A 71,377-nucleotide genomic window follows, 5' to 3' on the forward strand; every position below is an offset into this window, starting at 1 on the left:
CAAGAGAAATGCCTAAATTTCGGCAGCCGATGCGTGCAGCGGCTGAAGGACGTATTTCACTCTATCGGAGCCAGTTCTGAAAAATTTTCACCTTCAGCCGAAAACCTGCCCAGCACCTTGGAACATATTGAAGGCGAGGTTCATGCTCTTGACGAAGTTATTGGTGGGCATGCCGACTTCTGCGCCCTGGTAGCTTCTCGAGGCACAGCTACCGCTTTTCTGAAGGCTGGCTGTACGCACGGAAAGATTGTGAATAGGCCAAACTTCAGCTTGTCAGCAGCAGATTTGATTGATATCCCAAGCTTAGCCCGAAGCATCGGAAATAGATTTATGACCCAAATTTGGGTAAATGGCGGGCGAAAAATGGCTGGTGACGAAGCTCGAAGCCACCTTAAGCCAGTGAGAAACTTATATTTGTTACTTTTACCTTCTCCTTGACATTTGCACCTTTCTTATTCTGTTCTTTAATATGTGCAGGATGACAAAGCTGAAGTATGACGAAGCTGAAATACGACGAAGCTGAAGTATGACGGCCTGAAGCTTAATAGTTGCTATAATAGACTTTCCTGTAAAAAAATCTGGAGAGATTTTTGTAATATAATTGTGGAAAAAATTTATGTAAATTTGCACATACCTTGCAATGTATCTTGTCTCCTTTACCCATGTACAATCTGCTTTGCTGTGGATGAAACTTCTCCTTTGAGCCGAAGGCGAAAAACACCTTCCCTTCTTTTCGTACACAACGAAGCATGAAAATTTCCTTTTTCTTCGAAGTTTTTCCTCATTGCCGAAAAACACCTTCCCTTCTTTTGATTTGGCCTTCAAGCTTCTCCTGGACAAGTGCCGCGCTTACCGCTGAGTGCGAAGCTGCCACATATAACGACAAAGGAGCCCCTGGCGTTGGTGGAGTTAGTGTTGTTAGATCCATCAAATATTGCTTCAGCTCTTCGAAGGCTCTCTGTTGGACTGGTCCCCATTAAAAAACTTCGGCTGACTTCAGCACTTCGAAAAATGGTAAATTTCTCTCTGCTGATCTAGATATGAATCTGTTAAGAGATGCCAGTCTTCTTGTCAATCTTTGAGCCCCCTTCTTTGTACTTGGTGGTTCCATTCGAAGGATAGCTTCGATTTTGTTTGGATTAGCCTCAATTCCTTTTGTTGAGACTAGACAGCCAAGAAATTTCCCTTTCTTCACTCCGAAGACACATTTTTCTGGGTTCAACTTTAAACCAGCCTGTCTAAAATTAGCGAAGGTCTCCTGCAGATCAGCAATGTGATTATCTTGCTTCGTGCTTTTTACAATGATATCATCGACATAAGTTAGCACATTTCTGCCTATCTGGGAATGAAGAACCTTCGCTGTCATTCTACTGAAGCTTCCTCCAGCATTCTTAAGCCCCTCAGGCATCCGAAGGTAACAATATGTTCCACTAGGGGTTATGAAGCTGGTTTTCGATTCATCCTCCTTCTTCATCCAAATTTGGTGATAGCCTGAATAACAATCCAGCAGACTCATAAGCTCTGATGAAGCTGCTGCATCAACTAGGGAATCTATCCTTGGCAATGGAAACTCGTCCTTCGGATAGGCCTTATTGAGATCAGTAAAATCAATGCACATCCTCCATTTACCATTGGCCTTCTTTACCATAACAGTGTTAGCCAGCCATTCTGGGTATTTTACCTCTCTGATAACTCCGGCACTGAGGAGTCTTTTCACTTCATTCCGAGCACCTTCGGCCTTGTCATCAGACATCTTTCGAAGCCTCTGCTTTCTGGGTCTCAAGGATGGATCAACATTGAGCGAGTGCTCAATAACATCCCTGTTAACTCCGCAAAGATCATTAGCTGACCAAGCAAAAACATCTTTGTTGTTGAACAAAAACCTTATCAAGGTTTTCTCCTGTTCTTCGGACAGTTGAGATCCCAAGAGCACCTTCTACTCTGCTATATCCTCACACAAGAGCATGGGCTTCAGCTGATCGGCCGAAGCAGCTTTTTCCCTTCTGAACTTGTATTGCTCACAAGCTTTAGCTCCATCTATGTTATGGATTGCTTTTGAGTCTGTCCAATTTCCTTCAGCCCTTCTGGCAGCTTCCTGACTTCCATGAATAGCAATAGGCCCTTGGTCTGAAGGTATCTTCATGCAAAGATAAGCTGGATGAAGAATTGCTTCGAAGGCATTGAGAGTACCACGACCAATGACTGCATTGTAAGGGTATTCCATGTAAACAATATCAAATACAACTTGTTCAGTCCTTGTGTTGTTAATGAATCCGAAGGTTGTTGGCATTGTGATTTTTCCAAGTGCTACGATATGCCTTCCTCCGAAGCCACAAAGGGGATGTGTGGCATCATGGATTTTGTCTTCGGGCTCTTGCATTTGTCTGAAGGCCTTAGCAAATATGATATCAGCTGCGCTGCCTGTATCAACCAAAACATTATGGACCAGGAATCCTTTGATCACACAAGAGATAACCATAGCAACGTTGTGTGGGTAATCCTTGAGTTGAAGATCCTCTTGAGAGAAGGTAATTGGAATGTGAGACCATCTTGACTTGATGAAGGGTCCTTGCACCCCGACATGCTGTACCCTTCTCTATGCCTCCTTCTTCTGCTTCTTGTTGGCTGCCTCTGAGCATGAACCTCCTGTTATCGGGAGTACCAGCTTCGGAGCCGAAGCAGCTCCAGCTTGATTGTTGAACGAAGCCATCACCTCAAAAAAGTGGAAGTGAGTTCACCGGAGGTGGGCGCCAATGTTGGGGACTTGTTCTCAAATGCTATGAATTAAGAACAAGGCAACATAAAATGTTAAATATCAATGCCCTTCGTCCGCTGAAGCATTATTTCCACAAGGATTTAATGAACTTCGGACGAAGGTCACGAGCATAATATTACGAAGGTATCACCTTCGTAATTAAACTTATAAAGATAATACGAAGTAATGTAAAACGTGAAACATTAAAGATAAATATATTGGAAATAAATGACATCATTCACATATCTTATTATATGAATCTAGGATGTTTCAATATAACGTTTAAGTACATTTATACCTTTGCCTTGACAAACAATAATTCTTGAGTGATGCGTTTGCAATTACAGGAATGCGTGAACAGTAAAGGAATATTGTTCACTATTTATAGGCATAGGACACAGCCTGTGAGGAATTACAATCATGCCCCTCAAGTTTACAACATTGACTCCAACCCTTATGGGCTAAAAGGTCATTCTATCTCTAAGTCGGTTCGATCCCTCATCTTCGGACATGCTGTAATACCGAAGCTTCATGAATGATACCTTCGTCATTACGTTCAAGCAGCTTCAGCCGAAGCTGTTTCCTTTCCGTAGGACCTTCGGCGACGAAGCATGGTCCCAACAGTCTCTGTTGACACCATAGAGATCGTTGGCTGACCATGCAAAAACATCTTTGTTGTTGAATAAAAACCTTATCAAGGTTTTCTCCTGCTCTTCGGATAATTGGGACCCTAGCAATACATTCTGCTCTGTTATGTCTTCACATAGAAGCATGGGCTTCGGCTGATCAGCGGAAGCAGCCTTCTCTCTTCTGTACTTATACTGTTCACAAGCTTCGGCTCCATCTATATTGTGGATTGCTTTTGAGTCTGTCCAATTTCCTTCAGCCTTTCTGGCAGCTTTCTGACTTCCATGAATAGCAATAGGCCCTTGATCCGAAGGTATCTTCATGCATAGATATGCTGGATGAAGAATTGCTTCGAATGCGTTGAGTGTTCCACGACCAATGATTGCATTGTAGGGGTATTCCATGTCAACAATATCAAACACAACATGTTCAGTTCTTGTTTTGTGGACAAATCCGAAGGTCACTGGCATTGTGATCTTGCCAAGTGCTACAATCTGCCTTCCTCTGAAACCACAAAGAGGGTGTGTAGCATCATGGATCTTATCCTCTGGCTCTTGCATCTGTCTGAAGGCCTTAGCAAATATGATATCCGCTGCACTGCCTGTATCAACCAGAACATTGTGGACTAGAAATCCCTTGATGACACAAGATATGACCATAGCATCATTGTGAGGGTAATCCTTGAGCTGAAGGTCCTCTTGGGAGAAGGTAATTGGGATGTGGGGCCATTTTGACTTGATGAAGGGTCCCTGCACCCCAACATGTTGTACCTGTTGGGGACTTGTTCTCAAATGCTATGAATCAAGAACAAGGCAACACAAGATGTTAAATATCAAAATCCTTCGTCCTTTGAATCATTATTTCCCTTCGGATATAATGGACTTCGGACGAAGGTCATGAAGGACAAACCTTCATGAACATAACAAAAGATAAAGAGTATTTAAACACAGAATATAAGAAATAACATAATCTCTGTAAACATTATTATTAATTTATTTTCTACTTATATTACTCATGTAAATAATGATAAATTACAAATATACCTTCGGCTTGAAGGGATGTGAATACAGGTGTGATGCAAAAGCAAAGTGTCCAGTTAGCGTGAACAGTACGAGAATACTGTTCACATATTTATAGGCACGGGTCGCAGCCCATGCAAAATTACATTAATACCCATTACATTTAACAATAACTCTATAGTAATTCTTCGAGGTCTAATTTGGCTTTTCATCTTTAAGTCGGTTCCCCTTTTCTGCCGTTATGCCGAAGCTTTTCTGCACATAGCTTCGTGATCGTCTTTTCCTTCGTCGTGATCGCCTTTCGTCCCGGTCAAGCTTCGTCTTTAACCGTGCTTTTGTATACTTCGCAATCTAACTTCGAAGGTACCTGTTTACATATTTCTCTTGGAAAACATTGTCAAATCATGTCTTTGAGGACCTTCGGAAGCCGAAGGCCCCCAACAGTAGCCCCTCGCAATATTAATTTACTGTAAAGATAAGTTTATATTGCGATACGGACGAAGGCTATGAGCCGAAGGTTCGAAAAAACACCTTCCTTTTGCTAGAATAGCAACAGTCATTGACAAGCGGGACCCTCCAGTTTTCGACATACTGGGTGTATAAATATGAGCTCACCACAAGTTTATTTGGCACGCTATCTTGCCATTTGTTCTGCCTGCTCAAATAGCTCTCTGTCCACAAATATTTGACTGCCTCTCTAGATTTTAAGCTTCGGACCAAAAAGCCCTTTTTTAAAAGAACTTCCGAAGGGATGTCTCAGGAAAAGAAAGTTGTCGCCGAAGTGAAGCTGAGCCTTTCTGAGGAGAAAAATCTGGGCTTCATTGAATCAATAGCAAAAACAAATACAGAGAAAATTACTAGGGAAATTTTGGAAGGCTTATCTGAAGATACTGGTGAAAGTGATAGCTATGACGCAGACAGCGGAGGTGAGGATTCCGAAGATCGACCATGGCGACCAAGCCATTCAGTCTTCGGAAAATCAACTATTGGACAAAGTCACCTTGAAAACATGAGGGGAAGATATTTTCGAGATATATCCATCGTGAGGGCAGATGTCGGAGAAAAGACTGTGCCAACTCCCGAAGATAATGAAGTCGTGATCTTCCGAAGCTTTTTTAAAGCTGGGCTACGATTCCCTTTAAGCAGGTTTGTGGTAGAAGTTCTGAAAATATATCAGGTTTATCTTCATCAACTTACCCCTGAGGCAATAATAAGAATGGGACTTTTCGTCTGGGCCGTGAGGAGCCAGAGCCTGGAACCAAGTGCGAAAAGCTTTTGCAATATACATGAGTTAATATATGAGACGAAGCCCTGGGGTAAGGAGCAATATCATAACAACTTTGGTTGCTACAGCTTCGGTGCTCGCTCTGGATCAAGCTGTCTCGTGCCAACCTTTCGGAAGAGATGGCCCAGGGAATGGATGAAAGAATGGTTCTATGTAAAAAATGATTTGAAGGTTCGAGAAGATATTAAAGATATCATCATGTTTCCTATCTGGCAGCGCTTCAGACTCCGGAAACCGAAGGTAGAAATGGATGAAGTAGCCGAAGAATGCCAAAGGGCCTTCGGCGTAGTCTGCTCTTTTATAGGGACAAGGGATTTAATACAAGAACATATTGCCTTCAGGGTATGGCCACTTGCAGATAACTGGGAAATGCCGAAAGAAATTGTTAGAGAAACTGACGAAGGTGGACTAGTCAGGCTGAAGTACACATTCAAGTACGGAGACAAGTTTGTTGAGCCAGATGATGATTGGTTAAAGAGCATTGAGAATGTAAGTGATGAATTGCTTGGGGTATACTCAAAGGCCAAAGACACTGCCTTATCAGCGGCCTTCGGAGGCCGAAAGAAGAAAAGACTCAACCGTGTATTTGACGCAATCGGGTTTGTCTACCCCGACTACCGCTATCCAGCGCGGGGTCAAAAAAGAAAAAGCACAACTTCTGCAAAAGAAACTGCTTTAGCCGCTCCTAGCGAGCCAGCGCCGAAGAGACAAAGGGTAAAGGTTCTCACACACCGGCCACGCTATATTGAACCAGCCACGGTGCCTGAATTCGCCGGTGAATCCTCTTCGGCCGCCGAAGCTAAAGATTCAACTCTGCTGCCCGAAATCAAAGAGTTGGCCGAAGTGCCAGCAACAGAAAAGATGGAAGAACCAAGGACTGAAGAAGCAAAAACATCAGAAGTTTCAGGTCTTTCGGCAAAGGTTGAAACAGGAAAAAGCCAGATGGGTCCAATAGTGACCCCGAAAAGAAAGAGGATGGTTAATGTGTTAGATGTTCTGGAGACAATTAAATCTTCAAGCATAACTCCAAAGAAAACTCTTGAAACTTCTGGAGTGTCTACTGAAGCCTTTGCTACTGAAGCTTCAAAACAACAGCCTGAAGCTGAAGCTGAGGCTGGGCCTTCAGAGCCCACCAAGGAACAACCTTTGGAAACCGAAGAAAAAACTACAAAGGCAGCTTTGGAAGCCGAAAAATTGTCAGAGCCAATTTTGGTTGAAGAAACTGACACTGCTGCCCCCGAAGCATCTTCCTCCATACGCGATTATATTGTGCGACATGCTTCGGGGAAGAAATTATCTGAAGAAGAGATTTATGAAGCTGATCACTATGCCAGAGAATTAAAATATCCGAAGGGGGCACTAGTGTTCAATGGGACAGACGAAGATGACTTCCTATACTGCCTCCCTGATAATAAAGAATTATCTGTCTGCCGGGAGATGGCCAGGAGTATGGGGTTTCCGAAACTTGAAGCTGGACTCTGCGCTATGACGAAGGACGATCTTGCAGATAGTCTTACATATAATAGTCTAAAGGTATGAGAACTATATATTTAGAAATTTATAATTTTTCAAATCATTCTTTTACTCTTATACTAATTCTTGTATATATATAGGGTTTAATATTGAGCAACGCTCTGAGGGCGCAAAAGAATGCTGAAGACGAGAGCTATGAAATTGCTTTCAATAATCTACGATCAGAGGTTATTAAGCTGAGAAACGAAGCTCTGGAAAAAGATAAAATTCTGCTTACATTGGTGGACAAGATAAAGGAAGACGAAGCTACATCTAAGGCTCAAGCTGAAGCCCAAAAACGCGAAATTAAAGATCTTCAGAAACAGCTAACCAGAACTAAAGAAGAACGTATACTTGAAGAGACAAAACGAGAGCTCAGTGATCAATGGGCCAATCATTTAGAAACAAATGTTAAAGAGCTTCGTGCATCCCAGAGAAGATGCTATTATAAATCTATAGTGTGCGCTCAGAAGATAAAATCCAGCTTCGCCAACGTCGGTGCATTCTCTAGCGAAGAGAATTTCTTAAGGGGCAATCCCGAAGGTCCGATGGAATGGATCAGTCACGAAGCTGAGGCCTTCAAGGAAATCCTGAATAGCCGAGGAGACATATGTGCTTTTTCGGGTGCTAGGGGAATCGCTACTGTTTTGGAGAGGAAAGGTTGCGAGCATGTAAAATCCTTAGCGCGATCCGAAGCTACTTTGTCCTCCGAAGACATTAAAGACCCCTCAGCCGAAGCAAGCATGATTGGCGGAAAATTTTTCACCGATATCTGGGACAACGGCGGCCGAGAAATGGCCCAAGAAATTATTCAAAAGAGCGAAAAAGGCATCCATGATGCTAGAAAAGTAGCAGAGGCTGCTGAGAAAAGTACTGAGCCCGAAGGGCAAATAGGTAAATTAGTGATTTTCATTCTATTGTAATTTTTGATTCCAGACTTTGTTCACGGTTTGTAATAGTGATATAGCGGTATCTTCTCCTCCCTCAGAACCTGCTGAAGCATCTCCGGGCCCCCACTCGAAGGGGGACGATGAAATTAGAGAGATGGCCGAAGCCATCATGGACAAGGTTGTCGACCAGCTACTAAACGAAGCTGCAGAAATAGTTCTTAGGGAGGATTAAATGCTATTGTAGAAACATTTGGAACGTAACATGTGTAATATATAATCTATTTATAGTTCAGTTCTTTACGATGCATGAAATTTTGCATACATGCCATTTTTTGAGCCTTCGGCGAAAAAACACCTTCCCTTCTTTTCATGCTTCGTGAAGAAAATCTTTTATATATCGCAAGAATTTGCAAACTTCTCTGATGGGGAATATCCAAGCTTCGTGAAATATTCTCCGAAGCTGTTTTATGTTGCCTCTCTAATGAAGCTACACGTCTTCTTGATTTATCTTGTGCCTTAACACGATTTTCTCTTTTTCAAATCACCCTCCGAAGACCAATGGTGTATCCCCTTCTTGTTCCACATGCAATATGTTGTATGATGCTTATGTTATGCTAAATGATGTGATGATGTTATGTTATGCAAAATGATATTTGTGCCGAAAGTATACACATCCCTGCAATAAAACACACAATCTTTTTATATCAGCGCTGACTTTTCGTTGTAAGCCTCCCTTAGGAGCTTCTTCGCCTTTTACTTCAGTGGAATCAGCGTTTATTTTTCGCTGTAAGCCTCCCTTAGGAGCTTCTTCGCCTTTTACTTCAGCGGAATCAGCGTTTATTTTTCGCTGTAAGCCTCCCTTAGGAGCTTCTTCGCCTTTTACTTCAGCGGAATCAGCGTTTATTTTTCGCTGTAGGCACAGAAAACTTACACTGCGCTCCCTTAGGAACGGCTTTTTGCTGCTTTGAATAAATTGCAATGCGTTCCTTAGAACAAATTTTTGATAACTTCAAAAATCCTCCTTGTCAATCATAAATTCTCATGCTTCGGCATCTCAGGCCTATGGAGAAGATATATTTTCATTACAGTAAAGAGCGAAACTTATTACAAGAAATTGAAAGGCGATAAAAGACGTTAAAACTACCCTTAATTGTTCCTTATTAAAAAGAAAGCAATACTTAATGTAAAAATGCGAAAAACTGCTCTCGAGGTAGGATATTTGTCAGTAAATGTGCTTCAACTCTGGCACAATGCTATTGACTGTGCGAGCTTCGGACTCCTCTCTGAAGTCCCGCTGGGGGTTAGTGCACTGACTCCCTTCTGGCTGCTGGCCTCTTTGTGTTGGTGGTGGCGGCAGAGGTTGCTGCCAAGATGCTTGGGGTTGGCTTGCCGAAGTAACAGAAGCTGCAGGGTGATTGCCTACATATTCTGGAATGTAAGGCGAATGATACGAAGCAGTATGCATGACTTGCTTCGGCTGACTTTGTTGTGCTGCAGCTTCTGCTATCTCCTTTTGCTTCTGGATGGTAACATGACACATCCTGGTAGTGTGGCCCTTGTCTTCACCACAGAATAGGCAGTAAATCTTTCTTGGCTGATCTCCAAATCTTCCCCCGAAGCCCCTGGCGCCTCTGCCCCTTGGCACTGGCGGCCGAAAAGAGCTTTGCTGCTGCCCCGAAGTTTGTGAAGAATATAGTGGCTTTTGCTGCTGACTCCTCTATCATCATTTTGAGTAGAATTATGAATTGACCTGACGTGCCTCGGGTGAAATCTTCCTCCGAAGCCCCTGGTCATTTCAGACAACCTGAATGCTTCCTCCCTTCTTTGACGGAAGTCATTGTCAGCTCGAATATACTCGTCCATCTTCTGGAGCAGCTTCTCCAAAGTCTGTGGCGGCTTCCTGGCAAAGTATTGTGCTGAAGGTCCCGGCCGAAGTCCCTTAATCATGGCCTCAATGACAATTTCATTGGGCACTGTTGGCGCCTGTGCCCTCAGACGCAGAAACCTTCTGACATACGCCTGAAGATATTCTTCGTGGTCCTGGGTACACTGGAATAGAGCCTAAGCAGTGACTGGCTTTGTCTGAAATCCTTGAAAGCTGGTTATCAACATATCCTTCAGCTTTTGCCATGAGGTAATTGTCCCTGGTCGAAGAGAGGAGTACCAAGTCTAAGCAACACTCTTGACGGCCATGACAAAAGATTTTGCCATGACTACCGTATTGCCACCATACGAAGATATGGTTGCCTCATAACTCATCAGAAATTGCTTCGGGTCTGAATGACCATCATACATGGGGAGCTGAGGTGGCTTGTAAGACTGGGGCCATGGTGTAGCCTGCAATTCTGTTGATAGAGGAGAAGCATCATCAAAAGCAAAATTTCCATGATGGAAATCTTCATACCAATCATCCTCATTGTAGAAACCCTCCTGATGGAGCTCTCTGCGCGGAGGCCTTCGGTTCTGGTCATCCTGAACAAGATGACGAACCTCTTCCGAAGCTTCATCTATCTGCCTCTGAAGGTCAGCTAGACGAGCCATCTTCTCCTTCTTTCGTTGCACCTGTTGTTGGAGCATCTCCAGGTTTTGGATTTCCTGATCCAAGTCATCCTCCGGAGGCGTTGGACTGGTAGCCTTCCTCTTCTGACTTTAGGCCTCCCTAAGAGAAAGGACGTCCTGATTGGGGTCCAGCGGCTGTAGAGTGGCAGCCCCTGTCGCTGAAGCCTTCTTCGGCGGCATGACGAAGGTGATGTTTGCCGAAGATGTTCAAAAGCTCAAGAAATGGAAGTGAGTTCACTGGAGGTGGGCGCCAATGTTGGGGGCTTGTTCTCAAATGCTATGAATCAAGAACAAGGCAACACAAGATGTTAAATATCAAAATCCTTCGTCCTTTGAATCATTATTTCCCTTCGGATATAATGGACTTCGGACGAAGGTCATGAAGGACAAACCTTCATGAACATAACAAAAGATAAAGAGTATTTAAACACAGAATATAAGAAATAACATAATCTCTGTAAACATTATTATTAATTTATTTTCTACTTATATTACTCATGTAAATAATGATAAATTACAAATATACCTTCGGCTTGAAGGGATGTGAATACAGGTTTGATGCAAAAGCAAAGTGTCCAGTCAGCGAGAACAGTACGGGAATACTGTTCACATATTTATAGGCACGGGTCGCAGCCCATGCAAAATTACATTAATACCCATTACATTTAACAATAACTCTATAGTAATTCTTCAAGGTCTAATTTGGCTTTTCATCTTTAAGTCGGTTCCCCTTTTCTGCCGTTATGCCGAAGCTTTTCTGCACATAGCTTCGTGATCGTCTTTTCCTTCGTCGTGATCGCCTTTCGTCCCGGTCAAGCTTCGTCTTTAACCGTGCTTTTGTATACTTCGCAATCTAACTTCGAAGGTACCTGTTTACATATTTCTCTTGGAAAACATTGTCAAATCATGTTTTTGAGGACCTTCGGAAGCCGAAGGCCCCCAACAGTACCCTTCTCTGGGCCTCCTTCTTCTGCTTGTTGTTGGCCGGCTCTGACATGAACCGCCTGTTATCGAGAGCACCAGCTTCGTAGCCGAAGCAGCTTCAGCTTGATTGTTGAACGAAGCCATCAGCTCAAAAAGTGGAAGTGAGTTCACTGGAGGTGGGCGCCAATGTTGGGGACTTGTTCTCAAATACTATCAATTAAGAACAAGGCAACACAAAAGTTAATGATTAGAGACCTTCGTCCTTCGAAGTATTATTTCCCTTAGGATATAATAATCTTCAGACGAAGGTCATGAAGGACGTACCTTCATCATTTCAATATATAATGGAAAGTAGGATCATATGACATATAAAAACATGAATAATCATATGATATCATTCAGACATTTTTTATTATATAATCATGAATAAACATACATAATATTGAATTACATTTATACCTTCGGCTTGACAGAAGGTGAGAATCCGAGTGTGACGTGCGAGTGAATACAAGCAAGCGTGAATAGTACGGGGGTACTGTTCATCTATTTATAGGCACAGGGCACATCCTGTGAGATATTACATTCATGCCCTTTACAAAAGATTATTATTATGACACAGACTCTCATGTATCAATCGGTCATTTCCTCTTTAAATCGGTGCAATCCTTCGTCTTGAGACATGCCACTATGCCGAAGCTTTATGGATGATAGCTTCGGCACTGCTTTTGAGAGGATTTGTCGAAGGTGTTTCTTCTTACAGGATCTTCGGCGACGAAGCATACCCCCAACACAAGGCGTAGCAACTAAATATCTAAGAACCCGCTTAACAGCCACAAGGTGACACTCCCTTGGATCGGATTGAAATCTAGCACACATTCATACGCTTAGCATAATATCCGGTCTACTAGCACATAAATAAAGCAAGGATCCTATCATAGACCGGTATGCCTTTTGATCAACGGACTTACCTCTTTTGTTGAGGTCAACATGTCCATCGGTGCCCATTGGTGTCTTCGTGGGCTTGGCGTCCTTCATCCCGAACCGCTTGAGCAAGTCTTGCGTGTACTTCATTTGGGAGATGGTGTCGTCCTTGAGTTGCTTCACTTGGAACCCAAGGAAGTAGTTCAACTCGCCCATCATCGACATCTCAAATTTCTGTGTCATCACCCTGCTAAACTCCTCACAAGACTTTTGGTTAGTAGAACCAAATATTATGTCATCGACATAAATTTGGCACACAAATAGGTCACCATCACAAGTCTTAGTGAAAAGAGTTGGATCGGCTTTCCCAACCTTGAAAGCATTAGTAATTAGGAAATCTCTAAGGCATTCATACCATGCTCTTGGGGCTTGCTTAAGTCCATAGAGCGCCTTAGAGAGCTTAAAACGTGGTCAGGATACCTGTCATCCTCAAAGCCAGGGGGTTGTTCTACGTACACCTCCTCCTTGATTGGCCCGTTGAGGAAAGCGCTCTTCACATCCATTTGAAACAACCTGAAAGAGTGGTGAGCGGCATAGGCTAACAAAATGCGAATAGATTCTAGCCTAGCCATAGGAGCAAAAGTCTCCTCAAAATCCAAACATGCGACTTGGGCATAACCTTTTGCCACAAGTCGAGCCTTGTTTCTTGTCACCACCCCGTGCTCGTCTTGCTTGTTGCGGAACACCCACTTGGTTCCCACAATGTTTTGCTTTGGACGTGGCACCAGACTCCAAACTTCATTTCACTTGAAGTTGTTGAGCTCTTCCTGCATGGCCAACACCCAGTCCGGATCTTGTAAGGCCTCTTCTACCCTGAAAGGCTCAATAGAAGAGACAAACAAGTAATGCTCACAAAAATTAGCTAATCGTGAGCGAGTAGTTACTCCCTTGCTTATGTCACCCAGAATCTGATCGACGGGATGATTCCTTTGAATCGTCGCTCGGACTTGAGTTGGAGGGGCCCGTGGTGCTTTTTCCTCTATCATTTGTACTTCTTGTGCTCCCCCTTGATCACACGCCTCTTCTTGATGAACCTGTTCATCATCTTGAGTTGGGGGTGCACCATCATTGAGGAAGAAGGTTGATCTTGCTCTTGTTGTTCCTGTGGTCGCGCATCTCCATTCACCATGGTGTGAATTGCGTTCGTTGGAACATCATCTTCATCTACATCATCAAGATCAACTTGCTCTCTTGGAGAGCCATTAGTTTCATCAAATACAACATCACTAGAGACTTCAACCAAACCCGATGATTTGTTGAAGACTCTATACGCCTTTGTATTTGAGTCATAACCTAGTAAAAACCCTTCTACAGCTTTGGGAGCAAATTTGGAGTTTCTACCTTTCTTCACCAAAATGTAACATTTGCTCCCAAATACACGAAAGTGTGATACGTTGGGTTTGTTACCGGTAAGAAGTTCATACGAGGTCTTCTTGAGGAGGCGATGAAGGTAGAGCCGGTTTATGGCATGGCAAGTTGTGTTCACAGCTTCCGACCAAACCGCTCAGGCGTCTTGAACTCTCCAAGCATTGTCCTCGCTATGTCAATAAGTGTCCTGTCCTTCCTCTCTACCACACCATTTTGTTGTGGTGTGTAGGGAGCGGAGAACTCGTGCTTGATGCCTTCCTCCTCAAGGAACTCCTCCACTTGCAGATTCTTGAACTCGGACCCGTTGTCGCTTCTTATCTTATTCACCTTGAGCTCAAATTCATTTTGAGCTCTCCTTAGAAAGCGCTTTAGGGTCCCTTGGGTTTCTGATTTATCCTGCAAAAAGAATACCCAAGTGAAGCGGGAAAAATCATCAACAATAACAAGACCATACTTACTTCCCCTGATGCTTAGGTAGGCGACGGGTCCGAAGAGGTCCATATGTAGTAGCTCCAGTGGTCTTGATGTTGTCATCACATTCTTGTTGTGATGAGTGCTTCCCACTTGTTTACCTGCTTGACAAGCTGCACAAGGTCTATCTTTTTAGAAAAATACATTGGTTAGACCTAACACATGTTCTCCCTTTAGAAGTTTATGAAGGTTCTTCATCCCAACATGTGCTAGATGGCGATGCCACAACCAGCCCATGCTAGTCTTAGCAATTAAGCATGCATCTAGACCGGCCTCCTCCTTCAAAAAATCAACTAAATAGAGTTTGTCGTCTAGTACACCCTTAAAAGCTAATGAACCATCACTCCTTCTAAAGATAGACACCTCTATATTGGTAAACAGACAATTATAACCCATATTACATAGTTAACTAATAGACAATAAGTTGTATCCGAGCGATTCAACTAAGAACACATTAGATATGGAATGCTCGGATGAAATAGCTATCTTTCCTAGACCTTTAACCTTGCCTTGGTTCCCATCTCCAAAGATGATCGAATCTTGGGAATCTTTGCTCTTGACGTAGGAGGTGAACATCTTCTTCTCCCCCGTCATGTGGTTTGTGCATCCGTTGTCGATAATCCAGCTTGAGCCCCCGGATGCATAAACTTGCAAGGCAAATTAGGCTTGGGTCTTAGGTACCCAACTCTTGTTGGGTCCTACAAGGTTAGTTACAACATCCTTTGGGACCCAAATGCAAGTCTTGTCTCCCTTGCATTTGGACCCCAACTTTCTAGCAACCACTTTTTCATTTTTACATGAAAGTACATACTTAGTGTTGCAAGCATGAAAGACAGTGGTAGGTTTATTATACGCTTTCCTAGGAGCATGAGACACAAAATTTCTCCTAGGCCTACCATTAAAATTAGAAGTGGAAGCAATCATGGCATGTGAGTCAAAAGCATTATAACTCCTATCATAATGAGAATTTCTAGAAAATTTTCTATCATTGTACATGAAAGCATGATTCTTTTGACTACTACTAGCCATATGGGCCTTCCCTTTCTCCTTGTTGGGAATGGGAGCCCTTTGACTTGTTAAGTTCTTGCCTTCCTTTCGAAAGCCAAGTCCATCCTTAATTGAGGGATGTCTACCAATAGTGTAGACATCCCTAGCAAATTTTAACTTATCAAAGTCATTTTTGCAAGTCTTAAGTTGGACATTAAGACTTGCCACTTCACCATTTAACTTTGTAATAGAAGTAAAGTGCTCAACACATGCATCAACATCAAAATCCTTACACCTATTACAAATGACACCATGTTCTACACAAGAACTAGATTCATTAACTACTTCTAGCTTAGCATTTAAATCATCATTAATACTCTTTAAGCTAGACACAGTTTCATGACAAGCAGATAATTCCGAAGAAAGCATTTCATTCCTTTTAACCTCTAAAGCAAGAGAATTTTGCACACTTACAAACTTATCATGTTCTTCATATAAAATATCCTCTTGCTTTTCTAAAAGTCTATTCTTTTCATTTAAAGCATCAATCAATTCATTGATTTTATCTACTTTAGTTCTATCTAAACCTTTGAATAGGCTTGTGTAATCTACTTCATCATCACTAGAGTCATCATCACTTGAAGTAGTATACTTGGGTGTATCTCGAGCTCTTACCTTTTTCTCCTTTTCCATGAGGCAAGTATGGCACTCGTTGGGGAAGAGTGTCGATTTGTTGAAGGCTGAGGCAGCAAGTCCTTCGTCGTCGGAGTCAGAAGTAGAGCAGTCCGAATCTCATTCTTTGTCAAGGTGCGCCTCGCCCTTCGCCTTCTTATAGGCCTTCTTCTTCTCCCTCTTCCCGCTCTTTTCTTGTTCCTGGTCATTAGTATTATCGGGACAATTTGCTATAAAATGACTTGTCTTACCACATTTGAAGCAGGAGCGCTTTCCCCTTGCTTTACTCTTGTTGGGGTACTCCTTGCGTCCTTTCAATGCCGTCTTGAAGCGCTTGATTATGAGAGCCATCTCATCTTTGTTTAGTCCGACCGCCTCAATTTGTGCCATCTTGCTTGGTAGCATCTCCCTGCTGCTGGTTGCCTTGAGGGCAATAGTTTGAGGCTTGTGGACGAGGAGTGGACCGTTCAGAGCGTCGTCCACATATCGAGCCTCCTTCACCATCATGCGCCTGCTCACAAACTTCGAAGAATCTCTTCGGGCGTCATCTTGGTGTACATGGGATTCTCGCGAATTAGGTTAACAAGATGGGGATCAATTACCGTGAATGATCTTAGCATAAGTTGAACGACGTCGTGATCCGTCCATCTTGTGCTCCCATAACTCCTAATCTTGTTGACCAGGGTCTTGAGCCTATTGTACGTTTGCGTTGGCTCCTCTCCCCTGATCATGGCAAACCTTTTGGTGATCATGGCGGCGTCGTTCCCCTCATGTGAAATCTTGAGGGTGTCCCATATTTGCTTGGCGTTGTCCAAGCCGCTCACCTTGTTGTATTCATCACTGCACAATGATGCTAACAAAACAGTGGTAGCTTGTGCATTCTTATGAATTTGTTCGTTAATGAATACAGGGTTATCCGTACTATCAAATTGCATTCCATTCTCAACTACCTCCCAAATACTAGGATGGAGAGAGAAAAGGTGACTACGCATTTTGTGACTCCAAAAAGCGTAGTCCTCTCCATAAAAGTGTGGAGGTTTACCAAGAGGAATAGAAAGCAAATGGGCATTGGAATTATAAGGAATACGAGAATAATCAAATGAAAAATTTGAGTTAACCGGTTTCTTTTTCTCGTCGTAGCCGTCGTCTCTTGGGGAAGAAGAAGACTCGTCGCTGTCGTAGTAGACGATCTTCTTGATGCGCCTCTTCTTCTTCCCGTCCTTCTTCTTATGACTTGAGCTAGAGTCAGTGGACTTGTCGTCCCTCGGCTCATTGAAGATGGACTCCTTCTCCTTATCATTGACCACCATCTCCTTTCCCTTAAGATCCATCTCTTCGGGCGATTAGTCCCTTTCGTGAAGAGAACGGCTCTGATACCAATTGAGAGAACCTAGAGGGGGGGTGAATAGGTGATCCTGTAAAATTCAACAACTAATAGCCACAAAACTTGGTTAAGTGTTAGTATGGCTAAGTAGCGAGCTCTTGCGAATACAAGTAACACAGAAAAACAATCACAAAAGACACGCGAGTTTATCCCGTGGTTCGGCAAGTATAACACTCGCCTACCTCCATGTTGTGGTGTCCCAATGGACGAGGGTTGCACTCAACCCCTTTCAAGTGATCCAATGATCAACTTGAATACCACGGCTTTTCTTTGCTTATAACTTTTCCCGTTCGCGAGGAATCTCCACAAGTTGGAGTCTCTCGCCCTTACAATAAAAGATCACGGTGAAAGCACAAGAGTAAGGATGGGAAGCAACACACACGAATCCGCAGCAATACACATGCACACAAGCCAAGACTTGAGCTCAAAATGAAGCACAACTAGTTCACTACAAGAACGGAGCTCAAATCACTAACACGGTCGATCAAGTGCGTGAAGACGGAGTGTGGAAGACTTAGAATGCTCAAAGTATGCTTCAGTGACTCCTCCATGCGCCTAGGGGTCCCTTTTATAGCCCCAAGGCAGCTAGGAGCCGTTGGAGGCATTCTTGGAAGGCAAATCTTGCCTTCTATCGGGTGGCGCACTGGACAGTCCGGTGTGCCACCGGATAGTCACTATTCATGTCCGGTGCGCGATTTCCTTCCATTCCTGGCGCAGCCGACCGTTGCGACTTCAGGCTGGTTGGCGCATCGGACATTGTCTGGTGCACACCGGACAGTCCGGTGCCCTAGCCGACCGTTGGAGCGGGCCACGCGTCGCCCGCGGACTTGGCGGCCGACCGTTGCGTTGGCGGCCGTTGGCTCACCGGACAGTCCGGTGAATTATAGTCGTACACCGCCGAAGTTTTCCCGAGAGCGGCCAGTTCGCCGGAAGCCAGTCTGGCACACCGAACACTGTCCAGTGCACCCAGACCGAGCAGCAGTTGGCTGTACACAGCCAACTCTTTTCCAATCCTTTTTCTTCTGTTTCTATCACTTAGATACAATACATTAGTACCCAAATCAATGTACTAAGTCTTAGAAACATACCTTCTTGTTGATTTGCACTTCATTCATCATTTGGCATATAATAACCCACTTAATATGTGTTGGACACTTAGTCACCAAAATATACTAGAAATGGCCCAAGGGCACATTTCCCTTTCACTTCCTTTGCTTGAGGATTTGGCGAAAGCTTTTGATGATTAAATCCATCTCCTCATTGTCGAGCTTGGAGGCGTCGATGGGAAGCCTACTCGATGTAGACTTTCTTCTTCTCTTCCGTCGCTTTGAAGGCGACGCGTTGCACCTCGGGTGTGGAGGTGGCACCAGCGGCGGAGGACCTAGTGTGGCCAGGTATGGCTCCAGCCATACCTTGGGTTGGCGAAGAACCTCTAGTCCGCTCTGCTCTGTTGCCTCCGCTGTCTAGTCGTCTGGACGCTCTGCTCTGTTGCCTCCGCTGTCTAGTCATCTAGATGGCTCCTTCGCGGCCTCTGCCGTCACTTGCTCACTTTGCTCTGCGCAACCGCACCTGCAGCCTGCCATGGTCGTTTGCCACTAATCGTCGTATGTCAAGTGCATGTAGTCCGCAACTGGTCGACAACCTTCATTCCATGCCTCTGCCACAGCGCCACCGCCATCGGCTACCGCCGCCCGTGTTCGGGATCTCGGCTGCTTGCGCGACCATGGCCGATGTCAGGAGGCCACTCGCTGACGCGTTCACCGATGAAACCTACGCACGATAACCATCCCGCTAGCGGGCTATGCGTGCGTTGGGCGCGTGCGTGATGCTCAGAGGGTGTTTGATGAAATGACTAGTAGAACATCGTGGCGTCGAATGCCAAGGTTACCTATTGTGTCGAGAACAGGCAGACATCACCCTGGCACGCAAGTTGTTCGATAAAAAGCTAATCAGAAATTCCTCATCAAGAAACACAATTTTTACTGGGTACTACCATAGTCAACTAATGGTGGATGCAACGGAGCTGTTTGAACAAATGCCAGAATTTAACATGGTTTCTTGGAAAATGATGATTTCTGGATTTGTTCTAATTGAGCGTCGCCTATGATATATTCCGCCAACCGCCATACCTTAATTTTTAGGCGTCCTCCGCCACTGGGTGGCGCCTCGCTCGATGATTTGTTTGGAGCCTTTGATAGTTAACTCAAAGCTCACAAACTTTCCTATCACTTCCTCGGGAGACATTAGTTTATATCTAGGATCACCATGAATTAATTGAACTTGAGTAGGGTTAAGAAAAACGAGTGATCTAAGAATAACCTTGACCATCTCATGGTCATCCCATTTGGTGCTCCCGAGGTTGCGCACTTGGTTGACCAAGGTCTTGAGCCGGTTGTACATGGCTTGTGGCTCCTCTTCTTGGTTGAGCATAAATCGACCGAGCTCCCCCTCGATCGTTTCCCGCTTGGTGATCTTGGTCACCTCATCTCCTTCGTGCGCGGTCTTGAGCACGTCCCAAATCTCTTTGGCACTCTTCGACCCTTGCACCTTATTATACTCCTTTCGACTTAGAGAGGCGAAGAGTATAATAGTGGCTTGGGAGTTGAAGTGCCGGATTTGGGCTACCTCGTCTGAATCATAGCCTTCATCCCCCACGGATGGTTCCTGCGCACCAAACTCAACAATGTCCCAAATGCTAGCATGGAGTGAGGTTAGATGGTGCCTCATTTTATCACTCCACATACAATAATCTTCACCGTTAAAAACCGATGGTTTGCCTAGTGGGATGGAAAGTAAAGGAGAGTGTTTGGAAATGCGAGGATAGCGTAAGGGGATCTTACTAAACTTCTTACGCTCATGGCGCTTAGAAGTGACAGACGGCGCGTTGGAGCCGGAGGTGGAAGGCGACGAAGAGTCGGTCTCATAGTAGACCACCTTCTTCATTTTCTTCTTCTTGTCGCCACTCCGGTGCGACTTGACGCGGGGAGGTGATTCCTCCCTTTTGTTGCCGGACTCTCCCGATGGAGCTTTCCCGTGGCTTGTGGCGGGCTTCTCGCCGGTCACCATCTTCTTCTTGGCGTGAGCTCCCGACATCACTTCGAGCGGTTAGGCTCTAATGAAGTACCAGGCTTTGATACCAATTGAAAGTCGCCTAGAGGGGGGGTGAATAGGCAAATCTGAAATTTATAAAGTTTAAGCACAACTATAAGTCGGGGTTAGCGTTAGAAATATAATCGAGTCCGAAAGAGAGGGCGAGAACAAATCACACGCGAGTAAGAGCGAATGACATGGTGATTTGTTTTACCGAGGTTCGGTTCTTGCAAACCTACTCCTCGTTGAGGTGGTCACAAAGACCGGGTCTCTTTCAACCCTTTCCCTCTTTCAAACGGTCACCTAGACCGAGTGAGCTTTTCTCTTCAATCAAACGGGACACTTAGTCCACTACAAGGACCACCAAAGTGGCCGTTGGGGAAGGCTGCTGTCGAAGGGCGCACCGAACAGTCCGGTGCGCCACCGGACACTGTCCGGTGCGCCAGCCACGTCACCCAACCGTTGGGGTTCGACCGTTGGAGCTTCTGACAACTGGGCCACCGGACAGTCCGGTGGTGCACCAGACAGTCCCTGTTCACTGTCCGGTATGCCTTCTGGCACTGCTCTGACTTCTGTGCGAACTGTCTGCGCACTGTAGCTCACTATTCACCTTTTGTAGATGATCATTGGCGCTGTTAGCCGTTGCTCTGCATGGCACACCGGACAGTCCGGTGCTACACCGGATAGTCTGGTGAATTATAGCGGAGTGGCTTCCCAAATTCCCGAAGGTGGCTAGTTCAGAGTTGATCTTCCTGGTGCACCGGACACTGTCCGATGGCACACCGGACAGTCCGGTGCGCTAGACCAGGGTTGCCTTTGGTTGTCTTTTGCTCTTTTTATTTGAACCCTTTCTTGGACTTTTTATTGGTTTGTGTTGAACCTTTGACACCTTTAGAACTTATAATCTAGAGCAAACTAGTTAGTCCAATAATTTGTGTTGGGCAATTCATCCACCAAAATCATTTAGGAAAAGGTGTGAGCCTATTTCCCTTTCACACCGGACAGTCCGGTGCGCCACCGGACACTGTCCGGTGCGCCGCCACATCACCCAACCGTTAGGGTTCGGGAGCAGTTGATCGTTGGAGGCTTTGTCCTCTTACGACACCGGACAGTTCCTGTTCACTGTCTGGTGCGCCTATGACTTCTGCTCTGACTTCTGTCGCGCACTGTTACACACTGTAGCGCTATCAGGGCGTCGTTGCAGTCGACCTTTGCACTGGATAGCCATTGCTCCGCTGGTGCACCGGTCAGTCTGGTGGCACACCGGACAGTCCGGTGAATTATAGCGAAGCGCGCCCGGAGAAACCCGAGAGTGGCTGGTTCAGCCCTGTACGGACCTCGTGCACCGAACAGTCCGGTGCGCCTGACCACAACACACTTGGTTTCTTTGCTCCTTTGTATTTGGATCCCTAACTTGTATATTTATTAGTTTGTGTTGAACTTTTATGCACCTGTAGAACATATATTCTAGAGCAAACTAGTTAGTTCATATATTTGTGTTGGGCATTCAACCACCAAAATTAATTGTCGAAAAAGGTTAACCCTATTTCCCTTTCATAAACCACCACCGGCGGATAGGACAAGTTGATCCTAGTCGAAGGGATCTCATCATCGAAATGTCTACAGTGACCAGGATATCTGGAAAGATGTAACAGATACACCATACTGGGTTTATGCCTACGCACGGCGGCAGGCGAAGCTACGCTATGTGCTACCGTGCCATGGGGCTGACCCACAGGATATCAACGACGAACTCGCTACAGGGGCTCATATGACGAAAGAGCGGGACGGTGCGCCATACCAGGGGTACGGCTACGCATGGCCCTAAGAACAGCGTGACTCTAGGTGCACGACGACAAGTCGGAGCAACGGACCAACCTCATACCAAGTAGAGAGCAAGTCATCCCTGTAAGGTCTTACCCTTGAACTATAAAAGGGCGAGCCTTCTTCCTTCTAGAGACACGAGCACACCAGTTAAAACATGCTCTAGAGCAATACTACGATTAGCACTACATTTGACTAGTGCGCAACCTTAAATCAGTATAATCCCCTGTTGTCGGTGTTTAGAGTCCGACCGCACACCCAGGGTTCCCCTCGCTGTGCTTTTGGGTAGGACGGTGTTGTTGACTGTAACTCAATGGTTCGTGCGGGATGCACGAGAGGCGATAAGTAATTTTCTACAGGTTCGGGCCGCTTGGAGAGGCGTAATACCCTACTTCATAGTGTGGATCTTTATGTGGTAGGTTACAAGGGAAGTCTCCAGGATGGAGAAAAGCTAATGAAATAGGTAGATGGTCGATGAAAATTATAGGGTACCCACTAGTCCTTATATACTCGATCGGCCGTGGACACTACATGCATACGTGACGAACTGACGATCATGCATACCCTAAATAATAGTGAACGGACTGAACTGATCTTCCTACAATCTTGCCGACTTATCACAAATCTGCCCGATATTCCAGGGCGCTGCACGCGGGAAAGTCGGGTGTGCGCTACAGATAGCGCTCAAGTCTGACGGGTTGCTTGGGTCTGAGTCTGCTTTTTTCTCGTGTCGGCCCACTCCATCAGTAGTTCTGTCCCGGCCCACGAAGGGATGACCTTGCGAGGTAACAGGCTCAAGTCTCTCGCGATGCCTTCTTGCCTTCTAGTGGACACGGGGATATCTGTCCCCCACCCGTGTCTCAAGTTCATCGTCTGAGTCCCTGAAATTCACCATTCGGAGTGAGTCCACGCTAACTTTCCGTGCCGAACACAAATCTATTGTCCCACCGGTTTCCGAAATCACGGCAAAATGAGATTCTGAGATTATCACCCAGTCGAAGAAGATTTTTCAACGGGATGACGAAAATACATTGAGGATCGAGAACGTGTATCTCTAAATATGTTGGTACAAAAGCACCAAAGACGTTTCCTTAACTGGACTGTTGGTACACCGAGATGAAGTTGTCCTACTATGTGCCGTAGTTCTTAAAAAACTAAACAGGCAAAGAGCACTAGCTAATCAAATGAACTCTACGCGTCTGCACTTTGTTTTCATGTGGCCGTAGATACGCGCGGTCCTGTTGCGTGCTCCCTGCACCACCGCTGCCTATATTCCCATCCAGCTGGTTCTTGTTGGCGTCCAGCGGAGCCGCGCCTCCAGCTCTCGTCCTGCCAAGCTGCTTGCTGGGTGGTGTGCTCTGGCGACTGGCGTGCCGCGACCAACCTTTGTCATCGTCCTGTTGCGCGGCGCCTCCCTTTGTTCCATATACTAATCCAGAATCACACACAGGAGCGAGGGAGAGAAAGATCTAGCTGCAGCTGCAGCATCTATCTATCTATCTATCTATCTATCTATCTATCTATCTATCTATCTATCTATCTATCTATCTATCTATCTATCTAAAAGTATCAATCACATCAGCCTAAGCAAGGCCCGTAGTAATTATCCAACCAAGGAAAAATGACAGGTCATGCATGCTAGCTGATATGGACGGACTTTAGCCTGCCTAGCCTGCATGAAAAGGAAACCCTTGTATAAAGAAGCCATTGGTAACCCTTGTGTCTTATATACCCTGGGTGGCTGGTGATTTGCACTGTACAAAGATGGCATCAAATCAAAGCAAGTCGAGTTTAAGGATTTGTTGGTCAAGGCCAACATGCGTGCCCTGTCTTCGCCCTCCCAAAAAAATCAAACGTCAATAATGAAGAGAGAGAGAGAGAGGACCACTGTGGCAGCCATGTGCCCAACTGTCATCCACCGAACAGGCGAACAGTACCAACTAGGCCAAACAAAACAAAAAAAATCTCTCCACAAAAAAAAAGTTTTCTTTTTGTTTCATTTTTCATTAGTAGCGATAAACTAGCTAGCAGATTTTTTTTTTTTTTGCATCGGCAGCGAAGAGCACCTCACGGGAAAACGGTGTTTTCATATAACTTTTTTTTGTTAATAAAAGAAACGCGCACGCGCTGTTAATAGAGAGGTATTGACCTTCCTTGTTACAAGGCATGACCTGTTTTTTCTTCTCTCTCTCTATAGTCTTGAGGATTACTATAATGATCTCACGTGACAGGATAGATAGATATATATACGTACCGACTTTGCAAGTTGCTTGAGCTGTCGTTACCATTCACATCCAAGAGAACATGGGAGCCACGTCACCAAAATCCGCAACGCACATGTGTTAGAAACATGAACTCAACTACTCCTGAGATCCTTGACACACGGCTAGCTAATTTAGTTAGCTGGCCACAGCCATGGTGTGCTTCGGAAACCGTGTAGTCGAGCTCTCATCACGCCGCAAATGGCTCCACGAGACGAGTACGTGTACGTATACCACTGATTAGCAAAAGAGAGAAATAAAAAATGGACACACCTCAGCTATAACGAGACAGGGATCAAACTGCGGTGGTGCCAGTGGAAGCCCATGTTCGGTTGTTGTTCCAACCAACGGAAACGGCCGTACCGACGGAATACTTAAGACAACAACCAGCCAGATTTTTTTTAAAAAAAAAAGGCAGGAAAAAAACAAATGCACGTTGAATGGTTTTTTCTTTCGTTTTTAATCCAAGTTGTCTATCAATTTGAGGATTTCAGTTTCAACGCTGACAAAAAATAAAGCACGTTTGAATAACGTGGTTATTGTCAAAGGATGCCTTTCCAGAACGTCAATATATACTTTCGTGCCCACCCAATCACATATATATAATAACATTAAAGAACACTGCAGCCCAAACTCTGAGAGAAAACGCTACAGACGATTTTGACCAGACGACATCCAAAAAAAAAATTAACACAGCGAGACGTGTACAGCACACACACTACTGGTTGGATGGATGGGATGGGTATGTGTGGATACAGGTCAGCGTACTGCGTACGTAGCTACATCAACCGGATTTTTTGAGAGGTGCAAAATTTAAGTGCGATAGACTAGTTCCACAATAGTTCAACTAGCCTGTATAGAACATCTCGAGTACTACGAAATGCATTTTGCATATATACTACTGTGGCTGCTCTTAAAAAAAAGAAGTTTTCTTTTTTTTCCCTGGAAGAAACCGAAGACTTTAACTACTTCTTGGGAGTTGGAATGTCTATCTTCTATACTGCATGATTCATTACCTAAGATTTGCGCGAAATGGTAGCTTTGTCGCTGTGATAATTCATTGTTTTAGGACTCTTTGGCAGTATTAGGGTTTCTTAGAGACAGTGAAGAGAATCCACCTCTTGATAACTTCAGCTTCTGGCAAAAAAAAAAACAGTTTTGACTCTGCCATTTTTATTTTGTTAGTTTCAGGAATTATCCTGCTACACAATGGTATATACTCTCTCTATTCTTTTTTATTTATTGCGTTTTAGTTAAAAAAATAAACTAGCCAACGATAAATATTATTGAACGGATGTAATACTTATTAGGTAGTGTTTTTTATTAAGCCTGTGAAAAAACATAAGAAAATTCTTGTCGGAAATTACATTGGCAATCTAAATTTTTAGTTACTCCGCACCTAAAAAGGGATTTTAACCATTTGTCCAAATATATCATACTTATTTGGGAGAAATATATCTATTTAAATACTAAGGGCTTGTTTGTAAGCAAGGATATTGAAGGGATTAAGAGGGTCAAAATTCTCTACTATTTAAATTTAAATATTAGAAAATTCTAGCCCCTCAATTCTCTTACTTCCATTCCAAACAAGCTTTAAAGAGTGTTTGGATTCGCTGCTGTAGCTTACCTAGCTTGTCCTAAGGCTATGCGCAACGCTGCCCCCTTGGTAGCCCCCTCCTCTTGCATGTGGCGCGTAGGGGCACTTTATGGCCGCAGCGGTGTCTCCTACGGCGCCCCTACGCGCCGATCCTCTTCTCTCTCCCCCAGATATAGCGTGTCACTGTTCATCCCCAAACACTGTGCTGTGGGTCCACAAGTAATTGTTAGTAGATAAAAAATTGATAGTTGGTATAGAAAATAATATTTTATAGTGGTAGTGGGATATAAGGGTAGTATTTAGGGGGAACTGTTGCGGGAGATAAAAAAAATAGGAGGGAAAAGTGATATAGGGGAAAAATTTAGAGGTAATAAGGGAAACAAAAATCTGAATCTGTTTTGTATATGTAGCCGAGGAGCTCCACCTTAGGAAATTTAAAAAATATACTATAATAAAAAATCCTGATTTTGTGTAAAGCCTAATTACGCGGGGTGGACTATTATAACGGTAAAACAAAGCAAGGCGATCCTAGTAGTACAAAACTCTGCTCGCTCGCTCGCTCGCCCTTTCTCTGTCCACACTTCTCTCATTCTCTGAGTTCTCTCTCCTCTCCCCACCTTCTCTCTCCTCTCCCCACGAACCGCGCCACCTTTTCTGACGCCGCATCATCGGCGACTTCATCGCCGTCGACAAGACGCATCAAGGCAGTGCCTGCTACTCCCGCCTCCGCATTCTTGCCCCACGGAGCGTGCTCCTGCTCTCGGCCGCCGTCCTGGTGCTGAACAGCTGACACAGCCGGAGAGATCCGCCCGGCCTCGGATCCGTTTCTTCTCCTGCTGGTGCCTTGGTGGTGAGTGAACCTAGCTTCCTTCTGCCGGTTGATTCGATCTAGGAGCTCCGTTTGTTCTTGGGGGCATTTACTTTGCCGTGGCCGTGGTCCGTGAGCAATCAAATCCAAATCTGTCTCCCTTTCGATTTGTTTGCTGCGGAGTGCGGAGTGCGGAGGGTGACGCGCTGCTAGCTCTTAATCTCTCTGCTTGTTTCTCCTTCAGATGCTGATGCGGACTCGGGACTCCTACGGAGAGCTGAGGTGACCTTGTTGAGTGTGCCCTTACCCAGCGCCGCCTGCCTCCGAGCCGAGATCTCCTCCGCGCACCCCGGCATTCTCTCTCTCTGTCTCTGGTGCCGACGACCGCGCGGCCGACCCCGCCCTACGCCAGGTGCTCAGGTCTCCATCTTCGGGACCTTCGCCGGCGACGAGCACCCGCCCAGGTAGCCCACCCCTTCTCTTCCGTTCCTGTCTTGCGAAACCGAGCTCCCGAACCCAAACTCTTTGTGTTCGGATCTGATCTCATGCGGTTACAAGTCCAGTATAGATGTATTTTGCCTACAAACTTCATTTTTTTTGGAAAAAAAATGTCTTTTGCTGGGTCCGACCGTGCCGCGGAAGCGCGGAGAGTGCTGCGCTGCTAGCTCTTAATCTCCACCGTACCTCTTCTAGCTTCTTCGTTTTCTGCCATATGCGCTAGGCAAGATCGATCTAGCCAAGCTGCCGATGCGGTTCGTTTTCCAGAAGTTTTGGGGGATTCAGTTCGAGTTCAATGCCCACAAGTGATGAGCAGCATATTCTTGTTCTTGCCTATTACCGATTGTTTTGCTTCCCTTTTTCTCGAGATGGGATTTCAGTTTTGCATGCATGCGATCTGAAAATTGTGAACATACTTTTTACTCAGGTCAACATCATGATGGCTACTTTGGGGAGGAAGAAGCGGCAAGCCGCAACAACCTTCATCGTGCTTTGCATCTTGTCATCCTTCTACATCTGCAAAGCGCAGTTCACGCCTGCGGACAGCTACCTTGTTGACTGTGGGTCCTCCAAGAGCACAATGGTTGGCCAGAGGACCTTCACAGCGGATGGCGCATCTCCGGTGAAGGTGTCCACCTCCCAGGATATACTTGCGGGCACCTCAGCAAACGGGGTGGCCTCTTTTGATAACTCGGCGCTGTACCAGACTGCCCGGATCTTCACCGGGCCATCATCCTACACTTTCCCTATCCAGAAGCAGGGCCGGCATTTCGTCCGGTTTTACTTCTTCCCCTTCACCTACCAGAGCTATGATCTTTCACTTGCCAAATTTACTGTGTCCACCCAAGATGTTCTCCTGCTTAGTGACTTCCAGCAACCAGACAAGACCGCACCCTTGTTCAAGGAATACTCACTGAATATCACCCGCGACACGCTCGTGATTTCCTTCAAGCCGTCAAATGGAATTGCATTTGTCAACGCAATTGAGGTGGTCTCTGTCCCAGATGATCTCATCACCGATGATGCACAAATGGTCAACCCTGTCCAGCAGTACAGTGGTTTGTCTACACAGCCACTGGAGACAGTATATCGGGTTAACATGGGTGGTCCGAAGGTCACTCCTGACAATGATACCCTCTCGAGGACCTGGGTGACTGATCTAAAGTACTTGTTGAACCCATCTGTGACCAAACAGGTTAATTATGGCAAGCGTGTCAACTATAAGAAGGGTGGAGGTGGAGCTACTCAGCTGTCAGCCCCTGATATTGTCTATGGCACAGCTACAGAGTTGGCAGCGACAAATACATCCAATGCTCTTTTCAACATGACATGGCAGTTTGATGTGGATGCTGGCTTCAGCTATTTGGTAAGGTTTCACTTCTGTGATATTGTCAGCAAGGCACTTAACCAGCTCTACTTCAATGCATATGTTGGAGGCTTTTATGCACAGAATAATCTTGATCTGTCAGCAATGTCTGATAGTCAGTTAGCTACACCTATATATATAGATGTGGTTCTTTCATCTAATGATGCATCCAGCAAACTTAGCATCAGCATTGGCCCATCGGTCTTGAACAATGTATTGCCCGACGGGATTCTGAATGGGCTTGAGGTTATGAAGATAAGTACCGGAGGTTCTGCTTTCACTGTCGGGTCTGGCAGTGGAAACAAAAAATGGGGTGTGATTCTTGGCGCAGCCCTCGGAGGTGTTGGACTGTTTATAATTGTTGTTGTTCTTGTACTTCTTTGCCGGAGGAAAAAGACCCTGGAAAAGCAGCATTCAAAGACCTGGATGCCTTTCTCTATCAATGGGCTCACCTCTCTCAGCACAGGAAGCAGAACGTCTTATGGTACTACTCTCACATCAGGGCTGAATGGAAGCTATGGATACCGTTTTGCCTTCAGTGTGCTCCAAGAAGCAACAAACAATTTCGACGAGAACTGGGTCATTGGAGTTGGAGGCTTTGGAAAGGTCTACAAGGGGGTGATGAGGGATGAGAGCAAGGTTGCAGTGAAGCGTGGAAACCCAAAGTCTCAGCAAGGTCTCAACGAGTTCCGTACAGAGATTGAGCTCCTCTCACGTCTGCGCCACCGCCATTTGGTGTCTCTGATTGGGTACTGTGATGAAAGGAACGAAATGATCCTGGTCTACGAGTACATGGAGAAAGGCACTCTCAAGAGCCATCTCTATGGCTCCGATAACCCCTCGCTCAATTGGAAGCAGAGGCTGGAGGTTTGCATCGGAGCAGCAAGGGGGTTGCACTACCTTCACACTGGATCTGCGAAGGCCATCATCCATCGTGATGTCAAGTCCGCAAACATCTTGCTCGACGAGAACCTCCTCGCCAAGGTCGCTGACTTTGGGCTATCCAAGACTGGGCCTGAGCTCGACCAAACTCATGTCAGCACTGCAGTGAAGGGCAGCTTCGGGTACCTCGATCCTGAATATTTCCGGAGGCAGCAGCTGACCGAGAAGTCGGATGTCTACTCTTTCGGTGTTGTTTTGCTTGAGGTTCTTTGTGCAAGGCCAGTGATCGACCCCACGCTGCCGAGGGAGATGGTGAACCTGGCCGAGTGGGGGATGAAGTGGCAGAAGAGAGGAGAGCTGCACCAGATCATCGATCAGAGGATCTCGGGCACAATCAGGCCGGACTCTCTGAGGAAGTTTGGCGAGACCGTGGAGAAGTGCCTGGCAGACTACGGCGTGGAGCGGCCGTCGATGGGAGACGTCCTCTGGAACCTGGAGTACGTTCTGCAGCTTCAGGACGCCGATTCGACGGTCTCGGATGTGAACAGCATGAACCGTATCGTGGAACTCCCGTCACAGGTCCAGAACGTCGGGGCCCTCGAGAGCATCAGCGTGACGATGGCAGAAGCCGGAGCGTCAAACGAGCCTGACCACGACCTCTCCGATGTGTCCATGAGCCGCGTCTTCTCTCAGCTGATCAAGGCCGAGGGGAGGTAAATGTGCGTGACGCAGCCTGTAGGGTGTGGGTGGTGGGGAGGAAGCCTTCAAAGTCATCTCTTGCTGAAGTTTACGTGAGAGAGATCATGTGTGATTTTTTTTCTTCTTTTCGTCTACAAATGTACTACTGAAGTGAACTATGGTTTCGAGTTACAGTTTTAGCCATTGTGAGCCTGTGCGGCTACAAATTTCGTAGATAGCACATTTCGAGTTTGAATTTGTTACTGGGCGTTGAATAATATTCCCCTAACCGTAGAAGCCTCTCACTATCCTCGAAACAGGAGGAGCACACACTCACAATCGTAGTTGCTACTGTTGTATCCACAGGGAACAACTACTATGCAAACAGCCATTAGCATTATAAGATCCGCCCTTCCCTTTCTCGTCTCATTCATTTGTCTAGACCGACATCACATGTGCAGCGATGAGAAATTTACAATTTTGGCTTTATGGTTATTATATTATCTCGTGTGTATGACTGATGATGAGGCGGCTGCATGCTGGTGATGCCTCCTAGCTGGATCTGGACGCTTCGTCGGGTTATCTGGGGAGGTCATCCGTCCCATTGCGCTGTCGCCGGTGCAGGGAAAGAGTGTGCTGCCGACGGTTGGCGCACCATCGCGGCACGAGCCATTGACAATTTTGTCATTATTATTGATGGACTTTGCTGGTATGTTATCGGATCTATCCTAGATGACACCTGATTGTAAAAAAGCGTGGTTATGGCCTGTGATAGTTCTGATGAATATATCGTGGACGATTTTTGGACCAAAATAGTTCGATGCATGCATGCACGATTCTTGAAAAAAAACATATGAGCCTTTGTTGGTTTATTCTCATTCAATGAATGTTGGGGAGATTGTGAGGAACCAGAAGAGAGATATCTTTACCGAATAGGCCAACGATTTTTTCGATTTTTTTTTTCAAACCGTAGAAGTTGTTTATGGCAGATGCAAGATTGACCCTAAACATTCCAGCAAACTCTTCGCTGTGCCCTTTCTGATGAGCAAACCACCATCAAAGGCTGACACTATGGGTACCTTGCTCGATTATAGGGGTAAGCGTGTGCAGCGACAGCAAGGCGCACCTGGACGTCGGACTCGGCGACGGCGACGGCGGCAGCATGTGCAGCGAGCGGCTCGGGCCGGAGGACAGGACAGCAGCGTGTTCTGGCAGCTTTCGGTTGTAGCATGTGCATGTCCATTCCCCCCAACTCATCATCTTCTCGAATATAATGGTTACAGGTAACTGTTGGTGCATCTTTTTTTTTGGTTTCCCTATCACAAAAATTGACATTGGAATGCTCAACAATAATGGATGAACTTTGGAATTTGGGATGCTGCTGGACAAGCGAGGTAAATCGGTGCTGTAGACCAGTGCTAGTGTTTTGCTGGCTTTGCAGCGCGCGTAGCCAGAAAATTTATGAAGTATCCTTATGTATGTACGTGTGATCCATCTTTCTTTGCTAGCATGTGCATGTTTTTGCCCAAATCAACAAGTGGTGAGAATTGAGAGCCAATTTCGAATTTTTTATCCTTTTGCCATTATTTTGGGACGGGTGATAAATAAAATGTTTAAAAAAATGAAAAAGAAATCGAGAGTCTCCGTCAATTTCGGGCGATTGCCTTGAAGACAGGCGATTGCGTTGAAGGGCTTTCTCAATTTCAACTATCATTAGTCGGTTGGGCTGGGCTGGGTCACGGTGGTATTCCGTGGGCCTGTGGATAAGCCCAAGCACCGAAACGACGTGGTCTTCTTGGGGGTGGAGGTGGAGCTCAACAAGTCTCCCACGTCTCCTCATTGCGTGCCGAGAGCTAAAAAAATCTACTTTGAGTGACGCCATCAACAGGCAGCAATCCCAGCCACAGAGCGACAGCGCCGCCGCTGGCTGCAGAAACGTCGGTGTTTGTTCTATTGTGATGATCGGCTGTAAAACAAAATGTAGTATACAAACATAAATGATCATGGTCTTATCTTTTGTTCTCCTATTGCAACATACATACAGACAGGCAATTAAAAAGGCATGAAACTAGAAACCGAAGGCTTCTTTACATTACACTGATGAGTGGGGCCACTCTTGTGTAACCATGCCTCAACATCACAACTCTCTACTCTATCCGTCCGCTCGAGCCGCCACTGTCGCTCTATGCAGGTATCATCATCCTCTCCGGCGAGGTTATGAGCTAGCGGATAGGTTTATTTTCCTTATTATGAAAGCAGCAGGGAAAACTGCTCCCAGGGACGTCCACGTCACCCGAATTATTTTAGCCGTTGGATTCACTCCCTGTGCGCCGTGTGTGTAGATTCTTCTATCATCCTCTCTGTGTTTTCTTTTCCTTCACAGCATCTCGCTCTCGCGCTGTCTCCTCCTCCCCCAGAACTCCAGCTTCCCCTGCTCGCCCCCGCTCACCTGCGTGCTCCGGCGAACTTCCCCTACTCGCCCCCGCTCACCTGCGTGCTCCGGCAACAACCACTTTCAGACTTCGGTTTCCCTCCACCGGCGCTCCAAAGGTAACCACGCTTCCTCCCCCGCCCCCTCCGTCCACCCCACCCCCTCCACCATAATCCGATTCCCATTGCTAGGGTTCGTCGTGTTGGGTTGGAGTAAACACGGCAGCGGCAGCGGCTCTCCCCCCTCCCCCCATCGGATTTCTCAAGCTGCGATTTATTTAGGGTTTAGGGTTCGTCGTTCGATTCGTATGCTTCCCATTTTCCCCCCAAATTTCTTTGCTTCTGCAACATCCGGTGTCTTCCACATTGGAGCTCCGTGTCTCCAGAACTCCGTTGTGCGATGGCTTCCTCATGCCGACGGCCTCCATGGGTAAAAGCGGTGAGTCTTCACTCCCATCGTCGTCTCCGCGTTGGACGACTTCCCGGTCGAGTCTGGCGCCGCCCTTCGCTCTTGCCCGCTGTTTTACATCGCGGATCTGCAGCTTTGCTGTGCTGATGGTAGTAGATGGAATCTCGCCCCCGAATTGGTTGCGTCGTTCCGGCCAGTAACCCTCCAGATCGACGACCAAGCAAACAGCGACGCACAGTGCAGCCTCTCGCCGCACAGGTCTTAGCTACTACACATCTCAATGCATTATTTAATCTCCAGCAGAGATGCGTGGTAGGCTACAGGAGATGCGAAGGAAAATCCCTGATCACGTCGTGCTTGCTGATCGTCTCCGTGTCCAGAATCAACTCCATAAGCTGAGGATGCAGCTCCTCATCCCTTAGAATTTCAATCCTCCTTGATACCGACTGAACTGTGTGTATTGACACCTTCAGCCGAGTATGCAAGCTTCTCAATGCTGCACAAGTCTTATCAACAGAGGTAGGTTCTTCGCCTTTCACATCTTGGTTCCTCAAATGTGTCAGCCTCTTCTCATACTCGATTCTTAACCGCTCACCTGCCTGCAAGTGACCAAAACAATTATGGCTTTTCCATGCATTTGTCTACTGGTGTAAGCCCCTGACAAAGATCATACCTTTACTTCTTTGTATAATTTCTTCTCCCATGTATAGAGTCTATCCAAGGTAGAGTGGTGACTTCCAGACATGGTACTGCAAGATTCTTCAGAGTAGCAGCTGCTAGTCTCATTGTCAAAGAGATCATCTATTGAGCTAGAGGGAGCAAGAAGGAAACGAGATGATGATGAATGGGATGACGCAGAACGCAAAAGTGCAACTGGGTTCAGCATCTTCGCTGCAATACACAATTGGCAAGCAATGTTCAGTAAGTGTCAAATCTGGATCTTTAAGAGTAATTTCAGTGTGGATCATAAAAACAGTACCAGAAAGATCGTTTGAGGTTGAGTACTGAGCTCTACTTGCATCCAACATTACTGAGATTTTCCGAGCAGCGTCACATATCCCTGAGAACTGACAGTCGATATCCTTCATGGCCTCAACCAAGCTTGCTGGCCTTCGATTCAGATATACTATGAAACCAGGAGTTTCTTCTGCATTTGCTACTCTGTTTCTCATCAACTCTTTCTTGTGTGCCTTTATCTCAAGTTCTACTGTCTTGCAAGGTTCTGGTGCTTCAGTACACTGAATACCTTTGGATTCAAATCCCTTTGTTTCTTGCTTCATATTGGCATCGAAATTCACATTAGAAACCATACACTCATCTGAATGCTCACATTCCTCGCCATCGTCTTCATCATCGTCTTCATCATCATCTGCATTGTCGTGCTCTTCTTTTTCCTCTTTTCTGTCCATCTGTACATGCTCTTGACACTCATCATCTTCCTCTTCAAGTTCTGGGATTCCTTCCTCCTCTCGTACCCGTTGTAACCTCACGAGTTCATCATCAGTGACCACATTGTCATAGCTACTCCGAGGGCGGGGATATGTAAAGCTGTCCAGTGATGAGAATGGGTTCCAGAAGAAGTCCCACGGTGAAGATGCAAATAGGTTGTGCTGCTCCAGTGCCTGCTTGATCAAGTCCCTTCTGTCCCGGCACATCTTGACAGCCTCCTCATCTTCTAACCTGGAAGCAGCACATCCCATCTCTCCAAAGCCTTGTATAGTGTTCAAGAACCAGTCATGCTGTTTTCCCTGCTGCTTTCATAATAAGGAAATCTCTGAGCTTGATCGTGAGAAGAAAAATGACAGATTGTTACAGAAAAGTTTCAGCATCAGGAAACCAGATATTGCTTTATCCATCGCTGTAAAAATTAAGATCTTCTCGCAATTTTAACAGATTATTGTTGACACCGTCACCATTTGAACGTTGTTGCTTCTCGAGTCGCCTTATCATCCTCTAAATCTTCCGTCTCTCCCCTGCTTCTTTATCACTCCTACTTTCCAGATGACATATACATCGAAAAAAGGGGTGCTCTTTGTTGGCTTACTGCTCCTGCGTATAACATTCTAATTTCGCTATATAATATACGTATATACCTTAACTACGGCATCTACTGATTTGTTTTTTTTTCTCTTCATAGCAGACCAGGATAAACTGGAGTTCGAAATCAAGTTCAGTCTCACTAATCTTATCAGGTCATCTCAAGTCCAGTGACTCATCAACCAGGTACTTTGTACACACTTTGATACTTCACCATCAATATTATCCAATATTCCAGTTCATGCACATATGTACAATTGCAACTCCATTTTTCGTTTAAATTATGAAACATTGCATGTGTTCCTATACAATTGTGATTCTATTTTTTGGTTAGAATTATTAAAACACTGCATGTATTCCTTATTTTACTGGTACAACAGTATATATTCATATAACATTCTAATTTCGCTATATAATATACGTATATACCTTAACTGCGGTATCTACTAATTTGTTTATATATATATATATATATATATATATATATATATATATATATATATATATATATATATATATATATATATATATATATATATATATATATATATATATATAACAGACCAGGATAAACTGGAGTTCGAAATCATAGCCCGTGTCAACAAGTTCAGTCTCACTAATCTTATCAGGTCATCTCACGTCCAGTGACTCATCAACCAGGTACTTTGTACACACTTTGATACTTCACCATCAATATTATCCAATATTCCAGTTCATGCACATATGTACAATTGCAACTCCATTTTTCCGTTTAAATTATAAAACATTGCATGTGTTCCTATACAATTGTGATTCTATTTTTTTTCGTTAGAATTATTAAACACTGCATGTATTCCTTGTTTTGCTGGTACAGCAGTATATATATATATATATTTATATACCGAAAGATCACTATATACTTGATCTACGTATATATACTTACATATTATTAAAAAAAACGTAGGTTTAAAGCGTGAAATGTTCCAATTTGCTACATTATTAATGTGTAGAAATTAATATCGCTGATCCAAAATGGAACATGCTGTTTCAAACATCACAAGGAAGAGGAGTAAGCGCCTTCGTACCCTGTCTACATACATCACCCAAATCTAAACGGAAAAAGGTATCATCCATGGATTGTTATGCTCATACAACAATTTATCATGCCAGAACAAATCAGTACATGTTGCGCCCCATCGTCTGTACCTCCTGTGGAAGCTCGTCGCATACGTAGACAATTGTTGAATGAGAGAAGGTTAATATCCTCAGGTAGCGTGACCATCTACCCTTTTATTTTTAATTTTTTTAAAAGGGAGACCATATAGGTACCTAGTTCTAAAAATATAGATATACTATTTTAGGTGCATTCGCATCCTCTCAGCAAGCCTCAACATTACAATGTGGTCACTTCGACCCAAAATTTGTTGAAGCACTCAAAGGTATGTCCAATTCTGGATGTAACCCATTTTTTAGACAAACTGTACTTACTAGCTACACCTAAACAAAATTTACGGATTTGAATAAAAAAGATGGTGAAAACTGCACCTAAAAGAGTTTATAAATTTGAACATAAAGATGGATGGGAACAAAGGGATTTTTTTTTAAAATAATTCTTTTAAAAAATATTTGCTAATACTACTTTGTGTAAACGAAATGCAGCTTCTTACCATGCTCGATCTTACTATGGACCGCCATGCTACCAATGCACCCACTGTTCTGCTCTTTTCTGGTATAATGAAAGAATAGGATCGTCAAGTGGAAATCGATCAATTGTTTACAATAATTGTTGCAAAGGCGGCAAAGTCCGTCTTCCTCCTTACAGCCCTAGACCTGAACCATTGTTATCACTAGCCCGGTTTGATGGCGATTCGATATCTAAATCCTTCATGTAAAATATCAGGCAATATAATTGCTTGTTTGCATTCACATCTATGGGAGCTCATATTGATAGGTCAGTGAATGATGGTCATGGTCCTCCAATCTTTAAGATATGCGGTCAAGTCCACCATCGAATAGGATCATTACTGCCAGTAAACGACCAGCCTCCTAAATTTCTTCAGCTTTATGTGTATGATACAGCACATGAGGTCAACAATCGAATAAACTCTCTATCCGCTGCTGATGGTCCTACCTCTTCTATACGACAAGATATTGTACAAGAATTATTAAAAATGTTGGACGAGCACAATCCCTTTGCTAAGAAATTTAGGCTTGCCAGAGAAAGGCTTAATGAACACACAAATGAAGAATTTATCATCAGAATTATTAGGGCTAGAGAAGGAGATCCTGTGCAGTACAATATGCCAACAACCGATGATTTAGCCATGCTTGTTATTGGTGATTTCTCACTTGATACCTTCAAACGAGACATTATTATAGAGACAAGAAATTCGGAATTGAGGCGTATTTCATCATTGCATCCAGCATATATGGCTCTCCAATATCCACTTTTGTTTCCATATGGAGAGCGTGGATTCCAAGTTGGTGTTGCTTATAGTGATACAAGGGTTAGAGGAACAAATTCAAGGGCTCATATAACCATGCAAGAATACTATTGCTATCAATTTCATTACAAGGTTGGCCAGCCAAATCCATTTCTATCTTATGGTACACTATCAAACCAGGCTAAGGTCGATGCTCGTGCCTGTATTGATGAAAATAGACTTATGTATATTCTAAACAATCAAGATAAATTACGAATGGAAAATCTTCAAGGCATATCAGATGCTGTTAGTAGAGGCTGCATAAACGGTGACGAAATGGGAAAAACAATCGTACTTCCGGCATCACACATTGGTGGACGACGATATATGATACAAAATTACCATGATAGCATAGCCATCTGCAGAGTCCATGGTCCACCCGACTTTTTTGTAACATTTACATGCAATGCAAAGTGGCCTGAAATTATAGATGGTCTTCAACACTCTGGCCAGAAATCTTCAGATGCACCTGATATTCCTGTAAGAGTATTTCATATGAAATTAGAAGAGTTGTTACAGGATATTAAAGGTGGTAACATATTTGGCCCTTGCAAAGCAGGTGCAAATACATTTTACTATGTTTTCTATGACGAAACTATTTATCATTGCTAATCCAGTTCGATTTTTTCCCTTTTTCCTTTTTTTTTTCTTTCCCTCTTGCCCATTTCCCTACCTACATTTACAGGAATCTGTTTTTATTTATGGTTCTACCGTATTTGTAGTATACCTTCACATATTTTTTTATGTTTATTGTATTACGTAAAAATAGCGCATACGTGTAAATTCTGCTACCAATTTAGATAATATTAAATATAAATTACTTTTGCTTGTCAAAACTATGAATGATGTGCATTACTTTTGTTTATGAAAACACAAACACAACAACTTATTTACTGTTGATTGCGTTGTTGCGACATTTTTTTAGTGTGGGGTGGTTTGCTACATGCAACTCTATAATCGTAGGAGCAGTTTTCCTTACTGCTTTAATAGTAAGGAAACTAGTGCGTTACGCGCGCGCCTGCGCGCGTAATTTTTTTTATACCAACAACGCAGTAGCAGTAGTACTACAAATTTAGATTACAATAAGTAGCAAGTTACATTGAACTAGCATAATTTAGTGTCCAGTAATAGTGTATCTGCAGAGTTTACATAGGCAAGTATAGTTGTACAATGGTTCCAACAGGGGAGTCATATGTACATAAAAGTCTACTAACCAGAAGTGACATAGTTTTGCTTGGATACACACATAGTTGTAGAAAGGCTTCAACATCAGGTTAATATATACATAAAAGTTTTGTGACCAAAAGTGATGGAGCCTTTTTATGTGTGCAAGGTGCAAATGAGTCTGTTGATCAAAAGTGGCCTAGCTTTTCTTGCATAGACACCGTTTTAGGAAGGTTTAAACACCAGATTAATATGTACATAAAAGTCTCAGGGCCAAAAGTGATAGAACCTCATACCTGTATATAAATGAGAGTAGTATGTTAGTATAGACAACACTAAAGATTTTAATGCAATATCAGGATTATATAAGAAAGAACATTATTTGAAATGATAGAAACAGTAACATACTATATGTCTATTTTCTCTTTCCCTTTGATCACGGCAAGCAGGTACTAAGTCAGTTAAAGTGTTTGTCGAATAAGGTATATGAGTAGGCTAATAATCTAACACATTGTTATAATTTTATAACACAAGAACTAAAGAAGTGTCGTTTTTGCAGCGTCCACCATACTTTTAGCTGGGTAAAAAGTATGGCAGACTTTGTACATGAAGTAGTGATAATCACCATATTTTAAAAAGCGACTAAAATATTTGCTTGGAACACCAGTGTAGACTGAAGCTAGTGTTTGGAACTGGTATGTTTGGAACTGGTATGTTTGGAACTGCATCAGTCTCTATAAACCATTTTTTTCAAACTAGGTGGTTCCAAACAAATCCCAAATTCTGTTGTTTGATTAGTTGAGTAGATGTGCATAATGTTTATTAAGACTAGGATTGCGTGACAGTACAGCTAGTGTATTTTGGAGCATTGATCATGACCAACTATCCAATGCAGCATTTTATACAGGAAAAGTGAACTGCTACAGATTGAAGAGCATGAACTGATCATCAGGCAACAATTTGAATCACAAGCGGAGCCAAAAAACTTCATGAACAGACCAGCACAATGTATCAGCATATCAAAGCAACAAAGGATCAGAAACAAACCATCAAAGATTCTATTTTGATCCATGCGTGAGCAAGCAAAAAATTAAGGCCCAAAACAAACCATCCAACATTCTATGACCATTGATCCGGAAGCATAGTTGAACTACAGACTAAATAGACAAGAGGGAGGCTTTTGTTCGAAAGGGGCAGTACAGATTATTGTTCATGGCAAACCTATGGTCAATCATCAGAGGTTGTAATCTGAAGACAGACATTATGCATTGTCAGGTGCTCCAAGTTTTAGTTTGTCCATGTATGAAATTGAGTATATACTTATACAATCTGAGAGCCTGACTTGGAAGATGAAATGGGTACATGAGCCATACGGCCATACGAAAGAGACCAGCTTTCAGCTTTGAACTATGTAAATATGTTTGATTTCGTTCTTTTGAACTTTGTAATTTTGACACCTATCTGTCAGTGAGCTTCCAAGAGGGTTTGAATGGTAGCCTGAGCCCCATAGGTCAGAAGCGTAGGAAGCACTGACGAGAGATGGTATAAGCCCAGAGCAGGAACAAAGGAAAGGCTGGGTTATTGACTACTAAAGCCCTAGTGGTGTTACTCCAGTTTGGTGAAATGCAGATTTCCAATAACTTTCCATAGAATTGATACTTTTTTTAGAATGGTAAGCTGACTCATCAGGAATTTGCGAGCACAGAAACTAAGGAAATGGGTCGAAAAGCTAAAACCATGTAAATTCTAAGTATTGGAAAAAAAAGTTTGAAGAACATAGACACTTAATTAATTGGCTAAGTAAATGGTGCCATACCTTGATGTATTTCATGATGGACTAACTGTTGTCATTCTTTGAACATGTAGAATCTGGCATACGTTGGCTAACCTGGGTGTGCTTCATCCTGCATGTAGTGTATTATATTAATATGGAATAAAAGTTGTAGTTGTAAGCTTAAAAGGCATGCTTTGTTTTTATTGTATAACTAATGTGTTTCCATACATACTTTTTAGGTGGTGATGATAATTCATTCTTGGTCAGCTGATCTGTATATTCGTCAACATTCTGTGACTAAAAGAAAAGGTGTAAGTTATATGAGATAATAACATATTTAGGATAACTTTAACAATTATTTGTAAGCTACATTCAATCATTGTATTCTATATTTCAATATAGAAGGAGTGAAAAGCTACATACTGATCTGTATAACCTTTGTCCAAAATCCCAATCAGAACTTGAGGTATTGAATGTACTATGTCAGTATTTGTAGCATAGGTATATTAATGTTCAGCCTCTGGTCGTTAGATAAGAGGATACAGGAGACAGTATGTGCATGTAACTGTAATTTGCAGGAGTATTCAGATTTTTAAGTTTCAATGAATACTTATTCAGAGCAATCACATTGTTTGCATTTCTCAAATTGTAAATAAGCAGAGGATAAAGAAAAGATAGTGATTCACACAACATTGGGTGCAGAATAGAGATTTAATACAATGGATAAAATCGGATCGTATAAAAGATGATCTATGTTTAAATTACAAACAACTGAAGTGTAAGAATAAATAAACTTAGCTCATGATCTAATGTATGATAATCAAGAACATGCATGGTAACCTCTGATTGTTGTAGGTTTTCATAAGATATATGACAAGGCAACATCTTTACATGAGACAATATGTGCATGTAATTCTCATTTGCAGTAGCATTCAGATTTTTAAGTTTCAGTGAATACTTCTGCAGAGTAATCACATTGTTTGCATTTCTCAAACTGTAAATAAGCAGAGGATAAAGAAAATCTCTTATCATTGGATCTTAGAATATTGATTTTCCATAGCACTAGCAGCATTAATAATTTGAAATATATGATTACTGAGTATATGGCAGGGCAAAGCTATGTATATAGGCAAACCATTCACAACATGGATGAACCATGACAAGGCAATGGTTTCATCAAGAAGTTAAATGTCCTAAGCAACTAATCATTGTTTATAGCAGTCTTACAACATAAGCTAATATTATAAGTGCATGGAAATTACCTCTGAATTCTTGGATGCGTCACAATACTGTAAGCGTCGGACCTATCAAATATGTTTTAATATGTTACGTATTTTCGAGATGGTTTACAGAAAATTGAATACATTATTATGCAAGAAGTTTTATACCGTGTTTTCCTGTCTAGCTGAAGTGGATAGTTTAGCAAATGATGTTGCTGGAGAATCCTGCGTGGCCGTAGATTCAAATATATCATCTTGTGTAAGTAGCTGTTCTTGAGGGTAGTTGAGCACTGTAGGTGGTACTGAGGTTTGTCTTCCATGATTTGTTAGCACATATAGGATAGAAAAGACTCTGTTTGTCACTGAGAATGCCGACATATTAAGGGTGACTACAAAGGTAAATTTCAAAGATACAATGGCGGCTAGATCTGGTGGGAAACCCTGAGAAGTCATAGTTGCTGTAATAAGAGTATCACATGGTTTCCCTACTATTCGCTTGGCTATGGTATCGAAACAGAAGAACTCAGCCTCACTTGTTCCATCAGTGACAACGAAGCTGAGTTTATAGCTGCCAAGTGAATGTGTTAGCATTACGTAAACAAATCATAGGAGATAAAATGTGTATGTTTACGCTTACCTAAACTTTACGTCTGTACAGCCACATGATGTGCAGCGGTATCCACTGGAGGTTTGAGGCGAAGATTTTCTGCATTTGGTGCAAGCTGGAAACCACCATTTGTTATCTTGTATGAGTCGTGATATAGTGGCGGTGCATTTAAACCCTTGTGGCTGCATCATATAAGACAAGAATAGTATTATAAATATAATAATTTAATTTTTTATGAATTAAAAAAGTGGAACAAGAAAGGATTGACAATAATTACAGGGAACATATCTGGATCCATTTCAAGTAGTTCTTGGATAGTTTTGTCTTCGATATTTGGTTTTTGAGAAACTTCACATTTTTCTTCTGCTATTGTGGGTCTAATCAGTTGGAGGTCGCTGCTTTGTAACCTTCAGGTAATATGATGTTATGCATCAGATAAATGTTCGTAAACTTTCATCCCCTCTATCCTTTTTTCATTTTATTAGTTCATTATGGAGTATATGTGAATTTGTGAGTAAAAGTGGCTATAAAAAATATTGTAGTATTATAACCTTTCTATAAAAAATTCAATGGTGGTAAAATATTATATTGGAACAATTAACTGCAGGCATAAATTACTTATTTGAAATACGTGTATGGAGTGAAAAAAACAAAAGTATGGAGTGTTCTAAACTTCTGAATTTTCTAATTATTCTGTCTTACTTGATGTAGTATTCCTGTGCCTCAGGAATGTTTGGATTGAAGTACCATGTAGTTGCTGTGGTGCTGCTTAGATATGATTGGCCTATGTAACAAATAACACATTTGTTAGATTTTTTGTATATATAAACAATGTAAACATTGCTTTCAACTATTTTAAAACATACCCTTGAATTGCTTAGCTAAGCATCCAACAAACATTATGACAATAGGTTTATTATTGCTTTCATTGCAGACATTGTCAATAGAGAAACCTGATGCTTGATCTCCCCAAAGCGTAATTTTTAGAGAGGCATCACTGAATAGGGAAAAAAGAATAACATAGTCAATTATAATCACACTATATATTGTAAGGCTTATAATGGAAAAGGTATTGTAGGATTTGATACATTATTTGTGGTGCAAGATAATAGCAACAGTACATAGCTAAAAAATATGTCGGTACCTTATATCTTTGATGAAGATATCCCTGACGATGCTTGAATTGTTGTAACCAGCTACATGTGGAGCGCCAATTTGTGTCAGCATTCCAATGACATCTGTGTTGTTGGTTTAGTAAGTTTTTTTAAAATGGATAACATACTTCACCTAGCAGCAGTGGCATAATAATGCTGTAGTAAAATATTTCTTACCGATCAAGTAGTTTCTGTTGTCGACGTTTTCTTCTACCTTTTCAAAAGAAGTGAGGTTGTATATATATATTGGAAAGATATGAGGTGGATCATTAACCACTTTGGCTTGAGTGTAAAGAGTAAACTGTATCATCAGGTTGTTGTGAACAGGTTTGAAATAGCCTCGGGAAGGCATAACGCGAAAGTGCCTAATTTCATATACTATATCAATCTGGATCAGTGAGCCCTTTTCAATGGCTAAGGCTGCTGGAATCTCAGCGTGGATGGCTGTTCCCTGCCATTAAAAAAATGGAGTTTGAAGACCATGAAGAACATGTTTGGTAGATTGAATTGAAGAAGTGCATCAACTATGAAATAAGAAAAGGTGAGGAAAAAACTATATATGGACATTTTGGTAAATAAATTTGTGTAACAAGGTGCTCATATTTTTTTTTACAAAATTGCATTATGAACTGTAAGTTACATGTAAAGATGCATCAAATGGCACGCAAAGAACCTCTCCATGTGCATTTCAGATGGTTGGGACAGATTTTGTTAAAAGTTTGATAAGCATAATGTATATTTTGGGGAGAGGCATCACCTTAAAAAAATATAATTACCTAAAAAGGAAATAGCAAACAGTAACTGCCAATTCATTTAACAGATTTGTAGCCTAGTTGTTCTTAATTACATAATCTTAATAAGAGTGTAAATGTATGTAAAAGCGCGTGGAAAACAGGATTGGTACAATGTGTAATATAATATGTATTTACAAAGTGGGTATAGTATGTTGTATGCTGTAAAGTGTATACATTTGAAATACCTAATAGAGTCAACTGTATGGAATGAAAAGAATAAAAAAAGAGAGAGAAGGTATATGGATGTTTTAATGTTTTTTTTCCAAATAATTTGAGTACTAATAATTTTGAAGAAAACATTTTTTTCTTTTGTAATTATTTCATGATGTACAACGCACAATAATTAGAGCAGTACCTGCTCATCAGCTAAAATCAAATTGATATGGCGTAGAGGACCGTCATTTGTTGCACCACGGAACTCCCATTTTCTGATGACACGGACTCTTATCACAACATTTATCTTCTGAGGATTTAGCTCTGTGATAGGTGTGAACAACATTGCTAATTGTTGTACCTGCAAATAATGAGACGGGATCGTTTAGTAACTTGTTACTAACATGGAACAATGGTTACAAATCTTTAATATGCAGGATTTATGAAGAAATTGCCTATATGTAGCGTGGAAAACATACCTATTCAAGATATATTAATTTATCTGTACATGTTTAGATGTACACAATTTTTTTTCTATATGGATATATAATAAGGAAATGCACGAAGATACATGAGGTTAAGAAATACGACTTGCTATCCATTAATGCCTTGTATAGTAATACGTGTGAAGACCTCTTTGTACACTATGTTTCGAGTCTTAGTACTGCAATTGCCTGAATCATCTTCGATAAGGATAAAAAGACCATTTTGTGATGTAACTCTTGATATTGCAACATATAATTGTCCATGTGTGAAAACTGGTTTCTTCAGATATACCCCAACTTTTGAAAGTGTTTGTCCTTGGCTCTTATTAATTGTCATTGCATAGCATACCTTTATAGGGTATTGGCGTCTTTGTAGAACAAATGGCCATCTTGTATTCTTTAATGTCAATGATATACGAGGTATTATCACAATTTTTGATTTATGAGTACCTGTCATTATCTGACCTTCAATAACTTTGTCACCCAAAGATGTTATAATTAATCTTGTACCGTTGCATAGACCTTCTGATTGGTTAAGATTTCTGAGAAGCATAATTGGTGTACCCTTTTTTAGGACTATTCGATGTTGTGGAAAGCTATTTCCATTCAATGTATTCAAAAATTCAACAGGATATAAAAGGTCATAAGATTCATGAGTATTGGGAGCTTTGATGACTTTGTCACAGCTTAAATACTCTTTTGTCTCTTCAGGGATAAGAGACACAATGTATTCATTTATGGAATCAACTATATCATTAGTAGGAGTCAATATGGCACGATCTTTCAAATACTCAAGCTGCATATAACTTTTATTTAGATCATCATAAATTTTATCAACTATGCAAGTGATTTTGTCACCTTGTGGCAACAAGAGTAGTTCATGGGGTATTTCTATCCATGTTGGTTCATCCTCGCCTTCTTGTGTTGTAGCATTTATTTTGCCTTCTCCGACATCAAGCATCCATTTACTGAATTGGGATAGTTTTTCTTGTTCTTCATGTGTCAAGGTTGTTCCTGAAAGCCTCATATTCCGAGTAAGATGTAGGATGCGTACATGAGACCAAAGGGGAGAGTTTATTATTGCTGCATTAACGATTTCTGAACGGCTCCCGCCTTCAATTACAGGTAATGTTTGTCTGAGGTCTCCTCCCAGAACAATAACTTTTCCGCCAAAAGGTAAATCTCTTGCTGCTGGTGATGAAGTAGCCAAGATATCACGAAATGATCTGTCTAATGCTTCAAAGGCAAATCTATGTGTCATCAATGCTTCATCCCATATTACTAAAGATGCAGCTTGCACCAATTGGCAGAGCATCGTGCCACATTTAATATCACAAACTGTTGTTTCATCTAGTTCACATGGAATTTTGAAGCGAGAGTGTGTTGTTCGTCCTCCTGGTAGAAGTAATGAAGCCACACCAGAGGAAGCCACAGATAAAACAATTTGTTTGCGACTGCGTAAAAATGTTATGATAGAGTTCCATAAATATGTTTTACCTGTGCCACCGTATCCTGATACGAAAAAAACCTGGTTTGTTTGATAAAACAGTTTCTGTAATAGCTGTGAAAGCATATAATTGTTCACTGTTTAATCCTGAAACTAAGATTTCAGATTCAGTCTGCATAGTGTCAATGTCATATGATAGTTCATCATCGATAAAACGATTTGAATTCACCTGGTTATATGAATCAGATCTATTTGGTAAATTGAAATCTTGTATACGACTTCCTCTTCGACTGAATAAAGTTGTGAGCTCTTCTATCAATTGATTTTTAAGCGCCTCATCACTCATCTGGTAGGATGGATGGTTAAGCAGTTGTCTTGCGTTATACTGGATATCATCAGCAAGTAATTTCCAGACTTTTTCAAAGAACGAGAATTCATCGCCTACTTCACAGAAAAGGAGCATTGTGACAAAAAGATGGCGAAGCTGACTGGATGTTGCCCAGGATGCGGCCTCATCAAAGGCATTGTACCACTCCTGATCATCTTCAAGTAGTCCATGAGTTTTACATGCCTCTTTGAAAGTCGGGTGTAAAACATTATTGTATGTTCGTAAAGATTCATAGTTTTGAGCTCCTTTGACAACCATTAGAAGCATTCTAAGATAATATCTTTCACCCGCCGATGGATGTACAAAATGAATGCGGCCTATGCTACCGTGTCTATGTCTTTGTTCCCATGATCTCTTTTTTTCGTCCCATCTCCATTCAGACGGAAAATCAGTGTAAGTTAGGGATCGCGCACTCTCATGTACTTGGTTAGCAACAAACCACTCAGTTAGCATTGTTCGACGTAGGTATTCCTGTGATAAAATATGTGACATGTTGCTGTTGGCATGATATGTGATGTAATTCTCATTAGGCAAATGTACCGGCAGTCTGGTAACAGGAGGGAAGTGTCTATGAATTTCAAAGCCGAAAATCCTCCAACATGAATCATATGGACAAATAAATCTAGCATCTAGATATTCCTTGACCTCATTCCTTGTGTTTGTTTCTTCGTCGACAGGAGTGTCTTGGCCATCTAAAACTCGTTGTAGGTATAATTTGCTGCAATGAGGACCTTTGGTAACATACTTGAAAAGATATTTTATGAATATACTTTTGTTACACCACTCTACATTGATGTGCGCCTGATATTTCTTGAGTAATGTCATGTTGTAAGGAACGATCCACCTGTTGTCTAATTTGGTGTTTGATTTGATGACAAATCTAGCATTGCTTACTCTTCTATAAACTGCAAATCCATTTGTGTCAACAACAGTTTCAGTTTGAAACAGTTTAGGATAGTGTTTGGAACAGTGGTTTCTTTTCATACAGGGTGAGTTATGATTATAGGATCCACATGGTCCATGAACCATATGCTCAGCAAGCAATGCGTATCCTAATGGATCATTGGCAGGATCTGATATTTCAGCAGTGATAAAAGAGTTTATAAATTCAGCTGTTGGTTGCGTAGTGTCAGTTGAAACCCAAAAAATAATGTGTGCATGAGGCAATCCACGTTTCTGAAATTCTACCGTGTGCAGAACTGCATGTTTTGACAATAAGGTTATTAAGAAGTGTAGAAATATTTGGTCAAGAAGAATCTAATACTACAAGCAAAATGTATTACAAGGGACTAATTGTTGGATGTATTTTTTCAGCAGTGATGAAAGAGCATATAAATTTAGTCATTTGTCTTATAGTGTTAGTTGATACCTAGAAGATTACGTGTGCGTAAGGCAAGACATGTTTATGAAAATACACATTGTGCAGAAACACGTGTACTGACAATAAAACTAATAAGAAGAGTAAAAATAAAACTAATAGGAGGAGTAAAATTGTTTGGTAAAGGATAACTAATCACTGTAAATGTGCGTTATGAAGCCATCTGTTTGTTATTATTAAAGATACTATGTATACGGAAACCATGAATGCTTTTTATAGCTTACATGCATGTTTTCTCCTTTTATGGTCTTGTTTTTTTTTTCTGGACAAATCTATTTTTAAAAGTTAAGTTAGAAGTTTTATGCCTTATTACAAGCTGTTGATTGTAGTATTAAGTAAAACAAAGTATGAACAATACAGTATCAATAAGCATTTAAACTATTATGGAATTTTCTCTCTCTCTCTTTTTTTAAGAATAAACAATATTTGTTGCAAGGTTATTTTGAAAAGGGATACATAGTTGTAATCAATATTTGTGTTGAACACATTTCCTTACTATTAAAGCAGTAAGGAAAACTGCTCCTACGATTATAGAGTTGCATGTAGCAAACCACCCCACACTAAAAAAATGTCGCAACAACGCAATCAACAGTAAATAAGTTGTTGTGTTTGTGTTTTCATAAACAAAAGTAATGCACATCATTCATAGTTTTGACAAGCAAAAGTAATTTATATTTAATATTATCTAAATTGGTAGCAGAATTTACACGTATGCGCTATTTTTACGTAATACAATAAACATAAAAAAATATGTGAAGGTATACTACAAATACGGTAGAACCATAAATAAAAACAGATTCCTGTAAATGTAGGTAGGGAAATGGGCAAGAGGGAAAGAAAAAAAAAGGAAAAAGGGAAAAAATCGAACTGGATTAGCAATGATAAATAGTTTCGTCATAGAAAACATAGTAAAATGTATTTGCACCTGCTTTGCAAGGGCCAAATATGTTACCACCTTTAATATCCTGTAACAACTCTTCTAATTTCATATGAAATACTCTTACAGGAATATCAGGTGCATCTGAAGATTTCTGGCCAGAGTGTTGAAGACCATCTATAATTTCAGGCCACTTTGCATTGCATGTAAATGTTACAAAAAAGTCGGGTGGACCATGGACTCTGCAGATGGCTATGCTATCATGGTAATTTTGTATCATATATCGTCGTCCACCAATGTGTGATGCCGGAAGTACGATTGTTTTTCCCATTTCGTCACCGTTTATGCAGCCTCTACTAACAGCATCTGATATGCCTTGAAGATTTTCCATTCGTAATTTATCTTGATTGTTTAGAATATACATAAGTCTATTTTCATCAATACAGGCACGAGCATCGACCTTAGCCTGGTTTGATAGTGTACCATAAGATAGAAATGGATTTGGCTGGCCAACCTTGTAATGAAATTGATAGCAATAGTATTCTTGCATGGTTATATGAGCCCTTGAATTTGTTCCTCTAACCCTTGTATCACTATAAGCAACACCAACTTGGAATCCACGCTCTCCATATGGAAACAAAAGTGGATATTGGAGAGCCATATATGCTGGATGCAATGATGAAATACGCCTCAATTCCGAATTTCTTGTCTCTATAATAATGTCTCGTTTGAAGGTATCAAGTGAGAAATCACCAATAACAAGCATGGCTAAATCATCGGTTGTTGGCATATTGTACTGCACAGGATCTCCTTCTCTAGCCCCAATAATTCTGATGATAAATTCTTCATTTGTGTGTTCATTAAGCCTTTCACTGGCAAGCCTAAATTTCTTAGCAAAGGGATTGTGCTCGTCCAACATTTTTAATAATTCTTGTACAATATCTTGTCGTATAGAAGAGGTAGGACCATCAGCAGCGGATAGAGAGTTTATTCGATTGTTGACCTCATGTGCTGTATCATACACATAAAGCTGAAGAAATTTAGGAGGCTGGTCGTTTACTGGCAGTAATGATCCTATTCGATGGTGGACTTGACCGCATATCTTAAAGATTGGAGGACCATGACCATCATTCACTGACCTATCAATATGAGCTCCCATAGATGTGAATGCAAACAAGCAATTATATTGCCTGATATTTTGCATGAAGGATTTAGATATCGAATCGCCATCAAACCGGGCTAGTGATAACAATGGTTCAGGTCTAGGGCTGTAAGGAGGAAGACGGACTTTGCCGCCTTTGCAACAATTATTGTAAACAATTGATCGATTTCCACTTGACGATCCTATTCTTTCATTATACCAGAAAAGAGCAGAACAGTGGGTGCATTGGTAGCATGGCGGTCCATAGTAAGATCGAGTATGGTAAGAAGCTGCATTTCGTTTACACAAAGTAGTATTAGCAAATATTTTTTAAAAGAATTATTTTTAAAAAAAATCCCTTTGTTCCCGTCCATCTTTATGTTCAAATTTATAAACTCTTTTAGGTGCAGTTTTCACCATCTTTTTTATTCAAATCCGTAAATTTTGTTTAGGTGTAGCTAGTAAGTACAGTTTGTCTAAAAAATGGGTTACATCCAGAATTGGACATACCTTTGAGTGCTTCAACAAATTTTGGGTCGAAGTGACCACATTGTAATGTTGAGGCTTGCTGAGAGGATGCGAATGCACCTAAAATAGTATATCTATATTTTTAGAACTAGGTACCTATATGGTCTCCCTTTTTAAAAAATTAAAAATAAAAGGGTAGATGGTCACGCTACCTGAGGATATTAACCTTCTCTCATTCAACAATTGTCTACGTATGCGACGAGCTTCCACAGGAGGTACAGACGATGGGGCGCAACATGTACTGATTTGTTCTGGCATGATAAATTGTTGTATGAGCATAACAATCCATGGATGATACCTTTTTTCCGTTTAGATTTGGGTGATGTATGTAGACAGGGTACGAAGGCGCTTACTCCTCTTCCTTGTGATGTTTGAAACAGCATGTTCCATTTTGGATCAGCGATATTAATTTCTACACATTAATAATGTAGCAAATTGGAACATTTCACGCTTTAAACCTACGTTTTTTTAATAATATGTAAGTATATATACGTAGATCAAGTATATAGTGATCTTTCGGTATATAAATATATATATATATATACTGCTGTACCAGCAAAACAAGGAATACATGCAGTGTTTAATAATTCTAACGAAAAAAATAGAATCACAATTGTATAGGAACACATGCAATGTTTTATAATTTAAACGGAAAAATGGAGTTGCAATTGTACATATGTGCATGAACTGGAATATTGGATAATATTGATGGTAAAGTATCAAAGTGTGTACAAAGTACCTGGTTGATGAGTCACTGGACGTGAGATGACCTGATAAGATTAGTGAGACTGAACTTGTTGACACGGGCTATGATTTCGAACTCCAGTTTATCCTGGTCTGTTATATATATATATATATATATATATATATATATATATATATATATATATATATATAAATATAAACAAATTAGTAGATACCGCAGTTAAGGTATATACGTATATTATATAGCAAAATTAGAATGTTATATGAATATATACTGTTGTACCAGTAAAATAAGGAATACATGCAGTGTTTAATAATTCTAACCAAAAAATAGAATCACAATTGTATAGGAACACATGCAATGTTTCATAATTTAAACGAAAAATGGAGTTGCAATTGTACATATGTGCATGAACTGGAATATTGGATAATATTGATGGTGAAGTATCAAAGTGTGTACAAAGTACCTGGTTGATGAGTCACTGGACTTGAGATGACCTGATAAGATTAGTGAGACTGAACTTGATTTCGAACTCCAGTTTATCCTGGTCTGCTATGAAGAGAAAAAAAAAACAAATCAGTAGATGCCGTAGTTAAGGTATATACGTATATTATATAGCGAAATTAGAATGTTATACGCAGGAGCAGTAAGCCAACAAAGAGCACCCCTTTTTTTCGATGTATATGTCATCTGGAAAGTAGGAGTGATAAAGAAGCAGGGGAGAGACGGAAGATTTAGAGGATGATAAGGCGACTCGAGAAGCAACAACGTTCAAATGGTGACGGTGTCAACAATAATCTGTTAAAATTGCGAGAAGATCTTAATTTCTACAGCGATGGATAAAGCAATATCTGGTTTCCTGATGCTGAAACTTTTCTGTAACAATCTGTCATTTTTCTTCTCACGATCAAGCTCAGAGATTTCCTTATTATGAAAGCAGCAGGGAAAGCAGCATGACTGGTTCTTGAACACTATACAAGGCTTTGGAGAGATGGGATGTGCTGCTTCCAGGTTAGAAGATGAGGAGGCTGTCAAGATGTGCCGGGACAGAAGGGACTTGATCAAGCAGGCACTGGAGCAGCACAACCGATTTGCATCTTCACCGTGGGACTTCTTCTGGAACCCATTCTCATCACTGGACAGCTTTACATATCCCCGCCCTCGGAGTAGCTATGACAATGTGGTCACTGATGATGAACTCGTGAGGTTACAACGGGTACGAGAGGAGGAAGGAATCCCAGAACTTGAAGAGGAAGATGATGAGTGTCAAGAGCATGTACAGATGGACAGAAAAGAGGAAAAAGAAGAGCACGACAATGCAGATGATGATGAAGACGATGATGAAGACGATGGCGAGGAATGTGAGCATTCAGATGAGTGTATGGTTTCTAATGTGAATTTCGATGCCAATATGAAGCAAGAAACAAAGGGATTTGAATCCAAAGGTATTCAGTGTACTGAAGCACCAGAACCTTGCAAGACAGTAGAACTTGAGATAAAGGCACACAAGAAAGAGTTGATGAGAAACAGAGTAGCAAATGCAGAAGAAACTCCTGGTTTCATAGTATATCTGAATCGAAGGCCAGCAAGCTTGGTTGAGGCCATGAAGGATATCGACTGTCAGTTCTCAGGGATATGTGACGCTGCTCGGAAAATCTCAGTAATGTTGGATGCAAGTAGAGCTCAGTACTCAACCTCAAACGATCTTTCTGGTACTGTTTTTATGATCCACACTGAAATTACTCTTAAAGATCCAGATTTGACACTTACTGAACATTGCTTGCCAATTGTGTATTGCAGCGAAGATGCTGAACCCAGTTGCACTTTTGCGTTCTGCGTCATCCCATTCATCATCATCTCGTTTCCTTCTTGCTCCCTCTAGCTCAATAGATGATCTCTTTGACAATGAGACTAGCAGCTGCTACTCTGAAGAATCTTGCAGTACCATGTCTGGAAGTCACCACTCTACCTTGGATAGACTCTATACATGGGAGAAGAAATTATACAAAGAAGTAAAGGTATGATCTTTGTCAGGGGCTTACACCAGTAGACAAATGCATGGAAAAGCCATAATTGTTTTGGTCACTTGCAGGCAGGTGAGCGGTTAAGAATCGAGTATGAGAAGAGGCTGACACATTTGAGGAACCAAGATGTGAAAGGCGAAGAACCTACCTCTGTTGATAAGACTTGTGCAGCATTGAGAAGCTTGCATACTCGGCTGAAGGTGTCAATACACACAGTTCAGTCGGTATCAAGGAGGATTGAAATTCTAAGGGATGAGGAGCTGCATCCTCAGCTTATGGAGTTGATTCTGGACACGGAGACGATCAGCAAGCACGACGTGATCAGGGATTTTCCTTCGCATCTCCTGTAGCCTACCACGCATCTCTGCTGGAGATTAAATAATGCATTGAGATGTGTAGTAGCTAAGACCTGTGCGGCGAGAGGCTGCACTGTGCGTCGCTGTTTGCTTGGTCGTCGATCTGGAGGGTTACTGGCCGGAACGACGCAACCAATTCGGGGGCGAGATTCCATCTACTACCATCAGCACAGCAAAGCTGCAGATCCGCGATGTAAAACAGCGGGCAAGAGCGAAGGGCGGCGCCAGACTCGACCGGGAAGTCGTCCAACGCGGAGACGACGATGGGAGTGAAGACTCACCGCTTTTTCCCCATGGAGGCCGTCGGCATGAGGAAGCCATCACACAACGGAGTTCTGGAGACACAGAGCTCCAATGTGGAAGACACCGGATGTTGCAGAAGCAAAGAAATTTGGGGGAAAAATGGGAAGCATACGAATCGAACGACGAACCCTAAACCCTAAATAAATCGCAGCTTGAGAAATTCGATGGGGGGAGGGGGAAGAGCCGCTGCCGCTGCCGTGTTTACTCCAACCCAACATGACGAACCCTAGCAATGGGAATCGGATTATGGTGGAGGGGGTGGGGTGGACGGAGGGGGCGGGGGAGGAAGCATGGTTACCTTTGGAGCGCCGGTGGAGGGAAACCGAAGTCTGAAAGCGGTTGTTGCCGGAGCACGCAGGTGAGCGGGGGCGAGTAGGGGAAGTTCGCCGGAGCACGCAGGTGAGCGGGGGCGAGCAGGGGAAGCTGGAGTTCTGGGGGAGGAGGAGACAGCGCGAGAGCGAGATGCTGTGAAGGAAAAGAAAACACAGAGAGGATGATAGAAGAATCTACACACACGGCGCACAGGGAGTGAATCCAACGGCTAAAATAATTCGGGTGACGTGGACGTCCCTGGGAGCAGTTTTCCCTGCTGCTTTCATAATAAGGAAAATGTGTTCAACACAAATATTGATTACAACTATGTATCCCTTTTCAAAATAACCTTGCAACAAATATTGTTTATTCTTAAAAAAAGAGAGAGAGAGAAAATTCCATAATAGTTTAAATGTTTATTGATACTGTATTGTTCATACTTTGTTTTACTTAATACTACAATCAACAGCTTGTAATAAGGCATAAAACTTCTAACTTAACTTTTAAAAATAGATTTGTCCAGAAAAAAAACAAGACCATAAAAGGAGAAAACATGCATGTAAGCTATAAAAAGCATTCATGGTTTCCGTATACATAGTATCTTTAATAATAACAAACAGATGGCTTCATAACGCACATTTACAGTGATTAGTTATCCTTTACCAAACAATTTTACTCCTCCTATTAGTTTTATTTTTACTCTTCTTATTAGTTTTATTGTCAGTACACGTGTTTCTGCACAATGTGTATTTTCATAAACATGTCTTGCCTTACGCACACGTAATCTTCTAGGTATCAACTAACACTATAAGACAAACGACTAAATTTATATGCTCTTTCATCACTGCTGAAAAAATACATCCAACAATTAGTCCCTTGTAATACATTTTGCTTGTAGTATTAGATTCTTCTTGACCAAATATTTCTACACTTCTTAATAACCTTATTGTCAAAACATGCAGTTCTGCACACGGTAGAATTTTAGAAACGTGGATTGCCTCATGCACACATTATTTTTTGGGTTTCAACTGACACTATGCAACCAACAGCTGAATTTATAAACTCTTTTATCACTGCTGAAATACCAGATCCTGCCAATGATCCATTAGGATACGCATTGCTTGCTGAGCATATGGTTCATGGACCATGTGGATCCTATAATCATAACTCACCCTGTATGAAAAGAAACCACTGTTCCAAACACTATCCTAAACTGTTTCAAACTGAAACTGTTGTTGACACAAATGGATTTGCAGTTTATAGAAGAGTAAGCAATGCTAGATTTGTCATCAAATCAAACACCAAATTAGACAACAGGTGGATCGTTCCTTACAACATGACATTACTCAAGAAATATCAGGCGCACATCAATGTAGAGTGGTGTAACAAAAGTATATTCATAAAATATCTTTTCAAGTATGTTACCAAAGGTCCTGATTGTAGCAAATTATACCTACAACGAGTTTTAGATGGCCAAGACACTCCTGTCGACGAAGAAACAAACACAAGGAATGAGGTCAAGGAATATCTAGATGCTAGATTTATTTGTCCATATGATTCATGTTGGAGGATTTTCGGCTTTGAAATTCATAGACACTTCCCTCCTGTTACCAGACTGCCGGTACATTTGCCTAATGAGAATTACATCACATATCATGCCAACAGCAACATGTCACATATTTTATCACAGGAATACCTACGTCGAACAATGGTAACTGAGTGGTTTGTTGCTAACCAAGTACATGAGAGTGCGCGATCCCTAACTTACACTGATTTTCCGTCTGAATGGAGATGGGACGAAAAAAAGAGATCATGGGAACAAAGACATAGACACGGTAGCATAGGCCGCATTCATTTTGTACATCCATCGGCGGGTGAAAGATATTATCTTAGAATGCTTCTAATGGTTGTCAAAGGAGCTCAAAACTATGAATCTTTACGAACATACAATAATGTTCTACACCCGACTTTCAAAGAGGCATGTAAAACTCATGGACTACTTGAAGATGATCAGGAGTGGTACAATGCCTTTGATGAGGCCGCATCCTGGGCAACATCCAGTCAGCTTCGCCATCTTTTTGTCACAATGCTCCTTTTCTGTGAAGTAGGCGATGAATTCTCGTTCTTTGAAAAAGTCTGGAAATTACTTGCTGATGATATCCAGTATAACGCAAGACAACTGCTTAACCATCCATCCTACCAGATGAGTGATGAGGCGCTTAAAAATCAATTGATAGAAGAGCTCACAACTTTATTCAGTCGAAGAGGAAGTCGTATACAAGATTTCAATTTACCAAATAGATCTGATTCATATAACCAGGTGAATTCAAATCGTTTTATCGATGATGAACTATCATATGACATTGACACTATGCAGACTGAATCTGAAATCTTAGTTTCAGGATTAAACAGTGAACAATTATATGCTTTCACAGCTATTACAGAAACTGTTTTATCAAACAAACCAGGTTTTTTTTCGTATCAGGATACGGTGGCACAGGTAAAACATATTTATGGAACTCTATCATAACATTTTTACGCAGTCGCAAACAAATTGTTTTATCTGTGGCTTCCTCTGGTGTGGCTTCATTACTTCTACCAGGAGGACGAACAACACACTCTCGCTTCAAAATTCCATGTGAACTAGATGAAACAACAGTTTGTGATATTAAATGTGGCACGATGCTCTGCCAATTGGTGCAAGCTGCATCTTTAGTAATATGGGATGAAGCATTGATGACACATAGATTTGCCTTTGAAGCATTAGACAGATCATTTCGTGATATCTTGGCTACTTCATCACCAGCAGCAAGAGATTTACCTTTTGGCGGAAAAGTTATTGTTCTGGGAGGAGACCTCAGACAAACATTACCTGTAATTGAAGGCGGGAGCCGTTCAGAAATCGTTAATGCAGCAATAATAAACTCTCCCCTTTGGTCTCATGTACGCATCCTACATCTTACTCGGAATATGAGGCTTTCAGGAACAACCTTGACACATGAAGAACAAGAAAAACTATCCCAATTCAGTAAATGGATGCTTGATGTCGGAGAAGGCAAAATAAATGCTACAACACAAGAAGGCGAGGATGAACCAACATGGATAGAAATACCCCATGAACTACTCTTGTTGCCACAAGGTGACAAAATCACTTGCATAGTTGATAAAATTTATGATGATCTAAATAAAAGTTATATGCAGCTTGAGTATTTGAAAGATCGTGCCATATTGACTCCTACTAATGATATAGTTGATTCCATAAATGAATACATTGTGTCTCTTATCCCTGAAGAGACAAAAGAGTATTTAAGCTGTGACAAAGTCATCAAAGCTCCCAATACTCATGAATCTTATGACCTTTTATATCCTGTTGAATTTTTGAATACATTGAATGGAAATAGCTTTCCACAACATCGAATAGTCCTAAAAAAGGGTACACCAATTATGCTTCTCAGAAATCTTAACCAATCAGAAGGTCTATGCAACGGTACAAGATTAATTATAACATCTTTGGGTGACAAAGTTATTGAAGGTCAGATAATGACAGGTACTCATAAATCAAAAATTGTGATAATACCTCGTATATCATTGACATTAAAGAATACAAGATGGCCATTTGTTCTACAAAGACGCCAATACCCTATAAAGGTATGCTATGCAATGACAATTAATAAGAGCCAAGGACAAACACTTTCAAAAGTTGGGGTATATCTGAAGAAACCAGTTTTCACACATGGACAATTATATGTTGCAATATCAAGAGTTACATCACAAAATGGTCTTTTTATCCTTATCGAAGATGATTCAGGCAATTGCAGTACTAAGACTCGAAACATAGTGTACAAAGAGGTCTTCACACGTATTACTATACAAGGCATTGATGGATAGCAAGTCGTATTTCTTAACCTCATGTATCTTCGTGCATTTCCTTATTATATATCCATATAGAAAAAAAATTGTGTACATCTAAACATGTACAGATAAATTAATATATCTTGAATAGGTATGTTTTCCACGCTACATATAGGCAATTTCTTCATAAATCCTGCATATTAAAGATTTGTAACCATTGTTCCATGTTAGTAACAAGTTACTAAACGATCCCGTCTCATTATTTGCAGGTACAACAATTAGCAATGTTGTTCACACCTATCACAGAGCTAAATCCTCAGAAGATAAATGTTGTGATAAGAGTCCGTGTCATCAGAAAATGGGAGTTCCGTGGTGCAACAAATGACGGTCCTCTACGCCATATCAATTTGATTTTAGCTGATGAGCAGGTACTGCTCTAATTATTGTGCGTTGTACATCATGAAATAATTACAAAAGAAAAAAATGTTTTCTTCAAAATTATTAGTACTCAAATTATTTGGAAAAAAAAACATTAAAACATCCATATACCTTCTCTCTCTTTTTTTATTCTTTTCATTCCATACAGTTGACTCTATTAGGTATTTCAAATGTATACACTTTACAGCATACAACATACTATACCCACTTTGTAAATACATATTATATTACACATTGTACCAATCCTGTTTTCCACGCGCTTTTACATACATTTACACTCTTATTAAGATTATGTAATTAAGAACAACTAGGCTGCAAATCTGTTAAATGAATTGGCAGTTACTGTTTGCTATTTCCTTTTTAGGTAATTATATTTTTTTAAGGTGATGCCTCTCCCCAAAATATACATTATGCTTATCAAACTTTTAACAAAATCTGTCCCAACCATCTGAAATGCACATGGAGAGGTTCTTTGCGTGCCATTTGATGCATCTTTACATGTAACTTACAGTTCATAATGCAATTTTGTAAAAAAAAAATATGAGCACCTTGTTACACAAATTTATTTACCAAAATGTCCATATATAGTTTTTTCCTCACCTTTTCTTATTTCATAGTTGATGCACTTCTTCAATTCAATCTACCAAACATGTTCTTCATGGTCTTCAAACTCCATTTTTTTAATGGCAGGGAACAGCCATCCACGCTGAGATTCCAGCAGCCTTAGCCATTGAAAAGGGCTCACTGATCCAGATTGATAAAGTATATGAAATTAGGCACTTTCGCGTTATGCCTTCCCGAGGCTATTTCAAACCTGTTCACAACAACCTGATGATACAGTTTACTCTTTACACTCAAGCCAAAGTGGTTAATGATCCACCTCATATCTTTCCAATATATATATACAACCTCACTTCTTTTGAAAAGGTAGAAGAAAACGTCGACAACAGAAACTACTTGATCGGTAAGAAATATTTTACTACAGCATTATTATGCCACTGCTGCTAGGTGAAGTATGTTATCCATTTTAAAAAAACTTACTAAACCAACAACACAGATGTCATTGGAATGCTGACACAAATTGGCGCTCCACATGTAGCTGGTTACAACAATTCAAGCATCGTCAGGGATATCTTCATCAAAGATATAAGGTACCGACATATTTTTTAGCTATGTACTGTTGCTATTATCTTGCACCACAAATAATGTATCAAATCCTACAATACCTTTTCCATTATAAGCCTTACAATATATAGTGTGATTATAATTGACTATGTTATTCTTTTTTCCCTATTCAGTGATGCCTCTCTAAAAATTACGCTTTGGGGAGATCAAGCATCAGGTTTCTCTATTGACAATGTCTGCAATGAAAGCAATAATAAACCTATTGTCATAATGTTTGTTGGATGCTTAGCTAAGCAATTCAAGGGTATGTTTTAAAATAGTTGAAAGCAATGTTTACATTGTTTATATATACAAAAAATCTAACAAATGTGTTATTTGTTACATAGGCCAATCATATCTAAGCAGCACCACAGCAACTACATGGTACTTCAATCCAAACATTCCTGAGGCACAGGAATACTACATCAAGTAAGACAGAATAATTAGAAAATTCAGAAGTTTAGAACACTCCATACTTTTGTTTTTTTCACTCCATACACGTATTTCAAATAAGTAATTTATGCCTGCAGTTAATTGTTCCAATATAATATTTTACCACCATTGAATTTTTTATAGAAAGGTTATAATACTACAATATTTTTTATAGCCACTTTTACTCACAAATTCACATATACTCCATAATGAACTAATAAAATGAAAAAAGGATAGAGGGGATGAAAGTTTACGAACATTTATCTGATGCATAACATCATATTACCTGAAGGTTACAAAGCAGCGACCTCCAACTGATTAGACCCACAATAGCAGAAGAAAAATGTGAAGTTTCTCAAAAACCAAATATCGAAGACAAAACTATCCAAGAACTACTTGAAATGGATCCAGATATGTTCCCTGTAATTATTGTCAATCCTTTCCTGTTCCACTTTTTTAATTCATAAAAAATTAAATTATTATATTTATAATACTATTCTTGTCTTATATGATGCAGCCACTTGGGTTTAAATGCACCGCCACTATATCACGACTCATACAAGATAACAAATGGTGGTTTCCAGCTTGCACCAAATGCAGAAAATCTTCGCCTCAAACCTCCAGTGGATACCGCTACACATCATGTGGCTGTACAGACGTAAAGTTTAGGTAAGCGTAAACATACACATTTTATCTCCTATGATTTGTTTACGTAATGCTAACACATTCACTTGGCAGCTATAAACTCAGCTTCGTTGTCACTGATGGAACAAGTGAGGCTGAGTTCTTCTGTTTCGATACCATAGCCAAGCGAATAGTAGGGAAACCATGTGATACTCTTATTACAGCAACTATGACTTCTCAGGGTTTCCCACCAGATCTAGCCGCCATTGTATCTTTGAAATTTACCTTTGTAGTCACCCTTAATATGTCGGCATTCTCAGTGACAAACAGAGTCTTTTCTATCCTATATGTGCTAACAAATCATGGAAGACAAACCTCAGTACCACCTACAGTGCTCAACTACCCTCAAGAACAGCTACTTACACAAGATGATATATTTGAATCTACGGCCACGCAGGATTCTCCAGCAACATCATTTGCTAAACTATCCACTTCAGCTAGACAGGAAAACACGGTATAAAACTTCTTGCATAATAATGTATTCAATTTTCTGTAAACCATCTCGAAAATACGTAACATATTAAAACATATTTGATAGGTCCGACGCTTACAGTATTGCGACGCATCCAAGAATTCAGAGGTAATTTCCATGCACTTATAATATTAGCTTATGTTGTAAGACTGCTATAAACAATGATTAGTTGCTTAGGACATTTAACTTCTTGATGAAACCATTGCCTTGTCATGGTTCATCCATGTTGTGAATGGTTTGCCTATATACATAGGTTTGCCCTGCCATATACTCAGTAATCATATATTTCAAATTATTAATGCTGCTAGTGCTATGGAAAATCAATATTCTAAGATCCAATGATAAGAGATTTTCTTTATCCTCTGCTTATTTATAGTTTGAGAAATGCAAACAATGTGATTACTCTGCAGAAGTATTCACTGAAACTTAAAAATCTGAATGCTACTGCAAATGAGAATTACATGCACATACTGTCTCATGTAAAGATGTTGCCTTGTCATATATCTTATGAAAACCTACAACAATCAGAGGTTACCATGCATGTTCTTGATTATCATACATTAGATCATGAGCTAAGTTTATTTATTCTTACACTTCAGTTGTTTGTAATTTAAACATAGATCATCTTTTATACGATCCGATTTTATCCATTGTATTAAATCTCTATTCTGCACCCAATGTTGTGTGAATCACTATCTTTTCTTTATCCTCTGCTTATTTACAATTTGAGAAATGCAAACAATGTGATTGCTCTGAATAAGTATTCATTGAAACTTAAAAATCTGAATACTCCTGCAAATTACAGTTACATGCACATACTGTCTCCTGTATCCTCTTATCTAACGACCAGAGGCTGAACATTAATATACCTATGCTACAAATACTGACATAGTACATTCAATACCTCAAGTTCTGATTGGGATTTTGGACAAAGGTTATACAGATCAGTATGTAGCTTTTCACTCCTTCTATATTGAAATATAGAATACAATGATTGAATGTAGCTTACAAATAATTGTTAAAGTTATCCTAAATATGTTATTATCTCATATAACTTACACCTTTTCTTTTAGTCACAGAATGTTGACGAATATACAGATCAGCTGACCAAGAATGAATTATCATCACCACCTAAAAAGTATGTATGGAAACACATTAGTTATACAATAAAAACAAAGCATGCCTTTTAAGCTTACAACTACAACTTTTATTCCATATTAATATAATACACTACATGCAGGATGAAGCACACCCAGGTTAGCCAACGTATGCCAGATTCTACATGTTCAAAGAATGACAACAGTTAGTCCATCATGAAATACATCAAGGTATGGCACCATTTACTTAGCCAATTAATTAAGTGTCTATGTTCTTCAAACTTTTTTTTCCAATACTTAGAATTTACATGGTTTTAGCTTTTCGACCCATTTCCTTAGTTTCTGTGCTCGCAAATTCCTGATGAGTCAGCTTACCATTCTAAAAAAAGTATCAATTCTATGGAAAGTTATTGGAAATCTGCATTTCACCAAACTGGAGTAACACCACTAGGGCTTTAGTAGTCAATAACCCAGCCTTTCCTTTGTTCCTGCTCTGGGCTTATACCATCTCTCGTCAGTGCTTCCTACGCTTCTGACCTATGGGGCTCAGGCTACCATTCAAACCCTCTTGGAAGCTCACTGACAGATAGGTGTCAAAATTACAAAGTTCAAAAGAACGAAATCAAACATATTTACATAGTTCAAAGCTGAAAGCTGGTCTCTTTCGTATGGCCGTATGGCTCATGTACCCATTTCATCTTCCAAGTCAGGCTCTCAGATTGTATAAGTATATACTCAATTTCATACATGGACAAACTAAAACTTGGAGCACCTGACAATGCATAATGTCTGTCTTCAGATTACAACCTCTGATGATTGACCATAGGTTTGCCATGAACAATAATCTGTACTGCCCCTTTCGAACAAAAGCCTCCCTCTTGTCTATTTAGTCTGTAGTTCAACTATGCTTCCGGATCAATGGTCATAGAATGTTGGATGGTTTGTTTTGGGCCTTAATTTTTTGCTTGCTCACGCATGGATCAAAATAGAATCTTTGATGGTTTGTTTCTGATCCTTTGTTGCTTTGATATGCTGATACATTGTGCTGGTCTGTTCATGAAGTTTTTTGGCTCCGCTTGTGATTCAAATTGTTGCCTGATGATCAGTTCATGCTCTTCAATCTGTAGCAGTTCACTTTTCCTGTATAAAATGCTGCATTGGATAGTTGGTCATGATCAATGCTCCAAAATACACTAGCTGTACTGTCACGCAATCCTAGTCTTAATAAACATTATGCACATCTGCTCAACTAATCAAACAACAGAATTTGGGATTTGTTTGGAACCACCTAGTTTGAAAAAAAAATGGTTTATAGAGACTGATGTAGTTCCAAACATACCAGTTCCAAACACTAGCTTCAGTCTACACTGGTGTTCCAAGCAAATATTTTAGTCGCTTTTTAAAATATGGTGATTATCACTACTTCATGTACAAAGTCTGCCATACTTTTTACCCAGCTAAAAGTATGGTGGACGCTGCAAAAACGACACTTCTTTAGTTCTTGTGTTATAAAATTATAACAATGTGTTAGATTATTAGCCTACTCATATACCTTATTCGACAAACACTTTAACTGACTTAGTACCTGCTTGCCGTGATCAAAGGGAAAGAGAAAATAGACATATAGTATGTTACTGTTTCTATCATTTCAAATAATGTTCTTTCTTATATAATCCTGATATTGCATTAAAATCTTTAGTGTTGTCTATACTAACATACTACTCTCATTTATATACAGGTATGAGGTTCTATCACTTTTGGCCCTGAGACTTTTATGTACATATTAATCTGGTGTTTAAACCTTCCTAAAACGGTGTCTATGCAAGAAAAGCTAGGCCACTTTTGATCAACAGACTCATTTGCACCTTGCACACATAAAAAGGCTCCATCACTTTTGGTCACAAAACTTTTATGTATATATTAACCTGATGTTGAAGCCTTTCTACAACTATGTGTGTATCCAAGCAAAACTATGTCACTTCTGGTTAGTAGACTTTTATGTACATATGACTCCCCTGTTGGAACCTTTGTACAACTATACTTGCCTATGTAAACTCTGCAGATACACTATTACTGGACACTAAATTATGCTAGTTCAATGTAACTTGCTACTTATTGTAATCTAAATTTGTAGTACTACTGCTACTGCGTTGTTGGTATAAAAAAAAATTACGCGCGCGCGCCTGCGCGCGTAAGCCCTAGTAGTAGTTATAGCCTCGCGGTAGCAGCGGTTCCGCTTGAGCATCACCGGTGCAGGTGTGTAGAAGGATATGTGGATCAGGGGGCGTGGGTGGATCCGCTTTTTTTAGCTGAGGAGGCAAAGGAGAAAAATGCAGGGAGGGAGGGAAGGCAGGCATCGTTTGATTCCTTTTGGAATGTCTTGGACGGCTGCGATCATCCGTTGCCAAACAAAACACACAAAAAAAGTTCCGTTGCCGGGACTCGAACCCGGGTCTTTCGGGTGAGAGCCGAATATCCTGACCAGCTAGACTACAACGGAAGTTTGGTGATTCATATCCAGCACTAGCAGAGCATAACAGGCAAGAAACTGGTACTAAACGATTGTGCCATTTTCTCTATGTAGGCACCGAAATGATGTCGATTGTCGATGTCCAGCACCAGCAGAGCATAACAGGCAAGGCACTGGTACTAAAACGATCGCACAATTTTCTTTTATGTAGGCGCCCAAATCCTCAAGGACAAGCCACCAAAAATTCGAGGACGACAACTAATATGGTACTGAAAACGCAATAAAATCCTTAATGGCAACCTTTACGGTACCAAAATACTAGCTCCTAACGGGGCCGTGCTTTATGGTTTCTCGGTAATAATAAATATTAAGCAAGAATATGCATGTCAAATGTAGATGTACAAAAAGCACGAAGCACGAAAGACCGGTCTGAACCATTTTTTTTGGGCTGGTACGAGTCCGGTCCGGCCCGCTTTTATACGGAGCCCGGGCTGGTCTAGCACGAATAAGTGGACCGGACTCGGACAGGAAACTTAGCACGGCGGGCTAGCCCGTCACGAGTCGTTTACCTCTAAACCCTTCAAACCCACTTTTTGCACTAAACCGTGCTTATCAGACCGTTTAGCCCGTTTTTTGTCCGGATTTTCCGTGTTTAACGGCCCGACCCCGTTTTCTAACCGTGTATAGCGGGCCGGGCCCAAAACGGGCCGAGCTTTACTGGGCCAGGCGGCCAATTTGGCCATCTCTAATGGCAAATGGCTTCATGATTTCTCAGTAACAGTTAGGGACGGAGGCAGCGCTGGGGCGGGCCGCGAGCGGGGCTCGAGCCCCTCCTACCACCGTTTGTCGTGCACATGGAGCTCCACTAGAGCCTCCTCCCCTAAGATTTTTAGTGTACACATACTTTGTAGAAGGGGCTCCTATACCGTAGTGGTTTAGTTCAGTCCCTCCTAAATTTTCTTTTCTGGCTTCGTCCCATCTGGTAACAGTAACCGAGCACAGGGTTGGCACAGGGCTTCATGATTTGTCAGTAACACTGAGCAAGAACAGGCATGTCAAATGGCTTCATGATTTCTCAGGAACACCAATAGCAAAGCACAGGCTTAGGAAATGGCATCATGATTTCTCAGTAACATTAAGCACAGGGTTGGGGATAAATACCTAACACATTGTACCAGTACAGATTCAGGCAATATGTTGGTATTAGCTAACGGTGCGTGAAATTGGCTTTGAGGTGTCCAAGAAAACTTGCATATGACGAGGACCCCTGTAGTCCTGTAGAACTTGTATTAGCCTATAGTACTACTGTGTACAGTGTCCAACGAACTTGTCATTGGAAACAACTACATTAAGAACCTTAGCCTCGCGCCCAGAACAGCGAGACCTCTGCATTAGTGATTATCCTCTATACATGTACTCTCTGAGAGAGCACCAAACGAGCATGACAGCGATATCCGGAAGAGCCCAATTATTCCCAGTGAACAGCGAGCGACCCCGGGATGAAGCAGAGCGCCCCATTTCCAATCTGGTTCCGTGGCACCCCCCGGAATAGATTAGATCCCCGGCGGTGGACCCGGCCCTCCTTCCCCGCAAACCTCTCCGAGGGCCGGCCGGCCGGCCTTCGCAGCTACGCTAGTTGAGCCGGCATCGGGATCCGCAAAACCACCAACGAATCCTGCCGGCAGAAACGTGCGCGATCGCGCGAGCCTGCGACTGCAAGTCTGAAATCTCCACCTTCCCTCACAGTTGGGCAGTACCTAGTGGCGATGGCGAGAGCTAGTGCTGTATATAATGTACATGTACTACAGTCAGTGTACATATCAGATGTTAAGCCAACTGTTCAGATCGGAAGTCGCAAAGTAGGATACTGGATAACTTTAGAAGCCCCGGATGGCATCAGCTGTAAGAAGCATTCTGCAGGCAGAAGCAACATGAAGCAATTCAGTGGCTAATAGAAGCTTTAACATGGACATAGCATTCGTTAAGCATGACGCATCAGTATTGTGATATCGGTGAAAGAAAAGGCACTGATGAGAAGATGGAAGTTTTACTCACCAGTGCAGATCCCTTTGCCGCAGCACCTGGATCTATTCAGACTCAGGTAGAACTGCATGCACAGCAAACAACAACAAACAATTAGCACGAGAGATTAATTAATAAATAAAGTGTCACGCGCAATTGCGCAAACAGGCGCCAATATTATCTGGAACGCGGGCGATCGATCATACAAAGAAGCAAATCGGGCACTCCTCGGTGAGGCCGGCGCTGGCGTCCTCGGCGGGGTCAAAGCAAGGCGCGAGGTCGCCAGTGCGGATGAGACGACGAAGGCGGCCGGCGTCAAGGTCGGGTAGTTCGCGGACGAGGCGGCGCGGCCGCGTGAGGCGCTCGTCCACCGCAGGCGGCCGCCGACGGACCTGCACTCCTCCGGACGCAGCAATGTTGCCCATGCCCGGGTGTGCTTGCGGAGGAAGCCGCGGCAGGAGAGCAGATGGGTTTTTAGCCTCGCGGCAGCAGCAGTTGTGCTGTGCAGCCTGTGCATGGGCATCACCGGTGCAGGTGTGGAAGGAGATGTGGACCAGGGAGCGTGGGTGGCTCCGCTTTTTGAGCTGAGGAGGCAAAGGAGAAATGGAGGGAGGGAAGCAAGGCATCGTTTGATTCTTTTTTAAATGTCTTGGACGGCTGCGATGATCCGTTGCCAAAACGGAAAACCAAAAAATAATTTCCGTTGCCGGGACTCGAACCCGGGTCTTTCGGGTGAGAGCCGAATATCCTGACCAGCTAGACTACAACGGAATCTTGATACCCTAAATGTTCAGTAGTTTTTATACGATGCACAGAAACGCCATCCAACACAATTCCTTCGAACTCGCTCGCTCAAAGTTCTAGGGCAGACTGACATCATGGTTTGTGGATACAGCATATGGCCAGTCTCTACGTATGAAATGGGACAATGCGATTTCGTTGTATTAAGTTTTGAAACCCGAGCCGTCGGTGTAATAATATATAGATAAAACAACTCTACAACGGTGTATAGATGGAAAGCAACGGTTGAGGCCTTCTTTGGAACAACCTATAGAAATATTTCTATGTGACTCTTTTGAATAAAGAATTAAGTTTACAATGTCTATTTTTTGTTGAACACAAATGGTGTTGAGCTTTATTGGTTAGAACCTATGCGCGGGAGGGGAGAGGGCCATGTTTCAAACCCGCTAACATTGTGCTTATTTTTTTTGGACTTTTATTTCGCTCGTTACGCTCGCTGGTGGTTAAATTTATTTTGCTCGTTACACTCGCTTGGTGGTTAAATCGCTAGGGTTTAAATACAATATTTTCTGCTATGGGACAACGAGTATACTGCTGCTTTAAACAGCTGATGAAGAAATGAAAGATATTTCCAGTTGTGCTCGAGCATCACCGGTGCAGGCGTGGAAGGACATGTGGATCATGGAGCGTGGGTGGCTCCGCTTTTTGAGCTCAACACCATTTGTTTCTTTTTTTTTTGAAATGTGTTGGATGGCTGCGACCATCCGAGAGAGACAGAGAGGGGGAAAATAAAAAACACCAAAACCCCAGGTCTCTCGGGTGAGAGCCGAGCATTGAACTGCAACTCGTTAAAACTCACCCGCTCAAATTTAAACTCGTTCAGTACGTCTTGCATCATCAGTTCAAATACTTCACAATCGTATGAGTACATATAAATTGTTCTAAGTTCAAGCACAGACAAACATGATCCTCGGACCTCGGCCATCAAGAGTAGACAAAACTGACATCATGGTTTACGGATACACTCACTCTGGGCATTCGGGTTAACTCGAATTTTCGGGTCGGGTAGTTTGGGCTTTTGACAATTCGAGTTTTCAGAAACAGTACCTGAATATGTACCCAATTTAAGCAAAACCCGAAAATTCGGGTACCCAAAAAAATCGAGTTCGGGTACGGGTAGCCCGTTCTACCCGATTTCGTTGCAGATCAATGTGACATCAAACATTTGCACATGTATTTTAAAAAAATATCAGGAATCAAACAACATTATAGCGTTAGTATTTTCACATATATTTTGACAAAAGTACCATTAGACTTGCTGCTCACTGGTCACTGGTCACTGGTCACTGCCATAGACTTGAACCAGACAATGTCACAAATGTAAAACAGGTGCACAGGCACAACACACTAGCAGAAGCGTACAACACACTATAAAATAGTACATATTTAAAGTCTTAAACCACTTGAGTCAGACACAAACATAACAAGTGAGCCGGACACAAACGAAGTCACATTCTACATTTTTTATTAAATTGTAGATGTTCCAAGATCAATAGAGTTGCTTCTGATTCTGATTGTTACATTTATCGTTGAACTAGCAGCTTGTTTCACTTTCCCAAATTCTTCAAACAATTCTACAATGAGATAAGCCAATGCAATATTAGTAATGGAAATATGCAGTGACCAATTAAAGAATTCTAGCAGTGAGGGAAATAAATTTATACCTTCTTCCAACTTGGTTAGTTCTTCAATATTCTCTGTAATGTCAACTCGTAATGTCCATCTTAGCCAATCTGTGTACAGACTAGAGCTTCTAGCATGAATGGAGTAAGAGAGCTGCGAAAGTCATCTAAAATGCGTCCACCTGTGCTAAAAGCTGACTCTGAAGCTACACTTTAGATTGGTATAGCAAGCACATCACGAGCTAAGCGAGATAGAATCGGAAACCTTTGCTCAAATGCCTTCCACCACACTAGAAGGTCAAGCTTCATTTCTGTGTCTTCAGTTTCTTCAGCAAGATATTTATCAAGTTCAGACTTGTTATTGCTATTAGAACCAATTCCTAGCTTCATCCTTTTAGCAATTACTTCTTTCAGCTTCCCTCCTCTACCTCCCTTTGATGCAATTGAATCACTTACATCAGTTGTCTCTTCACTTGAAGAATATAATTTCTTGTATTCTTCAAAAAGGTCATGAACACAATTATTAATAGCTTCCCAAACTACTTGCCCCCTTTCCTCACCAAATATCTCTTCAACAGTTATCTTTGTGTACATAGATAACTTGTATCTTGGATCAAGACAACCATCAACAAAGATGAGTAAATTCACGTTTTCCTTGTCCTTTCCCTTTCCTCTCCCTTTCTCCTTATCATTGGCATTCCCATCGACGTTTTTGCTAGTGTGCCAAAGTCCCGAGTATTTATCAAATTTCTCTTTCATTATTTTGACCATTGATGTTTGGAAAACATCCTCACTATTTAGCCATGATTGGATCAACAAATGAACTTCTTCAATCTCATGAAACAAAGTATGAGAAGTTATATGGTTTGTGGCTAAAACACAAACAGTAAGGTCATGGAAGTGTTCTAGAAAATCAGCCATGTTCTTTGCATTTTGCCAGTCATGTTCCTCTGGGTGACCATAACCATCCTTTTCTTCAGATAGGTCATTCACATAACTCATATCTTCATCAGCTAGCCTTGTGAACACCTACTCGTAAACAAGAGCAGCTTTTAGCATGAGAAATGTGGAGTTCCATCTTGTTGGTACATCAATCTTCAAAAATTGCTTGTTGGTCAACTTCTCTTCCTCTATAAGCTCTTTAAATTTGACAATCCTTGAACCACCATTTCCAATATATCTCACAGCAGCTCTAATACGCTTCACAGAGAGGTCTACTTCTTTTAGTCCATCTTTATTGAACTTATTTGGATTGCGCTTACAAACGACAAAATGTCTCTTCAAAGAAGATGTGCCATGTGGGCCAGCTTCTGCCTTCATCTTTCGGTGGCAATATTTGCACCTAGCAGTATTAACAATACCTTTATCATCTTTTATCTTAATGAAGTGTTGCCATATCTCTGACCTTGGTTCCATTTCCTTCCGCCCCCCTCCCTGATCCTCTGTTTGAGCTGAAACTGGTACCTCTTGTGGTGTTGATGTTGGTGCAACAATTACTATATTATGATTGTGTGATGCTTGAGTACTAAGTTCAACTGATTCAACCTCCATCTCTGTGTTCTCATCAATTTCTGTCATCTACAAGAAATAGAATAATAAAAGTGAACAACATGCAGTTCAAATAGGATACAATATTTATTCAGAGCAAACTTGTTAGACATCTTGCATTATTCTTTTATTTATTCAGAGCAAACAACATGCAGTCCAAACATCATGCAATCAGACTAGGAAATGAG

General features: G+C 41.6%; 6 protein-coding genes and 2 non-coding genes across 9 annotated transcripts; 3 read left to right on the forward strand and 5 right to left on the reverse strand.

Annotated features, from left to right (window-relative positions):
• Window positions 1-26,797: 26,797 nt before the first annotated feature.
• LOC100193715 (Putative receptor-like protein kinase family protein) lies at window positions 26,798-30,641 on the forward strand. Its single transcript, NM_001358871.1, has 3 exons — window positions 26,798-27,056; window positions 27,259-27,478; window positions 27,940-30,641. The coding sequence occupies exon 3, from the start codon at window positions 27,949-27,951 to the stop codon at window positions 30,475-30,477; it is 2,529 nt and encodes an 842-aa protein (NP_001345800.1). The 5' UTR covers window positions 26,798-27,056; window positions 27,259-27,478; window positions 27,940-27,948; the 3' UTR covers window positions 30,478-30,641.
• A 2,953-nt stretch (window positions 30,642-33,594) lies between these two features.
• On the reverse strand, window positions 33,595-34,977 carry LOC103640165 (uncharacterized). The gene is made up of 3 exons (XM_008662796.2): window positions 34,257-34,977; window positions 33,951-34,168; window positions 33,595-33,876 (listed from the first exon to the last, which is right to left on the reverse strand). Exons 1-3 carry the CDS (start codon window positions 34,975-34,977, stop codon window positions 33,595-33,597), a joined length of 1,221 nt encoding a protein of 406 aa, XP_008661018.2.
• A 10,259-nt stretch (window positions 34,978-45,236) lies between these two features.
• Window positions 45,237-45,929, reverse strand: LOC118473460 (ATP-dependent DNA helicase PIF1-like). The gene has a single exon (XM_035962840.1). It carries the CDS (start codon window positions 45,927-45,929, stop codon window positions 45,237-45,239), a length of 693 nt encoding a protein of 230 aa, XP_035818733.1.
• A 6,654-nt stretch (window positions 45,930-52,583) lies between these two features.
• LOC109942587 (uncharacterized) lies at window positions 52,584-53,902 on the forward strand. Its single transcript, XM_020544685.3, has 2 exons — window positions 52,584-53,610; window positions 53,685-53,902. The coding sequence occupies exon 1, from the start codon at window positions 52,584-52,586 to the stop codon at window positions 53,472-53,474; it is 891 nt and encodes a 296-aa protein (XP_020400274.1). The 3' UTR covers window positions 53,475-53,610; window positions 53,685-53,902.
• Window positions 53,903-56,958: 3,056 nt separating this feature from the next.
• LOC118473461 (ATP-dependent DNA helicase PIF1-like) lies at window positions 56,959-58,475 on the forward strand. The gene is made up of 2 exons (XM_035962841.1): window positions 56,959-57,087; window positions 57,789-58,475. Exons 1-2 carry the CDS (start codon window positions 56,959-56,961, stop codon window positions 58,473-58,475), a joined length of 816 nt encoding a protein of 271 aa, XP_035818734.1.
• A 6,678-nt stretch (window positions 58,476-65,153) lies between these two features.
• On the reverse strand, window positions 65,154-65,226 carry TRNAE-CUC (transfer RNA glutamic acid (anticodon CUC)). Its single transcript has one exon. It is a non-coding gene; the product is annotated as a tRNA-Glu (tRNA).
• Window positions 65,227-66,318: 1,092 nt separating this feature from the next.
• Window positions 66,319-67,762, reverse strand: LOC103638836 (E3 ubiquitin-protein ligase GW2). Of its 2 annotated transcripts, XM_020544199.1 has the most exons (4): window positions 67,425-67,762; window positions 67,252-67,303; window positions 67,065-67,110; window positions 66,319-66,978 (listed from the first exon to the last, which is right to left on the reverse strand). In XM_020544199.1, exons 1-4 carry the CDS (start codon window positions 67,641-67,643, stop codon window positions 66,954-66,956), a joined length of 342 nt encoding a protein of 113 aa, XP_020399788.1. In that variant the 5' UTR covers window positions 67,644-67,762; the 3' UTR covers window positions 66,319-66,953. The 2 variants fall into 2 exon arrangements, with proteins under 2 accessions (XP_020399788.1, XP_008659864.2); XM_008661642.2 differs by having other exon boundaries at window positions 66,319-67,110.
• A 154-nt stretch (window positions 67,763-67,916) lies between these two features.
• On the reverse strand, window positions 67,917-67,989 carry TRNAE-CUC (transfer RNA glutamic acid (anticodon CUC)). The gene has a single exon. It is a non-coding gene; the product is annotated as a tRNA-Glu (tRNA).
• Between the last annotated feature and the right edge of the window lie 3,388 nt (window positions 67,990-71,377).

Source organism: Zea mays, chromosome 9 (genome assembly GCF_902167145.1).
Source record: "Zea mays cultivar B73 chromosome 9, Zm-B73-REFERENCE-NAM-5.0, whole genome shotgun sequence".
NCBI lineage: Eukaryota > Viridiplantae > Streptophyta > Magnoliopsida > Poales > Poaceae > Zea > Zea mays.

What these genes read in the sequence shown, in the direction of transcription:
- LOC100193715 (NM_001358871.1), top strand. Translation starts at nt 27,949, where the DNA reads ATGATGGCTACTTTGGGGAGGAAGAAGCGGCAAGCCGCAACAACCTTC.
- LOC103640165 (XM_008662796.2), bottom strand. Translation starts at nt 34,977, where the DNA reads ATGGGATGTGCTGCTTCCAGGTTAGAAGATGAGGAGGCTGTCAAGATG. An exon ending in AACCTCAAACGATCTTTCTG is followed by an intron (nt 34,169 to 34,256) that starts GTACTGTTTTTA and finishes TGTGTATTGCAG; the next exon opens with CGAAGATGCTGAACCCAGTT. An exon ending in AATTATACAAAGAAGTAAAG is followed by an intron (nt 33,877 to 33,950) that starts GTATGATCTTTG and finishes GGTCACTTGCAG; the next exon opens with GCAGGTGAGCGGTTAAGAAT.
- LOC118473460 (XM_035962840.1), bottom strand. Translation starts at nt 45,929, where the DNA reads ATGCAGCTTGAGTATTTGAAAGATCGTGCCATATTGACTCCTACTAAT.
- LOC109942587 (XM_020544685.3), top strand. Translation starts at nt 52,584, where the DNA reads ATGGGATGTGCTGCTTCCAGGTTAGAAGATGAGGAGGCTGTCAAGATG.
- LOC118473461 (XM_035962841.1), top strand. Translation starts at nt 56,959, where the DNA reads ATGCAGACTGAATCTGAAATCTTAGTTTCAGGATTAAACAGTGAACAA. An exon ending in ATCAGGATACGGTGGCACAG is followed by an intron (nt 57,088 to 57,788) that starts GTAAAACATATT and finishes AGTTATATGCAG; the next exon opens with CTTGAGTATTTGAAAGATCG.
- LOC103638836 (XM_008661642.2), bottom strand. Translation starts at nt 67,643, where the DNA reads ATGGGCAACATTGCTGCGTCCGGAGGAGTGCAGGTCCGTCGGCGGCCG. An exon ending in AGTGCCCGATTTGCTTCTTT is followed by an intron (nt 67,304 to 67,424) that starts GTATGATCGATC and finishes CTGTGCATGCAG; the next exon opens with TTCTACCTGAGTCTGAATAG. An exon ending in CGGCAAAGGGATCTGCACTG is followed by an intron (nt 67,111 to 67,251) that starts GTGAGTAAAACT and finishes TTCTGCCTGCAG; the next exon opens with AATGCTTCTTACAGCTGATG.